Source organism: Monodelphis domestica, chromosome 2, assembly GCF_027887165.1.
Source record: "Monodelphis domestica isolate mMonDom1 chromosome 2, mMonDom1.pri, whole genome shotgun sequence".
Classification (NCBI taxonomy): Eukaryota; Metazoa; Chordata; class Mammalia; order Didelphimorphia; family Didelphidae; genus Monodelphis; species Monodelphis domestica.
Window position 1 is genome coordinate 160,735,130 of NC_077228.1, and position 72,089 is coordinate 160,807,218.

Consider the following 72,089-nt stretch of genomic DNA (forward strand, 5'->3'; position numbering starts at 1 on the left):
GGATTAGAGTGTAAGAAGACTGGAAATGTAGGAAGGAACCAGGTTATGAAGGGCTTTCATAGTCAAAGGATTTAGTATTTGCTTCTGGAGGGGGCAATGAGCCCTGGAGTTTGAGTAGGGGGGATGATTAGTCAGGCCTGCTGCCCTGGTCAGGATGGGGACAGAGGAGGGAGTGCATGTTCAGAGGCCAGAGCTGAGTCTGAGACGATAGGGCAAGACTTGATAACATTAAAATTTTTAAAAATAAAGTACCTAGGTTATTGTACAAATTGATTAATGGGAAACCTATCCATTAAAGGGAGATTCTTGAAAACAATAAGGGACTAGATAGACCACTTTAACAACTGTCAGGTATGATTTGGATTAGGATTTGTATTAGTTTCTCAACCTATTTTGAATTGCTAAAACATACATCTTACAACCTTTACTCCTCCATTTAAAGAAGTGGAACAGGACATCTCATTTCCCATCTGGCCTCATTCACTTTGGATCTCATTGGCTTTCTTTTATGTGTGGTCTTCTTCCAATAGCCTATAGGCTCCATGAGGCCAGGTCACTCTTTTTTTTAATTTGTATCCACTGTGCCTAGTGCAGTGCTTTTGCACAGAGTCAGTGGTTAATAATGTTTGACAATTGACTTCAAAAGTTGTCAGAATCGGGGGCAGCTGGGTGGCTCAGTGGATTGAGAGCCAGGTCTAAAGACTGGACATTCTAGGTTCAAATCTGGCCTCAGACACTTTCTAGTTGTGTGACCCTGGGCAAGTCACTTCACCCCCATTGCCTAGCCCTTATCACTCTTCTGCCTTGTAACCAATACAGAGTATTGGTTCCAAAACAGAAGGTAAAGGTCTATTAAAAAAAAAAGTTGTCAGAATCTGAAAATGGTTCTACTGCCTTGGCAATCAAGTTATCCTATAAAATACATTTAAAAAATAATAATAATCTACATAATGAAGCACCAGAAGAAGTGTGCTTTTCCTATTAGAAATGGGAAAATAATTTGTTATTCATTTTTTAAAATTTGTATTGCAGGTTTTTTTGATTTGTGCTTGAATCTGCATAGCTGAATATCCCATCAGTGCCCCACTGTACACTTACAAGAGAAATAACACTAATCAATAGTCATAAATTTTAATCCATGATACAAAAGTTTACCAAAAAAAACCACACCAAACAACTGAATAGGGCAATGCTAGAAAATAAGATATAATGATCACATTTGGAAATATGTCTATGGCATGAGGAGATTCCTCATGAATGTAGCTTTTTAAATTGTGCTGAATTTTTCTTTTCTTTTGAAGGACCAGAGTAGTAACATATATAAAATAAAGAAGACAGGTCAATCTTGTTAAAGTGATTGTCACTGATGCATTTTTGGCAACATATGAATAAATTTCCTTGTGTGAAATAAAATGTAAAACTTGTTTCTTTTGTATACACACACACACACACACACACACACACACACACACACACACACACAGATTCACAGATACAGCCTTCTAGGGTAACCAGAAAATTAATGAAGACCTAGCATGTAGGAAAACTTTAATTTAAAAAAATCATTTCAGAATTTTCACCAACTTAAAATGAGTACAAACAGCACATTTTGAGGCATCATGAAAATTAATAGTACTGATATGGAAAATAAGTCCAATGATTTCCAACTTTTTTTTTAGGGATTTGAGATATAAGACTACTGTTTTGAATGAAAGAAAAATAGACTATTTAAGTTTTTTGTTCAGAAAAATTATAATTATTGTCTTATAAAACAAAAGACACTAAAAATAAAAGATCTCCAAATGTTTCCAGGTTGAAAATCTTACTGTTTCAGTCTTAAATTACAAGGAATTTAACCAGTGTAATACAAAGATTTTGGTTTGCTTACGTAATTACTCAGTTTTGGGGTAATTCATCAAGAGTCCTCAACCTATATGTAAGTGAAGTTCATTGCATGATATCAAGTGGAGAACTGATAGCTATGTGGTAGTTTTGTCTTGTTTCCCAAAGCATTTGTAGTAACATGTACATGTATAGAGTAAAAATATATTGAATGATTTCCACCTATTTTGAAACTGTTAAGACCAAATATCAACTCTTCAGTCTGCCCCATATAGTTCCAAAAAAATTTACAGATCCTTTGAACCAGAAGACAATGTGGATAAATAACAACTCACCCTTTACCTATCTTAAGCTTCTAATTTTACATATAGTTCTTTAAATTAAGTAGCGAAGCTTATTAGCACATACAGTTAATACAATGACCACAGTAATGAAAAAAAAGACAACATTGAAAAACATCAGAACCCTGATCGATACAAAGACTCATAATTTCAGAGGAATCAAAGTGAAGTCTGCCTTCCATCAAGGCTGCCTTTGCTTTCTGGGGGAAAAAAATGTGGATTACAGATTAAAAATGAGGCACATATTTTATCAGTCATGGCCAATGTACTGATGTGCTTCAGGATACATTCTTACAATGGAGGGTTCTACTGGAGGCCAGGAAGAATGCTTAGAATGAAAAGTTATATAAAAAGGGGAAAAAAAGACTCAATAAAGTAGGTTTTTAAAAGGGTTGGTTTCTCATTTTATATAGCTCTCCCAGGAATGCAATTAGGCCATGAAGCAGGCAGAAAACTGCTTAGGAAATTACACAAAAGATCAAATTAGCCTACAGTAATCAGTCTCTTAAATTTCCTTTTTTAAAAATGTCATTTGACAATGGTTCCAATGTATATAACACAGGGTGAAAGAAAATTATATGCCACACTATATTCTAGAATATAACAAGTCAAAGAAATAATATAAAACCATAGAATAATTTTGGTGGTTTAGACATTTAGAAAGTTACAATAATTATTAAAACTCTGAATAAAAAGGTTTTGAACACAGTTAAGTTTCAAAACAGTATTTTGTACACCTTGCAAAAATATATATTTCAAATAACTTGAAGCTTAAATTATAGATTTTGTAGATATCCTTCAAGCTTTTTATTCTGTTTGCTACTTTGTTTTAAAGTCTCTGGCACAGATTCAATGTATATTGTATATTTCATTATGCTGAAATAAAGCTTTGCTTTTTCATTAATTTTCTATATAGTCCATCTGGATTTGAAAGAAGTTCTTCATGTTTTCCACATTCAGTAATTTTCCCTTGGTCAAGAACAGCAACCATGTTAGCATTTTTAATGGTAGACAGGCGATGGGCAATAATCAGCACTGTCCTTCCTTCCATTAATCGATCTAAAGCTTCTTGTACAAGATACTCATTTTCAGCATCCAGTGCACTTTTAGAGAAAAAAGACACAAAGAAAGCAAAATGTTATTCTTAAAATTTAAGTGCCCAGGCATATATACTTGTGAATTTATTGTACAGTAGTACCCTTTCATTAGTGATGAATTTTTATGATTCATGGTTCTTGAGTGAAGCATGTTGTAAATAAAAATAATCTTGGCCATCTTCTTACCTTTGTGAAAGGATTAGTAAATAAAAGCATTTAGCAATCTAGCATAATGGGGAAAGAATATGGACAATGACCTTGAAGACCTGGGTTCAGACTTTAGAATTAAACCTTAGATGAGTGATTTTGGGCAAACCAATTCAGTTCTCAGTTCAACTATCTGAAAACTGCTGATAATACTTATATTACCTGCCTCACAAAAATTAGGAGGAAATGCTCTGTAAACCTTAAAGCTCTTTGGAAATAAAAACTCATTATTTTGCAGTAATTGAAAAATGAGGCAGAAAAATAATGTTTAAGTATTTGAAGGGAAATAGAACTACAAATTATGGATCTCCTGAGTACTATTTTCTAACTGAAGCACAGTTTGTAATAAACATTATACAAGAAATGAAGATAGAAAAAAAGAATCTTTGTATTTTTCTACTTTATTACAGAATCAAAAGCATTTCCTGAGCCTAAAATATTTTCTAACAAAAAATGTGTAATTTTCCAATTTTCCTTACCTAGTTGCTTCATCCAGTAGAAGAATTCTGGGATTCTAAAAAAAAAAAGAAAACATTTAATTAGGAGATAGGAAAACCACCAAATAATACATACTATATAGCTCCAAATGCAACTCCATAAAAAAGAAATCTGGAAATTTCTAATAAAAACTTACACTTTCAAATCTGGCCTCAGACATTTCCTAGTAAAAAAAAGGATATAGGGGGGAAACCCACCAGATGTGGATAGAAGTAGATCCACTCAGGGAGCACCCTGAATACCCAGAAGGGTATTCTAACTTCAGGTTAGTGAGAGTGAAACTGAATTACTTTCTCTCACTGGGCCAGTTGTATAAACATCTTGGAGACGATTGATATAAAAAACAGTATCTCTTTCATTTTAAGAGGGAATACAAACTAAGAACAAGGGGTCCCCAATTCTAAGGGATCTAGCTAATTTCCCACAATCCTCTACATCCCTCACAAGAGGGAGCCTTCTGGTCTTCTGGCTAACTTAATAGCTCCCTGTTTCTATCTAGGTATCCCCAAAACTGACTAAGCTAACTATCTATGACCCTCAGTAGTTGGTTTGATTTATTCCCCAAAAGCTGTCTCTAAAAACCATTATGAATTAATTCCAATGGCTAAGTTCACCCCAGGTGGTCTGACCCCTGAGATAAAACCTCAGAGCCGATCTGACAGGATCTTTTAGATAAAACCTTCCAAAAAGCACAGCAGGTATGGTCAGATCCTAATAACTCCAAAGATGAATTAGGGTTATACTCCTCTTCACAGTCAGGTTGAAATAGATGAGCTACGATAAACTTGCCTTTCCTCCACAATTCCAGGACAGGAAGCACTTAACCTCCAAGAGGAAGTCACTACTCTCTGATAGTTGTCACTTCCAAACTGTTTCTCCTCTGCCTTCTGCCTGCTAAAATCCTTTCCCTTGAGTTCCTAGTCTATGCCTAGAAGACAGTCTTCCACTTCTCTTAAATCTCATCCTAGCTCTATCCTTATCCCATTACACTAGCTACATGACCTTGGGCAAGTCCCTTTAACCCTGACTGCTTAGCCCTTTCAGCTCTTGTGTCTTGGAATACTAAAGGGGGCAGCTGGGTAGCTCAGTGGATTGAGAGCCAGGCCTAGAGATGGGAGGTCCTGAGTTCAAATCTGGCCTCAGACATTTCCCAGCTGTGTGACCCTGGGCAAGTCACTTGACCCCCATTGCGCAGCCCTTACCACTCTTCTGCCTTGGAATCAGTACACACTATTGATTCCAAGATGGCAGGTAAGAGTTAAAAAAAAATTGATACTAAAACAAAAGGCATGGGCTTAACTAAAAATCATTTCCCTTTTGACAAGAACTGATGAGAATTCAGTGTTTCATAAACTTCAAAACATATAAGTTACATAGGAAATAACTACTTATTTGATAAGAATAGCTGGAAAAACTAGAAAGTATTAAGGCAGAAGTTAAGTTTAGAGTATAATCATATACCACTCCAGAGGATAAGTTTTAAATGGATATGCAATCTTATTAAATAAAAAACATAAACATAGAAGAAAAGCCAATCATATATATTCCATAGTGATAGACAAAGGATGAGTTATTATACAAAGGATAAAAGCAATTACAAATTGGAGAATTCTGATTATATGAAAATGAAAAGCTTTTTTTTTTTTTAAACAATGCAACTAGGATAAAGGGAGTGATTAAATGGGGAAAAAATCTTTGTATCAAATTTCTATGATGCAGGTCTAATATCTAAGATATATAAACTAATAAATATTTAAGATGAAAAATCATTTCCCAATAGATAATATTTCTCAAAATAACTGCAAATTCACATCATATAAAATTACTAACAAGAATTAAAACAACTTTAAGGTTACACCCAAATATTTGGCAAATATAATAACACTAAAAAAAGGACTATCAAAGGCCTGAGGGACAAAAAAACACATTGCTATACTGTTAATGGCACCGTGGACTGGCCCTATCATTCAAAAAAACCCAAACAATTTGGATTCACATGAGGAAAAGCTACTCAACTGTTTATACCCTTTTCTACCAGCAATCCCATTTTTTGGACATATTCCACAAGAACATGAAAGACTAAAAGAAGGGCCATACACATTTGAAAATTTTCAGAGTAGCACTTTTTTTAGAAGCAAGAAAGAAAAAAAAATAACTGTAAATAGCCAATTGGGGAATGGCTGAACAAACTGTGGTATATGTAATCTATGAATGGAATGGAATGCTACTGTACCATTAGAAAATCACAAATATGAGGAATTCAGATAAGAATAGGAAGATGGACATGAACTGATGCTGTGAAATAAACTGAATCAAGAGAATAACGTATGCAATGACTATAATAAGTGTAAATGAAAACACTAAACAAATTCTGCTGAAGAATGATGACCACTGTTATGATGATGGCCAGTCTTAGTTCTGCAGAACAAAGGATGAAATACACTTCTGTCCTCTTGGGAGAGGTGAGGAACTGACTCTACAGGCAGAAGGATACCCTCTTAGTTTGCTTAATTCTTTTTTCCACATTAGCAGAGAAAGTTCAGCTGTAGTGCTGGGGGAGCTGTTTCCTCAACAGACTGATTTTTTAAAAAAGCAATCAGAAGCTCAACTATAATCCTCCTCATTCCTCGTAGCTAGCAGGCTCCTGGTATGTAACTGTTCAGCCTCCAGTTTTGGCTCTTCCCTGCTTCTCCCCTGCCCCCTGGCAATCCTCCTGGTACTCTGTCAGTTGCAGAGGAGGTGCTGATCTTCCTCACAGAGAGCATCCTAGAGTTCGGAAATCAAGGTTTGGTCCAGAAATTAGCCACTGAAGCTCAACTACTGCTCTTATTTGTGTGTGTGTGTGTGTGTGTGTGTGTGTGTGTGTGTGTGTGTGTGTGTGTGCGCGCGCGCGCACACGCATGCATGTGCAATGCCTCACTTCAAATATCACAAGGAACACCGGGGGTAGGGAGGAAGACAACAAGAATCATGTAACCATGGAAAAAAATTGAAAAATAAAATACAATAACATTGTAAAAAATAATCACAAAGGAAATAATAAATAGCCTCTTTAATCTATTAAATTCTCCATAGTGTACAGGAAAGTTCACTTTATCTGAAGTCAGATGATCTGAATTCAGATCCTGGCTCTGCCAATCATTACCTACATGACTGTGAAGAAGCCAATTAACCTCTACGGGCCTCAGTTTCCTCATGTGAAAATGAAAAGGCTGAATCAGATGTCCTCTAAAGTTACTTACCCTTTGTGAATATATACCAAGGAAATTAATTCAATACTCAGAGAGATCCGGGGTCTTACTGGATTCCCTGATCTCCATCTCCTGTGGCTCTGCCCTACACTTGGTCAACTCTGAGAGAGGGGGAGGGAAGAAGAAAGGGAAACAACATGGAACCTATAACTCTGGAAAATTTAAGTGGAAATTTGTTATTGAAATAAAAGAAAGACATTAAACAAAAGAAAAGAACTCTGCAGAGAAAACTAACATTCGTGTAGAAAACAGAATATGTCTGGACTGCTCTTTTCATCACTGATGTCCTTATCTTCTGAAGTGCTGCTGCACTGACTCTGTTCTGCCATTTGACAGGAACGTTTCCTCCTTGGGCCTATAAAATCCTTCAGGGTAAGGAGGTCTGCTTCTTCCTTATTCCCCTCTGTAATTGACTGTACTTAAGTAGCTGTTAAAGACTTGAATCTTTAATGACTACTATGAGATAACATATAAAGGTTCAAATCCAGACTCAGGCATTTACTAGGGCTATGATCTATGACAAATAGTCACTTAACCTCTGTTTGCCCCAGTTTCCTCACCTATAAAATGGAGATAATAATAGCAACTAGCTCTCAAGGTTGTTGTGATGATCAAATGAGATAATAATTGTAAAGCACTTAGCACAGTGCCTGGCATGTAAATGTTAGCTATTATTATTCTATGAATGCTAGTTCCTATTATTACTACTACTACTACTACCACCACCTCCAACACTATTATTAGCTTTGACAAGAACATTCAAATTATTTGATATTTGCCTTTTAATTTATATCTATATTCCAATAGGTATCAAGTGATAATACATGTATAACCCAGTGGAATTGCTTATCAGCTCCGGGAGAGGGGAGGGAAGACAGGAGGGAGTGAACATGAATCATGGAAAAATATTTTAAAATAAAAATTAAAGTAAAATATAATTTATACCTATATTTCAAACCACAAACCAATGAATTTACAACTCCTCTAAATTCACAGAATAGGCAAATAGTTTCAAGCTTACCTTTAGTAGAGCACGAGCAATTGCAATACGTTGCTTCTGCCCACCTGATGATGGAAATTATTTTTAAGGTTAAACCTTTAAACAAAATCTTTCAAGGCAAGTTAATAATTACAAGTTATTAGTAAATTAGAACACACAGAAGCCTGATAGTATTAAATCATGAGAATGCAACTTTTTTCAGAATAGAAGGAGCAAAGGATAATTTTTTTTCAGAAGGAGCAAAAGTTGAATGTGTGTGTGTGTATCTGTGTACTTCTCGACACCCCACCTATCACCCCTTTCCTTCTCACCCTGCTCTACTTGCTTCACTCTACTTAAAATACCAGATTGTCTATAAGTAGCAGGAGGAGGTAGAAGAAGATCTTGGCATGCAAAGAACCAATCTAGTTCACATGTTTTGTAGTAGAGAGAGTTTTAGGGTTAGAATTATAGAACCTGAGATAGAATCCAGCCTTTATTACTATCTATGTGACTTTGAACAAATCAACTTATTTGGGCATTCGTTTCTATTAAAAACAAACAAACAAAAAAACAAAGGAGTTGGACTGTATATCTTTAAGATTCCTTTCATCTCTAAATCCAACAATCTTATTTCCTTACCATACCAACTTAAACCCTAGTTTAAGGCCAGGAAGTATGTTTGAGGACCGAGAGGAGGGGGATTCTTGTTGGCAGGAAGAGTCAGAAAATAGAATAGCTATTGTCATCTCTGCTGCCATCCTATCCTTTTCTCATTCATCCATAAAGATCAGAGGATCATCAGATTTAGAGTTGAAAGGAACCGAGGCCATCTAGTTCAACCCTCTCATTTTAAAGAACAAATTAATGCCCAGAGAAGTTAGGTGACTTTTCCACAGTTTACCAGAGGCAGAATTTGGTAATAAATGGTCAGAATGGTAATAAATGGTAAGAATGTATGTCCTGGCAATAATGCCCTGTGTGTGCCTGGCAGACACCTGACCAGCCGACATACCCTGTATACTCTTGGCCCTTTGTCATCTGCTTTCCTGCAGAATCCCTGTGCCCTGACAGCTGAGCACTCCTTCATGCACATGTTGTTTCTTCCAATTAGAATATGAAGCCCCATGAAGCGAGGCGTGTTTAGGCCCTTCTCTTTGTATTTCTAGAATTCAGCATAGCATTTGGCACTCAGTAAGTACTTTCTTTCATTTGTATCATCTGCCTTCTAAAGAAATACAAAATAAAACCGGTCCCTCTTCCTCCATGATAGCCCTTTGGTACACTCCCCCAAGCCCAGTTTTCCTTTCTTCAGGGCAAGCATTCCCCCTTCCTTCAGCTACTCTACAAAGGGCAGTTTTCCAAACCAAGCTTTATCTTGGTTGCCAACCTCCAGATGGTATCTATACTTAAAGTGTGGCCTCCAGAACACAACTAGTGTTTATGGATTAATTATTGATTTTTAATCCCATACCTCCTATCTTAGAATCAACACTAAATATTAATTCTAAGGCACAAGAGTGGCAAAGGCTGGGCATTTGGGCTTAAGTGACTGTCCCAGAATCACACAGCTAGGCAGTATCTGAGGCTAGATTTAAACGTAGATCCTCCCAACTCCAGCCTGGTGCTCTGTCCACTGTGCTACCTGGCTGCTCCACAACAAGCACATATTATTAAGCACATAGTATGTGCCAGACACTAGACTAAGTGCTGGGGATGGAAGGAAAATAAAAAGCAGTCCTTGCTCTCAAAGAGTTCAGTCTAAGAGGGAGACAACATGCAAACGACTGTGTACAAAGAAGATATAAGTGGGATAAATTAAAGATAATCTCGGGGAAGTCACTAAGATTAGAGGGTGAGGAGGTGCTTGGCAGGAGGCATGCATCCTTAGCTGGGCCGTGCAGGAAGTGAGAGTAACCAAAGAAGGAGGGAGATGTTCTGTCACTGTTGGGGAAAACGTCTCCATTCAGGGGATGGCAAGGAGAGCAAAGCGAAGGAAGAAGCCTGAAAAGGGGGAGCCCGCTTAGGGAAGACTGGAAGCCAAACAGAGGACTTCACATTGGGTCCTGGAGGTCCCAGGCTCTGTCTAGTGGATACAGTAGTGCTGGCCCACCCAGGGAGGCACTGGGTCTCAGTTCTGCTTTATTTTCATGGTGCCAATTAGTCAGGCAAGTGACTTTGCTTTCGGTATCTCTCTATTCTGTGTCCTCAGAGATGATGCCAAATGCCAAATGGTTTTTTCTTGGGGACCCTCTTTGGTTATTTTTGTTGGCTTATTTTTATATATGTGACAGATTCTCTAGGAAGTTTTGAGCATACTATTCACTGAAATAATGACTTGAACCTACTTGTCCAACAAAAATAGGCAATAAGTAATTTTGTAGTCTTTTGGCTGCAAATATACCACAAGCATACCTGAAAGCAGAACACCCTTTTCCCCAACCACAGTATTGAAACCTTGGGGAAAACTGTTGATGAAAGTAGCAGCATTGGCTATGTCGGCAACCTTCTGGATCTGTTCCGGAGTCACGAGGGAAGGGTCGTCAGCACCATAAGCAATGTTTTCAGCAATCGAACAAGAGAACAGAATGGGCTCCTGCAGGTTCAAATACACTGCTTACAATAAATACATCAGTCGTCTACACGTCTCTGCTAAATATAATGACGCTTACACTTTCCAGTGCCCAGCACCCGACACCAAGCTTCTCGGGGCATGTGCCAATGAGGGGGAAAAGCAGTCGAGAGGGAAGGTGGGTTAACTTACTTTTCCAGAAGACTGGCAGGCCTCAGCGGAACCTTAAACAAGTGCCGAAAACCTACCAACGCTGGCAGACAGACGTGTGTCAACACTCACGCCCACTTCTAGGTTCCACACTTCTCCAGGCCAAGAATATCAACGGTGTAGTAACTGAGAACTCTGCGTCCAAGTTCTACAGCCATAAACTTAGCTCCTGGGCCACCTTCCTACAGGAACGAGCCCCTCGCTGTCCCACAATCTCCCCCTTCTAAACAGGCTATCAGGGTAGAAGTGCTCTGGACTGCTTGCTTCAGGGAATGTGACCTTTGGCAAGTCACTTTATCCCTGAAAGATTCAATTTCCTCCTGTGGAAAACAGAGATTAGGGCAGCGGGGTGGCACAGTGGAGAGAATGCCAGTCCCAGAGTCAGGAAGACTCATGTTCTTGAGTTCAAATCTGGCCTCAGACACTTCTTAGCGGTGTGACTGAACAAGTTACTTAACCCTATTTGCCTCAAGTTTCCTCAACTGTAAAATGAGCTGGAGAAGGAAAACTACTCTGGTGTGTATGTGTGTATGCCCCCAGAAAACCCCAAATGAGGTCACAAAGAGTCAGTCTGAAAAATGACTGAAAACAACCAAAAACAGAGATTGTAATGCCAAATGTCTGTTTATCTGGGAGGATTATTGAGAAGATCTAATAAGAGATTATAAGTATATGGAAGGTGCTATGTAAATATAAAACATTATGCAAATGTCAATTTATTATATACAACCAAGGCATGGAAATGGCTAAACAAATTTAATTAATTAAAAATATTACATGTATCTCAGACACTGATGGATTAATATTTTTTATTAAAACCCTTACCTTCCATCTTGGAGTCAATACTGTGTATATAGGCTCCAAGGCAGAAGAGTGGTAAGGGCTAGGCAATGGGGGTCAAGTGACTTGCTCAGGGTCACACAGCTGGGAAATGTCTGAGGCCAGATTTGAACCTAGGACCTCCTATCTCTAGGCCTGGCTCTCAATCCACTGAGCTACCCAGCTGCCCCCCACTGATGGATTATTATTTGAAACTAAGTCATCAAGCTGAAGTATTTCAACTTTTGATTGAGACACCTATTACTCAGACAGCATGACATATTCAGTCCTTATTAAAGAAAAGTAAATGTTCAACAAAGGACCTATAAGATATTATTTTTCCTCTTTCTTCTTTGCAGTTCTCTATAAATTCACACAATTGTCTCTGTCTTAGAAATCCACATTTTAACTCCCTGAACATATGGATATAGTGCTGCACTTGAAGTCAGAAAGAAGTGAGTTTGAATCCAGATTTAGATACTTATTAACGAAGTGATCCTTGGGCAAATCACTTGACTATGAGCCTCAGTTCCCCATTAACGAAAGCAGAATAACAATAGCACCTACCTTACTAGGTTGTTGTAAAGATATAATAAGATAAAAGATATACAAATACTTTGCCAACCTTAAAGCATTACAGAAATGTTAGCTGTTATTTATTTATTACTGAGAGGCAGTATGGTTATAGTCCATGGTGTCAGATTCAGTTAGAAACAGGGATTCCTGTCAGCCCCATATTGACTGAGTTTTAAAATGCAATGTTATTTGGCTAATATGGATATTTGTTTTGCATCATTTCACATGTACTACTGATATCATATAGCTTGCCTTCTCAAGGAGTAAAGGGGGAGGGGCAGGAAGGAGGGAAAGAAATTTATGCAGATTAAATTTAATTCTCCCTTGATTGTGAAAATGAATTTAATTAACTCTCCCCTGATTGTGAGATTAAATTGTAACTCCTGTAAAATAAGCAAATTTTAAATAGAGTGTTTATACTTTTGGTGATTAAATCAAAAATGGGCAGGGGTTATAATTTAATCTTCACCATCAGGGGAGAGTTAATTATATTCATTTTCACAATCAGGGGAGAGTTAAATTTAGTCTTCACAATTTGGAACCAGAAATTTTAAAAAAATGAATATTAAAAATATTTATAAATGTAATTGGGCAATAGTTAATAAAATAAACAAAAATATATTTAAAAATTAAAATAAAATGAAGAATAAAAATGTAATGTTGTCCACATCTTATTGCATTTTTATTTATTCTTTATAATTATATTTTAATCTGATTTAGGTCACCCTAGAGGCCTGTCTGAGTTTGACATCTCTGTTATAGTGGATAGAGGAAGCTCTAGAGCCAGAAGAAAGGTTCATCTGACACATAATGGTTGTCTGGGCAAATGTTCTAGGCCATTCTCTTAAGACCTTTATATTATATATGACTCTATATAATAAATGAACTCACAGATCTTAACCCTCTTCCTATTATTATTATTCTTTTCATACAACTTTCTCAACAGGGAGCTGGCTAGAATAATTATGAGTTTTGGATTACCTGACAGTGCATTTCCAAAGCTGCTTGACTTTGATTCAAAGCAAAGGGAAATCATGAAATAATTGGGCACAATTTGAAATCTATAGACCTGATAGTGTCAATCCCTACCTTAAGGAGATCCTTTTCTAGATTTATTTTTTCTTACTAATCTCTAAGGGATTTTGCCCAGAACCAGATCTAGTGACTGGGAAAGCAAATAAAAAATATTTGAGTCGGGGCAGCAAGGAGACTCAGTGGATAGAGAGCCAGGCCTAGAGAAGGGAGGTCCTTGGGTTCAAATATGACCTCAAATACTTCCTAGCAGTATTATTCTGGGCAATTCACTTAACTCCCATTACATGACCCTTACAGCTCTTCTGCCTTGCAATCCACACACTGTATTGATTCTAAGACAGAAATGGAAGGCTTTTTAAAAAAAGTAATTGGGAAGAAGTAGGAAGAGATAGAAAAAATTTTCAGTCTTTCATCATAGAACACATACTGATAGCCCTTTCAACTCTTCTAGATCATCCTCAGGACTGACTGCTTCAGAGAAGTATCACTTCCTCTCACACTCAGCCAAAATTTAATGCTACATCTGTGTGAAGAACCTCAGGCTTCAAGGAACTGAATTTCTTGATTCATTTTAAACAAAAGACATTGGCTTAACTGGTCAGTGAAACTTTCATTCCTTCCTTAAAGGAAGGTAGTAGCAAGATAAAAACAACTAGATAAAAACTAGATTAAAAAAAAAAACAACCAAACCAACTAGATAAAAACAAATGATAGGAGACTGCAAGATGGTTCAATGGGTAGAGCCAAGTCTGGAGTCCAGAGGACTTGGGTTCAAATATGACCTCAGGCACTTTCTGAGAAAGTCAATAGCATTTGCCTAACTCTCAACACTCTTCTGACTTTTGTGTCTTGGGCTGTATGAATAAAAACAATTTAAGGTCATCAGGTTTGTAAGCCATTTTAAAGATACTTTCAAAGACAAAAGGTAAGAGTAAAAAAAAAAAGACCATAAAGTAATATAAATCAAAAAATACACAGGAAAATGGGAACAAATTATTATTACTCCCCTACCTGACTCACTGTCCCAATCTTAGATCTCAGCCAGGCTGGATTTAATTGACGGATATCCTGACCATCAATACTGATAGTTCCTTTTGAAAAATCAGAGAAAGAAAAGGGGGAAAGTAAATTAGGGAAGAACTGAATGACAAAAGACATATATGAAGAATTCTGTGGGAAAATTTCAGATAATTTTTTCACAGATCAAATCTGGAGAGAAACCAAAATTAGCAAGCAGAATTAGGTTCAGACCATAAATGCTTCGGGTAGTATCCTTCACAGAGTAATCAGTATTTATTGGTTATGATAAAATTATCAAGAAACACATCAGGAAACAAAGTTATGTTCTCTCTTTCCCACATTCAGGATGATGCAAACTCTGGATTTAAGCATTTACTAGCAACTCCTGATATTGCTCAGTTTACCCATTTTTCTTTTGAAAGAGGAATAAGAAAAATACATAGGCTGCACAAGACACTCTACCACTTGTTTACAATTATAATGAGCTCCAAAGTTGCATTCTTATTAGGCTATGGAAACATCATGGGATCATAGCTTTAGTATTTAAAGGAACCATCTAGCCCAACCCCTTCACTTTTCACATAAGGAAAATAAAGCCCAAGAAGGTTCGATGAATCTTCAAAGGCATACAGTTTGTAGGATATAAGCCTCTGATGCCAGTGCCCTTTCTACTATATCAAACTGCCTCAAATTATTTGTTTTTCCCTGGGAAGGAATCTTGGAACTCAAAAGCTTGTGGAAAAAGCAGGCAACTTTTCAACATGATGGTTCTATACAGGAAAAAGTCTCAAGGGAAGCACAATGAAGCCCACAAAAGCACAACTTATTGATCGATGGATTTGGACACACCAGGAGCCAACTAAGTTGGGATATTTGAATGGTCACAAAATGTAGCAACAGGTAAGGTCTTCTCTACATAGTGTTGTTACCAAAGTGTACCACACAGGGGTCACAGAGTACCTTCCTTCTTTCTTAGGAAAGAAACAAGTATTTCATACTTAACTAAGAGGGTTGAATCAGTGAAGCCCTAAGCCAGACAGCTTTAGCTTGCTTATTTTCTCAGTCTAAAATAGGGATCAACAAGTATTTACTGAGTGCCTCCTAGAAGCAAAGAACTATGCTCTGTGGAGTTGGGGGACACCAAATAAAATACATATTCCCTCTTTCAGGGAGGCTAAAAATGTCTTAGGGAAAATAAGACAGAAACTATGAAAAGTTAAATAAAAGACTTAAATAATGCTTCAAAATAATAATACATGTAGGGTGCCAATTAATGTCATGTAAAATATTAAAAGAGAAGCTGGGTGGCAGGGAGGATAGAATGTAGATTCCAGAGTCAGGAAGAATAAACTCCCTAAATTCAAATACGATCTCAAACACTTAATAACTTTGTAACCTTAGCAAGTCACTTAACCCTGTTTGCCTCAGTTTCCTTCTCTGTAAAATGAGCTGGAGAAGAAAATGCAAACCACTCCAGTACCTTAGCTAAGAAAACCCCAAGTGGGGTCACAAAGAGTCAGATATGACTGAAGAACTCCTGAATAATAACAACAAAAATTATTTCAGTCATGGTTGTCACAGAGTCAGACACGGCTGAAACAAAGATATTAAACATTGATGAGCTCTATTAAAGTATGTTAAAATTATTTAAAGTACATTTAAAAAAAGTTATTCAACTTTAAGCTATAAACAAAAAGTAAAAACTGGACTTTTTAAATTTAAATTTTACTTACAAAAAAACACAAACTTGAATTAAAATGATTGATATAAAGAAAGCTAAATGTGATAGTTACACACACTTTTAAAATATATAAATATATTAGTGAGAGGGTTGCCATGGGTTCTCTTGGATGCTTGGCTGACACAGAATGCTAGCAATATGTCTGAGAGCTGGACTCAATTGTATTTTCCATCTCTAATTTCAAAGGCTGATAAGTGGAGTTCATAAAAACAATTTCCTGACTTTTAGACTAGAGACAGGCAGCTTAAAATCATGCCTTGATCCATGTGCGAAGGAAGTAGTGTTTTTGTTAAGAGGAAAGTGGACTAAATGCTATCAACCTTAAAATTCACCGGATTAAAATGAAAACTTAACTGTCTACCAATTAAATAGCCTACTATATTTTTTACCCTTTCTCCCAATAATTTTGCTTTGATGAGCAACATACCTGCCATAGCTTGCTAAGAGGATTTAGGTTATACTTTAAAAATAACTTGCTGACCCTGAGTTATGCATTTTACACCAAAGGAAGGTGTGAATATCTTTTTTTGGTCTGGGCCTGTCATGTCATTGATAGAAGGAATTGTGAAATTTCCTCTATAACTGCCTATGTGGCATTATTCTGCAGCTTTTCACAGTCTTAGGAAGACTTTTCACTGTCTGGGAAGTAGAGAGCTGAAATTTTTCTCAAAATACATTGAGAAACATCTTCCCATGTTGACTTTGGAAGTATTCTCACTTAAAGGCAAGGAAATGAAGTCGATGGTCTCATGAACTGGATGAGGTGACTACAAAGGTTTCTTCCAGATCTAAGCCATTCAAAAGGGGAAAATGACAAGAAATATATTATGCCTACACTGGAATTCTTACCTCAGATGGCCTCCCCTCTAGAGCACACACTGTTGGTTAAGATATCATTTTGCCAGGGCATGTGCTGTCTAGAGTTTAATGTGGCTAAAACACAAGCTGTGCCCATTTAAGCTTGGAATATAGTGGACGCTACCTGGCTAAATCATTTACTTCTCTGGGCTTTAGTTTCCTCATCTTTAAGTTGAGGAGGTTAGAATCAATGCCCTTTAAAATCCCTTCCAGCTCTAAATATATAATTCTGGGATCCCTCAGTTTGGTCCTCATTCAGAGTAAGGATTGGGAGAACTGAAGCCCTTCTACCCTCCATTACTTACCAGAGACAGGATCATATAATCTTAGTAAAAGTGTCACCACTGTGGATTTCCCTGAGCCACTTGGGCCAACAAGTGCTGTGATAGAGCCAGATGGAATTGAAAGGCTAAAATCTTGGAAAATCTTCACCTCTGGGCGAACTGGATAAGCAAAATTGACTCCTTTGAACTCCAGAGCACCCTGAAAAGTCTCTTCATTTAACACAACACCCTCTGAAATAGAAGGCAAGGCATACATCAGTTAAATAGAAAATTCAGCAAGGGATAAAAGTCACATTGTCCAAAGCCTTGAACCAACTCAATTTTAGAAGTCAACCCACCATTAAAAGGCAGTACTGGCTTTCTCTCAAGGAGCTCCCAGAGACGTCCTCCAGCACCTAGGCCTTTCATTAATTCTGAATAGAAAGAACTCAGACCTGGGGGGAGAAACAAGAGATACAAACTTCAAAAATATCAAGAAATAATGATTTCTAACTTATATAAAGTGATCAGAACCAGGAGAACACTATACACAGTAAAATCAATATTGAATGATGATCAAATGTGAATGACTTAACTATTATCAACAATTCAAGACAACTCCACGAGACTCACGATGAAAAAGGCTATTACCACAGAAAGAAATTTTAAGAATGCAGATCAAAGCACATAATTTCCCCTTTATTCCCTTCATGAGCTTTTTCTTGAATGTGTTATGTCTTTTTTATCACATAACAAATATAGAAACATGTATTTTGCATTATGATATATGTATAACATATCTTGCTTACTGTCTCAGGGAGGGAGGAAGAGAATTTAGATGGCGAATTGTCAGAAAATGCATGTTAAAAATTGTTTCTGTGTGCAATTGGGGAAAAAATACAACTTAAAAAAATAATTTAAAAAAGTAATGATTTCCCAGAAAGTTTTAGGAATACCAGCAACCCTATATATTCAGGACTTTAGTGAAGATCTCATGCCATTTCATGATGTATGATTCTCATACTTCAATCCTATTTGCTTTTTAGAGAAGTTCTTCTTAAAGCTAAATCAGCAAGACATAAAAAAGGCAAGCTGTCCCCAAATCTAACTGCATCTGTATTTATCTTGTACTTCTTAAGGAAGACAAGAACAATTTATATATGTTCATTTTACAAACAAGGAAATGAAAATTTAGAGAGAATCTTCCTACAGAAAAAAATGTTTGCTTTTCACAAAATTAAAAGGTATACAAAATATCCCAATTTGTTTAAAGAGCAAGCCAAGAAATCATGAAGAACTTACTCCATAGAGTAAGAATTGAAAGGGAGGAAAGGAAAGCAGTACATCATGGAGTAAAGACAATCAATCTTAGAGTCAAAAAGCTGTGGATTCAAGTTTGGCTTCTGACACATCCTTCCTAAGTAGATATTAGGACACCACTTCATTTCGCAGTACTCCAAAATATGCTAGGTTGTAGAGCAGTAACTGATCTGTACTGGTTAAGGGAATTTTATCACTGTTAATTTCCTGTACTAGCAGTTTTCAAAGTATGAACCAGCATTAACTGGGGGTCCGTGAAACCCTTTGAGGGAGTCTGTAAGGTCAAAACTTTTTTCATAATACTAAGACATTTTCATTTCAAATGCAGTAAGTATAGGTAGATATATCCCACATAAACAAAAACTCCTTGGGGCAACATCAATACATTTTTTGGAATCATTAAAGGAGTTTGAGACAAAAAATGTTGAGATGAAATTGTAAGTTTGAACCACCCTCCCTCCAAAATGAAAAGAAAAACATTTTAAAAGAATAAATCTCAAAGCAATTTCTTCAAAAGTTATCTTTCAAGGGACAATTAAGTGGCTTCATAGATAGAGGGCCAGGCCTGGAAATGGGAGATCCTGGGTTTCAAATCTGGTCTCAGCTATTTCCTAGCTGTATGATCCTGAACAAGTCACTTAACCCTAATTGCCTAGTCCTTATTGATCTTCTGCCTTTTAGTATCACATCTAAGACAGAAATGAAAATAAATAGACATTATCCATTTACTTCTAGGCAACTGTTTAAAGCATCTGGTCTATAATTGGACTGTGGATATTTTAATATTGAGGAAATGGTTAATGGTCTAATGAAGTACCTTGAATTTTATATTGTAATCATGTATATTTCTGGTTACATTTTAAGAACTGTATATTCCATGTATCTCAAATGTGACTCCACGATAAGGAATAATTCTCCTATCACCTTCTTAAGAATGAGAATAGAATGACAGTCTACATATGTGAATTTTAGATTTTCTCCACCCTAATTAAATCTTTAAAATCCTAACAAATAGGAATGTCTACACCCCTACTTAAGGATTAATTGCTGAGGAGGATGGCCCGTGACAGACATGGCCTAGCAAGTGACAAATAAGAAACAACTGACAGATGCCCTGGGCTGTCCTAAACCAAGCTTAAGCTACCACTGGTACATGTGAAACACAGGAAGTGATATTAAAAAAAAGTCTATATATTTGCATCACTTCCTCTTGCTGGGCTTTCTCTTTGGTGGTAGAGGCTTTGAGCTCTAGGTCTCTCTCTGGGTTTTTCGCAGAGACGTGGCTCTGGCAGCGTGTGGGTGTCTTGGCATGCCTGCAGCTCTTGTCCGGGTTTGGCGGTGAGTGTTCTTGGTGCAGTGACTGAGAGAAGCTCAATAGCATGGGTCATGTGAGGCGTCTTCCCTGAGCTCTCTCGGAGTTTAGGCTGATTCCTTTTTTTCTTTTACCTTTCCTAAAATGCTATCCTCTTAGGAGGTCCCTCATCTCAGAGTAGACCTCGTGGCTGGAAGCCAAGATAGTTTTAATCTTGGAAGAGGCCTCATGGCTGAAGACTCTGAACTTCCCTTGGTTTAGGCTAGGCCAGAGAAATCTTGTACCCCTTTCTCTCTCTTCTTCTTCTTAATTCCTTCCCCCTATACTAATTAAGCCACCATAAAATTCCCAAACTGACTTGAGTATTTTTATTGGGATTTGAATCAATCCCTGGTGACCATTAGTATAATATATTAGTCAAAAACCCCTCAATTTACCCCTTACACATAATGGGGCAAGAAGGTTGGATAGAGTGCTGAGCTTGGAACCAGAAAGACCTGAGATCAAATCTAATCTTCAGACACCTAAAACTTGTGTGATCTGGGTAAGCCTTCTGTCTGCCTCAATTTCCCCATCTTTAAAAGGATAATAATAATAGTACCTATCTCTCAGCTTTGTTGTGAAGATCAAATAATATTGCCCATGTAAAACATCTAAAATAATATTGCCCATGTAAAAAATCTAAAAGCAAATTCTATTTGTTTACAAATTCTATTATTACTACTATTAGGTATTATAAGTTTGTTTCAAAGGATATTAAATGAGGAAAGAGAAGAGTGTTGCATTTCACCCAATCACCATCTAAGATGCTTCTGACTCTGCTAGGTGCTGGACAAAATGAATTAGAGCAACATAGTCCATGTCCTCTCCTGACATCATTGTTAATCCTGATTTTTGATTTTTGTTTTTCTGATATTTTGAATTATCTCAAGGAGTATCAAAGTCTACATACAAACAAAATTTAAATAAATACAATTTTAATTAAAAAAAAAAAGCTAAATCAGGTGGTTCAAGAAAAGACAGGGCAGGATTTGCCAACCTTTCAGGCTGGAATCAGTAGTAGTCAGAACTAGAAATATTTGAAGTCTTCTGCAGAGACCAAATTTGATAACTTTATGAAACAATTAACTCTGTCTATCTACATACATTACCATCTTATCACCCATACATATGCATACTCACAGCAATAACTCTATGAACAATAAGAGGGCTGTAAATGAGCTGTAGTATGATCAGTCAATCATTTGACAAGTATACATAACTATGTGGCAGATATCCCCCTGTTTTGCTAACAGGGAGACTATGAACAAGGCAGGAAGGTGTGTGATTTCAGAAGGAAACAGAGGGATCCCTAGTGGGGTTGAGGGTGAAGAAAGTCAAGTGAGGAATGTAAACTTCCCCAATTTTACAATTTCATCTAGCACAAGTGCTATTTACTTTCAGTCAGGCAGGATGGTTTGGCATTTTTTTCTGGATGGCTCCAAAAGCATACAACTCTGACAGGGTATGACAAAGCAAAAGTTAGATGGAAGGAAGAGATGGTAATAAAATCATTGGCTTTTATTACATGCATTAGTAATTCATTTTCTCCTCTAAATCCACTATAGAAATACTGAATTTTTAATCTTATTTGTATTACTTACCACCAATGCTCATTCCAACCCAGAAAGCATACATTAGGAAGGTAGAGAGTTCACCCACTGTCATGTGGGCACTGCCCATCAGCAATCCACCTTTGTATAGCACAGAAAGTACAATCAGGTTCCCAGAGAGTCCTGCCTGTCAAAAGAGAAATACATGGAAATCAGGTTAAAACAAACAGACCATGGGACCGTGAAGTTCTGATTAGCAAATATAATTACAAACTAAAAATCTTATCTTAAATACTCTCTATGAGTAAATATTACTACAGGAAGTAATCCTATCATCATCAAAATATAAAGGGAAGGTCTGATTTGGTAGAAAGAACAAACACCAAAATCAAACCCCAATGACTGATGTTAGCCTTGGAGTAGAATAAAGAAAATGTACTTCTTTCTCTTCTTTACAGAAGTAGAGGGCTAGGAGATATTAAATATTCTGTTAGATATGGTTTATCTTTCTTTTTTATTCTCTGATATAAGGGATAACTTTGTAGGGGAGACTTATTACTTTAAGGTGTATTAATATATGTATGTGTATGTATGTGTTGGGGATACATATATATTTATAGGATGGGTAAATATATACATGTATAAATAGATCTCTATATATAATGTCTATGAGAAGGAACTTATGTGTGTATATATGTATATTTTATATATAAAATGGGGAGATGTATACATATAGGAAATGGGGATGTGTGTATATGTGTATGTACTTATATATAATTATTCACTCAGTCATGTCCAACTCTTTATGATTTTATTTGGGTTTTTCTTGGCAAAGACACTGTAGTGGTTTGCCATTCCTTCCCCAGCTCATTTTATAGATGAGGAATGTGAGGCAAACAGGGCTAAGTGACTTGCCAGTCACACAACTAGGAAGTGTCTGAGGCTAGATTTAAGTACCACCTACTTTCCATATAGGTCTTGGATGGGGACTGGCCAGGTGTGCTGTAGGAAGCTTCTGGGGAAGGATTTCCTCTGCCTTCTTTGTGACTTAAACTCTCAAACACTGAGATTTAAGTAATCTGCCTCAGGTCACACAGAGAGGGAGGAGGGGTAGAGGCAGGGTTTGACTCTCAGCTGGCCTTCCTGGCACCAAGGCCAGATATCCATTCACTATACCAGTGATGGTGAACCAATGGCACAGGGATGGCATGCAGAGCACTCTCTGTGGGCACACAGGTTACTGCCCCTTTGGCCTCCCAGTTAATTACTAAAAAGGCAGAGGGACTAGAATGGAGCTGCTCCCCTCCCCCTCTTCATTGTGTCTGACATTTTTCCCCATCCCCTGCCCCTCTGCCCAGCAGCCCAATGGGAATGTACAGGGGGTTGAGGTGAGTGGCAAGAGCTAGAGGAGAGCAGAGTGCTTGGCCACTCCCTTCCCCCTCTCTACACTCACTGAGGATACTCCTCACTTCATTGGCTCCTCCTCACAACAGTCCAATGGGAGCACTTCCTCCCTCCCCTGTGTGGGGTGAGGGTGGGGCAGGGTACACCCAACACTGGATGGGGGAGGGGCACAGCATACCGTGGGCGGGGGGTGGGGGGGGGTATGGTGCTCAGTCAGGGGGTAGGGGGTGAGATGGGGTGGGACCCAACACTCCGCCTCTAAAAGATTCATCATGACTGCCCTATACAATGTTGTATTTCAAGTATACATGTATAGTGTTAGCTATAGATAGCACTAATCTGATCTACTAATCTGTAATTCCCAACTATTTTAATATCTCTTATGTAGTCTTCCTAGACTCTAGTTACTTTTGTCTGATTTTTTTCCTGTCTCTCAATTCATTTTTTTTTAAACCCTTACCTTCCATCTTGGAGTCAATACTGTGTATTGGCTCCAAGGCATAAGAGTAGTAAGCACTATGCAATGGGGGTTAAGTGACTTGCCCAGGGTCATACAGCTGGTCAATTCAATTTTAAATATAGGGATCTTAAACCCTTACATTGTATGAAATGATCTCAGATTTGTGCCAAAGGATTGCACATTTCCACCATAATTCTGATACCATGGCTTTACATTCTCCAAAAAGTGATATACTTACTGCTCCAAAGAAGCCTGCCCGAGCAAATGCCTCTTTCTTTGCTAATTGCATCACGTGATCCACTTTGCTGGTGTATTTCTCTATTTCAATCAGCTCTTTCCCAAAAGCTCGGACAGTTCTTATGTTTCCAATCCGTTCTTCAGCTAGCTGGGAGGAACAACACACATTTTGGTAGAGTCATGTTCCAAAAACTTTTAGGAGTAAAACTGCAGTGTGGTCTTGTTACTCTTTAAAGACAATGTTCAGTTCCTTCCTTCCTTCCTTCCTTCCTTCCTTCCTTCCTTCCTTCCTTCCTTCCTTCCTTCCTTCCTTCCTCCCTTCCTCCTTCCTCCCTTCCTTCCTTCCTTCCTTCCTTCCTTCCTTCCTTCCTTCCTTCCTTCCTTCCTTCCTTCCTTCCCTTTCTCTCTCTCTCTCTCTCTCTCTCTCTCTCTCTCTCTCTCTCTCTCTCTCTCTCTCTCTCTCTCTCTCTCTCTCTCAGTGTGGAAGTGGGAAAGAAGGCATAAAGGGGAAATCTAGGTGATGTAAGGATAAAAGGTATCAATGAAAATCTATTGAACACTAAATAGAACAGAAATTGTTCAAAAACTGTTTCTAAAACATAATTAAGTATTATGCTAGAAGAAATGGAAGTATTCCATAGTTGGAAATTGGCTCTAAAATATTATTAGAAAGGGAAAAAGCCATATGTTCAAAGTTTTAAATGCCATTATTTACAATTATGAAAAACTGTTCATTTAAATATTCAGCATCTACATACTGGTTGAAAAATCTGTGGTATGAACACATAATGGAATACCATAAAGCATTCAATAATGACAAGTATTAGATATGATTTAAAAGAAAAATATTTTTGCACTAATGGGAAATTTAAAAAGCAGACACTCCAAAATTCATATATTCATTGACATTTTAATAGTTTCAGTGTTGTCTGAGTCTTTCCTCCATTTGGGGTTTTCTTGGCAAAGATACTGGAATAGTTTTCCATTTCCTTCTCCAACTCATTTTACAGATGAAGAAACTGAGGGGAAAAGAGCTAAATGACTTGCCCAGAATCACATTGCTAGTAATTATCTGAGACTATATTGGAACTGAGGTTTTCTTGACTGCAGGCTCAGTGCTCTATCCATTGCACTACCTAGCACTGACTATGGCTACGTAAAAGAAAAATGTATACATAGGTAAAATGAGGAACTGGTCTAGAGGACCTTGAAGTCCCTTCCAGGTTTAGCTTTATGATCTAGTGAATCTAAACAGATACAAGGTGAAGGAGTGAGAGTAGAAAGTGATATATCAGGCAAAACTGACAAATTTTTAAAAACCATTTCTACATGGAAAACCACAAACTAAGAGCAAGACAGGAAGTCTGAAGTTATCTGATACAACTCTCTCAATTTAAAGATAAGGAAACAGGCTTATAGAAATGAAGTGACTTACTCAGGGTCACATACATAGAAAGTGATGGAATTGTCATTCGAATCCAAATTCTAACAAACTCCAAGTCCAGCAATGCTCTTTCTACTAGAAAAGAATTGCTTCCTATCATTGGAGGAATTAAGTTAAAGTTGTAAACATAAGCTTAATTGCTTTTGTTATTAAATTTAAGTTCATGATAAACTACTTATTTAAATAACAATATAATGTTTGATGAAAATAACTCTTTCCCGCCTCAAAAAAAAATAACAGAGATAACATGGGGATGTAAGAAGTTGAAATGATTTTTTTTGGCCAGTTGAATCTATTTTCAGATGTGAAGGGCAATTCTCAAAGTCAAGGTCCCTATGAAACTGAGATCTAGAAAAAGGAAGTAACTAGATTGCGAGCATCACCTTTTACCCTGTAGTCAAATGACCATAATATTTTTCCCTTCTAGCTGGTGAAGCTTATGTATAAGGTGCCTAATTTTTTTTTAAAACCCATGCCTTCTGTCATTGAATCAATACTATGTGTTGGTTACAAGGCAGAAGAGTGGTAAGGACTAGGCAATTAAGTTAAGTGACTTGCCCAGGATCACATAGCTAGGAAGTGTCTGAGGCTAGATTGGAACCTAGCACTGGCTCTCAGTTCACTGAGCCACCTGGCTGCCCCTGGATGCCTATTTTCTAAAGCCTTTTCTATAAGAAATAAAACAGAAGGAATAAAAGCTTTACCTCTGTGGCTTGTGCAAGGGAATCTTGAGTCATCTTGGTCAATTTTCGTAGATATCGTCCATAAATCACAGCTATGATAGAAATGGGAGGTACCACACCCAAAACAAAGGTGGCAAGATTGGGAGAGACAAAAAACTGCAGAAACAGAAAGAGGAACATTGCATAGGCTGTGAAAATCTATTTTTTATTTCTAAATAATTTTTTCCTGTGGAAATAATAAATACCTTTTATATCTCCTAAAAGAGGGAATATGGGTATTGTATATGCATTATTGTTTTTTTTTCTTTATTACAAAGGAAAACTGACTGGGAGGGAATGGAGAGGTGCCTGTTCATAAATAACTATAATGTTAGGAAAAAAGACTTCAATAAAACTTAAGTTAAAAAATATAATTTTGGCAGGATAAAGAAAAAAAGTACATTTCTGCTTCCTTTGGTTATCTTTTTTCTAAAAATTCTATAAAATGGCTTCAAGGAAATATACACAATCATATAACTAAACTATTTACATTGGAACTTTCATTTTTAAGATGTTAAAAACATTTTCTATTCAATCTTCACGCCCATTAAACATAAAAAAGGAATAATCTCATTTAATAATAACAATAACTAACATTTAATAGCAGTTACTATGTGTCAGGCACTGTGCTAAGCATTTTACAAATATTTTCTCATTTGATCCTCAAAAAATCCTGAAAGGTGAATGCTATTATTATCCCCATTTTGCAAATGAGGAAACTAAAGTAAACAAGTTAAATGACTTGCTCAGGGTCACACAGCTGGGATGTGTCTGAGATTCAAATGCTCCTGACCCCAGGGACCCAACACTGTGAATTATAGTGCCACTGATCTATCATTTCCCTGTGAATTTTGTTATTTTATCTAATTCAATAAAGTAGCCCAATGATATTTCTTGAGGGTAAGGTAGAGATAGAAGGCTAGATGGCGGTACAATTAAGTGGATTGCAAAATAGTTGAACAGTTAGACCCAAAAAGTCATTAGTTATTAGTAATCTAGTTTCAGCTGGCAGGGGTATCTTAGCAGAATTGCTCCTAGAATCTTTACCTTGGCACCATACTGTTTAACATCCACAGAATGTAAGCCTCTTGCAGGCAGGGACTGTCTTGGTTTTATATTTATTTTCCCAGTGTCTAACACAGTACCTGGCACACAGTAGATGTACCTGTTGATTTAATGATTGAGAACAGCTTGGATAGAAGGCGCACCTGTCAAGTTTGGAACAAAACTGGCAAAAGAAGCAACCTTACCAAATAACAGAAATAACATCTAAAATGATCGTCACAGGTCTGGAACATTGGGTCAGATCTAATAAGATGATTCTGTGAGGGGCCCTGGTAGGGATGAGGTAATCTTACATGTGATTTAACTGATGGAGGGAACTTCTGACAAGGAAATTCCCTGTATTATCACAGATCAGCAACTGTTCTTCAAAAGAATTTAAGAAATGTCATTTCATAGAAAACATTGTAGATATGTTCAACATGATTATGGAGGACAAGATTAGGAAAAATGAGTAGAAATGGAAAAGGCGCCAATTCAGGCACTATGAAAAGAAAATTTTTTAAAAAATTAGAACTTCCAAATGTGGAGTGGGCTAGCTTAGGAAGGAATGAACCTCGATGGAAGTTTTCAAGCAAAGGCTGGATGACTACTTGTCAAATAAATTATGGAGAAAATTCTTGCTCATGTACAGGTTGGACTAGATAGCCTCTAAGGGTCTTTCCCTGTCCGAAATTCTGTTTTTTGGTAGTCCGCCCCCCCCCTCCATTTTACACATTAGCTATTGTTTGCAATGAGTCACTCTCAAAAGTCTCTTTACATCTATTTGAACATTTTTAAATTTCAAAGATACATTTTCCCCCCAATTACATGTAATAACAATTTTCGACATACATTTTCCAAAATCATAAGATCCAAACTGTCTCCCACCCTTCCTTCCCCTCTTGGAGATAGTAAGCAATTTGATCTGGATTATACATGTATTATTGTGCAAAATATACTTCCACATTGGCCATTGTTGTAGGAGAACACTCATATAAAACTAACCCCTCCCAAATAAAACTATAAATAAACTAACGTGGAAGATCGTGTGCTTTGATCTGCATGACTCCAAAAGTTCTTTCTCTGCAGGTAGAGAGCATTCTTCGTAATAAGTCCTTCAGAACTGCCCCATATCATTGTATTACTGAAAGTAACTAAGTCTATCAAAGTTGATCATTCCACAATATTTCTGTAACTATGTATAATGCTCTCTCAGTTCTGCTGATTTCACTCTGCATCAATTCCCACAGATTTTTCCAGACCTTCCATAAATCATCCTGCTTATCATTTCTTGGGGCACAATGGTCTTCCATCACCAACCTATACCATAATTTGTTCAGCCATCCCCTAATTGATGGGCATCTCCTCAATTTCCAATTCTTTGCACCACAAAGAACTGCCATAAATATTTTTGTACAAGTAGGTCCTTTCTCCCTTTTTCTTTTCTTTTTTTTTTAAAACCCTTACTTTCCGTCTTTGAATCAGTACTGTGTACTGGCTCCAAGGCAGAAGAGTAGTAAGGGCTAGGCAATGGGGGTTAAGTGACTTGCCCAGGGTCACACAGGTGGCAAGTGTCTGAGGCCAGATTTGAATCTAGGACCTCCTGTCTCTAGGCCTGGCTCTCAATCCACTGGGACACCCAGCTGCCTCCCCCCCTTTCTCCTTTTTTTAAAGATCTCTTTGGTACACAGACCCAGGAGTAGTATTCGAGGATCGAAGGGTATGCTCAGTTTTATAGCCCTTTGGGTCTAGCTCTGAATTGCCCTCCAGAATGTATGTAAAATGAACATAAAACTATAGCCCACTACCTGGCACCTGTGCATTAAGAAAGAATGCTAAATCATGTGAGGGGGAGACTGCATGGCCAACTTCTGAGCCCAGACTTCCTGAGTGAGCTGGCAAAAGCCCCTGCTGGTGACTGGCATAGCGTGGTTATGTGCCTGAATATCAAAACACATGACCCAGATTGTCCGGTCAGAAAGCCAAACAGGGTAACATCATTGGCTATATGGGAGCCAGAGGAGCCGGAATGGTCCTTTTTGCCTAGGTTTCTTCTTGAATGAAAGCTCTCTTTTGGCTGGTCTTTTCTGGACTCAATTTATTCAATTTATTTGGCCTGATCACGTGGCTCACTGGGTCCCTTTGCCCCAGATGCCTGTATGGCCAGGCCATTTGGAAATTCAGGATATGAAGAAGCAGCATGGCCAGGAGACTGGTATTTAAAAAGACCTGGTAATATTTTTCTTTCTCTCTCTTTTACTAATTAATAATTATAAAATCAATATAAAATCTCCAAAGTTATTTTTAATTATAACAAATGGTTGGATCATTTCATAACTTCAACAATTCATTACTGTCCCAATTTTGCCAAATCCCCTCCAACATTTATCACTTTCCTTTCCTTTCAGATTGGTATGAGGTGGTAGCTCAGAGTTGTTTTAATTTGCATTTTTCTCATCAAGAGTGCATTTTTTCATATGATTATTGATAGCTCTGATTTCTTTAGCTGAAAATTGCTTTGAAGTGGTACAATTTATTGTATTTTCCCTCTCTACTACTAAGCTGTCATTGGGTTAAAGGTATAAAACCTGTTCTTATTGTTCAGTTCTGCCTGATTCTTTGTGATCCCACAGTCCATAACGATCCAGGAATTTTCTTGGTTAGGACTTACTCATAATACTTTTTTGAAACATATTTATTAATACTTTAATCTAATGTTTTTGGATTGATGTTTATTAATGATCTTGACTTGCAATTTTCTTTTTCAGGCTCATTCTTATCAGGTTTCTGAAACAAAACCACATTTTCATCAAAGAACCTTGAGGCATACCCACTCTATAGTTAGAAATAATCCATATAATAAAGAGATTGTCTATTCTTTGAAGTCTGAAAGAATTGGCTTGTGGAACAACTCATTAAAGGCCTGTCTGATATTTTCTTCTAAGACCAGTCTATTTAGGTTATTCATTTCATTTTTGGTTAGTTTGGCTATTTTATATTTTTGGAGACATTTATCTATTTCATTTATGTTATCAAATACTTTAGCTTAAGACTATACTTGATATTCTGAATATTTATTTTATCAATTTATTTTACTTTAATTGTGATCACCCTTTTCTAGAATTTTTTATTTTTCCTTTAAATATGTTAATGCTGGTAAATTTTATTGGTCTCTGAGGGTTTTCTATTTCATATAAATCATAGAGATGCTGAATTGTTCGGCTTTTCAAAAACCAGCTCTTAAGTTTCTTTTATTACTTTGTTTCCCATCTTACTAATTCCTGCCTTGGTCTGGCCAATTTCCTGGCTTCCTATAATGTTGTTTTGATCTGTTTCTCAGTTTTTAAAATGCAACTCATTAAATTTCTGATAGCCCATTTTTTTTCCCCAAAGGAAGAATCTCTGAAAAACACAATGGAAATTATTTGACTTGATGCAGTTATAAGTAGAACCCAGGCTCCCAGTAGGAAACCTAGGAGCTGTATCCCTGAAATGGTACTCCACTACCACTTGTTCTATAATTAAGGAGGAAGTGAGGTTACCAGTGGACTCTTAGCCAAATATTAAGTATAAACAGAAACTCTGACGAATTTCTCTTGTGTAGGAAAATTATTGAAAAGTTGTTCTCTACCTAAAAACTATACCTGCACCTGAGATATTTGGGGAAAGTTAGTTAAATATAGACAAGATCCCCCTCTCAGCAAGCTGCCTATCTTCTTCCTTCAACTGAGAAAGAGACTGAATGCCAAAAGGTTAACTTTGGCAACAGTACCAGGTTCACTGTTGATGCTAACTGTTTACTGAATGGAATGGGATAGAATTGAACAATCTTCCTTCTCTGAGCTGTCAGAAAATTTGGTTTTGTGATATAATATTTTTACCCTTGAAGGTTGCCTACAGCAAAAAAAGGAGCTGTAAAGTCAAGCTTTAATTTTTTTTTCAAAATCATTTAGTAATAAAAGATTATAGTGTCCATCCTTATATATAAAAGAAAAACTGGTGTACAGGGAGGAAAGAGAAGAGAGAAAGTGAAGTATATTTCTGAGTGCTAGAAAATATACAAAGTATGAAATGTTTAAAAGGTTTGCAACTGTTTCTAATTTTTTAAGATAAGCCTATCTATGCAAAAGTAATTGGATAAATTCTGGGAAAGCCCACTATATAATTACTTTAATCTTTCACTTTCTTTGGTGCTCTCTTTTCACTAAGATAGTCTAATTTGTATTACATTGTAGTTATTTGTATGCCTTATCTCCCCAATTGGATTCTAAATTCTTTGAGAGCAAAGGCTGACTGACCGCCTGGTAAGATATTTGTATTCCCAGTGTCTGTGCTTAAATAATCATTTATATGGGGGGGGGGGGGGGGGAAGCAGCACAGCTAGGTGGCCCAATGGAATAAGAGCCAGTCCTAAGGACAGGGGGGTCTGGGTTCAAATGTGACCTCAGGCACTTCCTAGCTACGTGACCCTGGCTGGACAAGTCATTTAACTCCCATTGTCTAGCCCATACCTCTTTCCTGTCCTGGAACCAGTACAAAATATTGATTCTATGATGAAAGAAAAAGAGTTAAAAAAAAAACAGTCATCAGAAAGTGTATGGTGAAGCCTATTGCTCCCTAGGAGTACCTGATGCAGAAAACATACCATCATTCCTATGCCAACTGAAGCCTGAGCTCCAGCCCGCAGCCCATCAGAGAGATTTTCAGTTATGGAACGCCCCAGGAGCGCTGTGTCTGAGGACAGGCGATTAATCAGCTCTCCTGTCCGAGTCTTGTCAAAAAAGGCAACTTCTTGCTTTAGAACAGAGGAGAATAAATTCCCTCTTAATCTATTTACAATTCGCTGGCCTGTAAAAAAAGAAAGAAAAAGAGAACAAAACCCCATCAGGTACAACTATCATTCACTTACTAAAATGTCTAATAGCCAACTAGAAATTGAGTCTAAATTCATTGTGGTATTCAACATGCTATAACAGAATCTGGGAGAACAAGTTTTACTTGTTCATATGGAGAAGACTCTCCCACTATATTAATTGTCCCTGAAGCAGTATGACACAGAGTGCCTAAAGTAGACTCCAAAGTACTGGGTTCAAGTTCCACCTCTGATACTGGCTGTAAGACACTGAGCAAGTCATAACCTCTGAGTTTCCCAAGCAACTCTCTGAGCCTCTAAGTTGGAGAACAGTTATAGATATGCACTCATAGAAGGAATTTCCTTACTCAGAGTTCCATATACACCAGAAATTCTAGATCAAGAGAAAAAAAAATGACCCCAAATCAAACTTGCTAGGTTATTAGAAAGGAACATTGTTTGTCTCTTAATAATAAAATAGTGTATGGAAGCTAAAAGAAGGATGTATGGCTTAAATAAATAAAAGATGAATTAAAAGATTTTTAGTCTCATTTGTGGAGCAGAATTTTATATGTAATCTTATAGCTGGAAAGGATCCTTGAGGTCATTAGGTCAATCCAATGTGTACTTAAGACATAAATCCTTACTTCAATATCCCAGATAGCTGTCAAATCCATCCTTAAGTGTCTCCAGCAAAAGAAAATGCATTACCTTCCAAACCAATTCATTTCTTTTTTTTTTGGTCAGCTCTAAGGAGCTGAAGAAAGAACTTAGATTGGAGCAGCTAGGTAATAGAGCAGAGAGAGCACCAGCACTGGAGTTAGAAAGGCCTGGGTCTAAATCTGACCTCAGATTTTCTAGCTAGGTGACCCTGGACAAGTCACTTAATCCCAACTGCTTAGTCTGATTCTGAGACAGAAGAAGGTGGTTAAAAAAGAGAAAAAACGAATGAGCTGAAATCTAAATGGCAATAGTGGATAGAGTGAAGGACTTGGAATTGGGAAGACAAGGTTAAGTCCTATCTCAGACACTTCTAGCTGTATATAAGTCCCTTAACATAACCTCCTCCAGCCTGAGTTTCCTCATATGTAAAATGGGGATAATAACAGTACTTCCCTCCTAGAATTGTTGAAGGACTAAATAAGATAATAAACATAAATTACTTTGTAAACCTTAAAATGCTACATAAAGGCTAACTATTATTATTATTGGTCCTGCCTTCCAGATCTAGACAAAATTAATAATAGCATTCTTTTATCTAAAAACCTTCAAGTATTTAAAGAAAGGAACTATGTTACCTCTAAGTTTTCTCTTCTTGAGGCTAAATGTCATCAAGTTCTTTTAATTAGACATTAAACAGAACTAATTTTGATTTTCTTCATTATCCTAATTTTGTAGAAGGATTTTTCATGGCATATTCCAAGCTTTTCAGGGTCTTTTCTAAAATAGGGTAGCTAGGCGGATAGAAAATCCACAGGGCTCTCCTTCCTCTGTCTTTGCCCAGCATTTTCCCCAAGCTTGTTCCTTCTTGAGTCCTTCATGCTTTGAATTCCTTATTCATCCTAGAAATCTTAATTCAAATGCTAATTCTCCAAAGAACATTCCCTTCTGCCTCATAACCAAGCTTGTCAAGAGTTTCGCATTAAAATTGTCCATGGAACTGTTCTGTAATGAAAGCATAGAACACGTAATAATAGGTATTATAGCTATGTTTTGGAGTGCTATCCTTCCCTCCTAGAAGGTACACTCCAAGTTTTTAGGACAGCAGGTTGCCTGATGAGAAACTGAATATCCCATCAGCTCCTCAAATTTAACAAGATTAAAAGTGAACTCGTCACCGTCCCTACTTAAATCTGTACTTTCTCTAGCTCTCCCTAATACTCTTGAGGGTACTACCCTTTCCTCATCAGTCATCCACGCTCATAATCTTGGAGTCATCTTTGACTCTTTCCTCTCCATCAGAAAAACATTTGTGAAATTCTGTTAATTCTAGCCTCTCAGCTTCTCTTCTTTCCATTCACATGGCCATGACCCTAGTCCAGGCCTACATCTCTCTCCTGATTATAATAACCTCCAAATTAATATGTTTCCTTTTTTTCTCTCCAAAACATCCTTCACATAGATGTCAGAATAAAATTCTTAGGGAATATGTTATCATGTCTCTGCCCTGATTAGTGGTTCTTATTTAATAAGCATTTATTAAAAGCAGAATCTATTGTCCACAGTACTTGAAATATTGTGGAATGATCAACACTGAATGGCTTTGCTACTCTCAGCAATATAAGGATCCAGGACAATTCTGAGGGACTTATGACAAAGAATGCTATCCACCTCCAGACTGGTGGAGTAGGAATGCAGCTCAAATTATGTGGTTTTTCACTTTAGTTTATTTGGTTTTTGTTTGGGGAATTTTTGTTTTATATTATTATTCTCTTATAGAAATGATCAATATGGAAACATGTTTTGCATGACAATACATATATAACCTAGATCAAATTGCTTGCCAGTTCCAGGAGGGAAGGGAGGAAGGGAGACAATTTGGATCATATAACTTCAGAAAACTTATGTGGAAATTTATTCCATGTAATTGAAAAATAAAATATCTTTATAATTAAAAAAGCATTGATTAAGTTCCAGGCACTATGGGAGGTGCTGAGAATGCAAATACCACCCCCCCAATAAATAAGTGAAAGAAAGAGAGAGGGAGGGACGGAAGAAGGAAAGAAAGAAGAAAAGAATGAAGAAAAAAAGGAAGAAGGGAAACAAAAAAGGGAAAGAAAGGAAAGAAAGAAGAAAAGAAGGAAAAAATTTCTATTCATAATAAAAATCCCTTAGCTTAGCATCTAAATATTTACATAATTGGGTTCTAACTTATCTTGCAATATGTTATTTCACATAACTCCCCTCAAAAATTCTTTGTTACAGACAAACTTTCAGTTTACTTAAACTCAACATTCTATCTCTTGCCTCCAAGTATTTGTACAAACCATCATTCCATGATGCCTGGAATGACAGGCATGGTGGAATGATAGCTCAATTCCACCTTTCTGAACCTTCATCTTCCCTCAAGACTCAGTTCTGGTGCTGCTTCTTCAGTGACACTTTTTTCTGATCCTCTCCCTTTTCCCTCTCCATCCACCAAACACATTTTAAAAGCCTCTCCGCTCCTCAAATTCTTCTAGATCTCTTTTTTTGACCTCTCCCTTGCTTCTTTTATTCCCTATTTTAAAGTATTATACTTACAAGATGTAAAATGAATAATTTTGATTATATTAAATTTTAAAAATTAAATTAAAAATTATATAAAATTTATACAAACAAAAATAATATAGTCAAAATTTAGAAGGGAAGCAAAAAGTTGGGAAAAATTTTTATAACAAAATTCTCTGACAAAGGTTTAATTTCTCAAATATATAAGAAACTAAGTCAAATGAACAAGAAATCAAGCTATTCACCAATTGACAACTGGTCAAGGGATATGAATAGGCAGTGTTCAGATGAAGAAATCAAAACTATCAATAATCACAATAAAAAAGTGCTCTAAATCTCTCCAGATTAGAGAAATGCCAACAACTGATGCCCAGCAGATTGGCCAATATAAAGGAAAATAATAAATGTCAGAGGGGAGGTGGCAAAATTGGGAAACTAATGCATTGCTGGTGGAGTTGTGAATTGATTCAAGCATTCTGGAAGGCAGTTTGGAATTATACTCAAAGGGCTTTCAGAGAATGCATGCCCTATGATCCAGCAATACCACTACTAAGTTTGAACCCCAAGAAATAAAAAAAAAATGTTTGCACAAAACCATTTATAGCCATGCTCTTTGTGGTGGCAAAAAATTGGAAAATAAAGGGTTGTCCCTTGTTGTGGAGTGGCTGAACAAATTGTGATATATGATGGTGATGGAATACTATTGGGCTATAAGGAATGATAAACTGCTTGATTTCTATAAAAACTGGAAAGACCTCCATGAATTGATGGGGAGTGAAATGAGCAGAACCAGGAGAACACTGTACACAGAGTTGGATACACTGTGGCACAATCGAATGTAATGGACTTCTCTACTAGCAGCAATGCAATGATTCAGGACAATTCTGAGGGACTTAGGAGAAAGAACGCTATCCACATGGAGAGAAAGAACTATGGGAGTAGCAACACAGAAGAAAAACATAATATTTATCACTTGTTTATATGGGTATAGGATTTAAAGTTTTGGTTTTAAAAGACTACACTATTACAAAAATGAATAATATGGAAAAATGGTATTGAGTGATATGTGTATAACCCAGTGGAATTGCTTGTCAGCTCAAGAGAGGGAAGAGAAGAAGGGAGGGAGAAAACATGAATCATATAACCTTAGAAAAACGCTTAAATTAATTAAAAAAATATTTCCCCTAAACACAGAAAAATAGTATATTAAAAATGGGAGAATTGAAAGTTCTAGCAATTTTTATATATTGTTCATTAGGATGTAGGAAGCCTTGGAACTTTAAACATATTCCCAACTATGTAAAAAAGTTAATCTAATGGTAAATGTACATATCAGATGCCCCAATATATTAGAACCATGGTGGTGAACCTATGGAATACATGCCAGAGGGGGCACTCAGAGCCCTTTCTGTGGGCACACCTGCCATGGCTCCAGCACAGAGTTCTCTAGAGTTTGTTACTAGAAAGCCAGAGCCAGAGGGATGAGGGGCTAGGCTGCTCCCCTCCCCTTCTCCATGTGGGCCTGAGGACATCAAAACCCAACCTCACCCAAAAGGTTTGCCATCATTGGGCTAGATTTTAGGAGACAAAGACTATGTTGATTTTTGTATTCCTGGCTCCAAATCCTAGATAGTGTTTTATAATAAGAAGGTATTTAATTGATATTTGTTGAATGGATGAACTGAAAAAGAAGGTACTAGAGAGTGCATTTTATTCACTTTGCCAATACAATTAATTATTTGTGCTACTTGATCCTATTGTTCATTTGTGTCTGACCCTTCATGACCCCACTGGGATTTTCTTGGCAGGGATACTCCAGTGATTTGCCATTTTCTTCTCAGCTCATCTTACAAATGAGGAAATTGAGTCAAACAGGAATAAGTGATTTGCTTAGGGTCACACAGCTATTAAGTGTCTGAGGCCAAATTTGACCTCAGGAAAATGAGTCTTTCTGACTCCAGGTCCAGTCTCTATCTACTGCACCATCTAGCTGCCCCATAATCACTGTAGTAGTCCCATAGACAAAGTTTCTAGGGGGAAAAAATCTTTTTTTTATTTCTCACTAGCTTTTTCAAATTTTAACATGGTTCTTTATTGAATAGTCTTTCATTTTTTTTAACATTGCCATCCTTTAGGTAGCAACCTCTGATTATTTGTAAAGGGTTCTCTGACCTTAATGGTGAATGCAAAGAATGGATTCTAATCCAGAAAGTGTGTGTTCTGCCATAACACCACCATCAGTGCAGCTAGCTCCTTAATAATCAGAATGTGTCCATGAAGCTGGCCTGTATCCTTGGCTCAAACTTTACTAACAGAAAATGAAAAACACAGGGAAGAGAAAGTGATCCTTGGCTCATGTGGAGAATCCAAGAATTCCAGCTTCTTTATTCAAAGTCTTACATTCAAACTATCCATCCATGAAAATAACTAGGATGTGGCTATTTGTTCCCACAAGTCAGTGGAAACTCATATCTGGTGAAAGGACACTTGAGAACATTGTGCTTGATACAAAATAATCACATTTCCTGGATGTAATTTGGTCAGTATGGTCAAAAGTTAAGGCGATGAACTCAGTTTAATTGCAATGTCCAATTCTGAAGTTGGAGAACTAATAATGAAACTTTTCTTCCTCTTCCTACTGAAGATATGAGGAAACATGGGTGACAAATGTTGCCTTCTCTATTACAGGAGGAGGCTCAAGAAATGCCTATCAATTAGGGAATGAATGTCCAAATTTTGGATTATTATTGTACCCTAAGAATGATGACGGAGAGTTTTAGAGAAACCCAGGAAGATTCATATAAATCAATGCAGATTGAAGTAAACAGAACTGGAAAAGCAATGTATATAATAACAATATTTTAAAGGGAAAAAAAAACTTTGTAAAACTTAAAAATACTAACAATGTGATTATGATTCCAGAAAACAGTACCCACTTATTGACAGAAAAAATAATAGCCTTCTAGGTGCAGTACAACACTTTTAGACACAGCCAATGTCAAATTTCTTTTCCTTAACTATGAGCTCTTTGTTACAAGGTTTTATTTTACTGTTTATTCAGTTGGGAGAGGGGAAAAGGAAGAGGGGACATGGTATAATGCTGTTTCCTGCTCCACCAAAAAAGGATCACTGAAGCATTTTTTAATTTAATATACAAGAGTACAAAAAGAAGAACAGTAGGAAACAGACAAGTAGGTGAGCTTCAAAAGTTACAGGTTGAATTTATTATATACTTTAAAAAAGAAAAGCATGTTATATAGGTAATAGAAAGCCATAGTTTCTTGTAGGATCACTTTTTTTCTGTTTTACTCTATATAGAAATGCTTAGATTACTTGATGTGTTTTAAATTCCAAATTCCGAATTCTAAACATGTCTAAAAGCAGGGTAAGGTTAGGTGTGTGTATGTGGTGTAGGGCAGGATCAGAGAGACTTGGCAAACAAGGAAATAACTATCCTATAAAAGCTAAAAATAAACATTGTCAAAAATAAATCTAGGTTGGAGTTAAAGGCTAATATTTATATTAGCTCCACAGTTTATAAACTTATTTATTTGCATTGTCTCGTTTGAGAATACAGGCCTTTTTTTTTATCCCTCTAATTATTATCATTCTCTCCTTCTCTGAGGGCAGAAATTTTTGCATTCCCAATGCCTAGAAAAGTGCTTCATAAAGTTGGCATATGATAAATATTTATTGAACTAAACTGATCCTCTTCTCAATGGCCAAGTGAATTAGGTAGCATAACTATGACTACCCTCATTGTATAGCTGAGGAAGGAAAATGATGTTCAGGTTAAGTGACTTAGCCAAGGTCACACAGCTCATAATTAGAAGAGCTAGATAGAAAGCCATGTTTTTTGCCTCTGGGTCTGACTTGACAGTGTTCTTTCCACTAAGCCAACCTTGCCAACCTTTGGGTGAAATGTGAAGGCCAAGACAAAGCCTGCATTTTTAGAGAGAAATACTTCTTTGGGGTTGTGGATGGTTGTTTTTACCTGAAGTTTGCATGAGGTAGACACGAACTGCATTAGCAGCAGCACCACACAAAAACACTCCACTCAGAAAGACGCAGAGCTGGGTCAGGCTGTTTACGTGGTCCCCAGTAGGGGATGTATAAATGACATCAATAATCTTCCCCAGGAAGAAGGGAGCCGACATGGTAACAACACTGGACACAGTCAGGAATCCAACTGCAGCTAGAAAGAGGAAAACATAGAGAAATCCATCAAAGCTTCATTAGCAGACATTTTAGAACGCTGGTTTCTCTGCCCAAAATTTAGGTTGCTGCCACTTCTAAAAATGACTCCAACAGACAGCTGGGGAAAATCCACCTTGTGTACTGTCTTGACCCAGCATAGATCCAGACCATGGTACAATGAATAAGGTGAGCCCCTCTTACTTGCCACCCTCCACTGACTCATTTCCTAATAGGAACATTTTCTCTACACTAGGAAATAGTAAAAACTAAAACTAAAACAAAGATTCTTATAGCAGCTCTTTTCATAAGAGCCAAGAATTGGAGATGAAAGGGGTACCCACTATTTGGGGGATAACTGTCTATACTCTGCCTTCATCTACTTCCACTCTCACTCACTCTTTAACCCCTTTACAATTTGGCTTTGGACTTCAGCACTCAACTGAAAATGCTTAGTCTCTTTCACTCCATACATCCAATAAGTTGCCAAATCTTGCCATTTCTACTTCCACAGCATCTCTCTCATCTAACTTCTTCTTTTCACTCACACAGCTATCCCCTCTCTTTCAAGGCCTCAACATCTCTCCCCCAAATTATGGCAATACCCTCTAATGGGTCTTCATGATTCTGTTATCTTCCACATTGCTGCCCAAATAATTTCCTTAAACGTAGATCAGACCATCTGATTTTCCTACTCAGTCACCTCCAGTGGCTTCCTCTGTCTTCTAAAATGAAACAAAAAGTCCTCTGTTTCACAACCTGGTCCCAACATATCTTTTCAAACTCACTGGACATAAATCCCTTCTCTCCCCAAGCCTTATACTCTGCTATACAAACTGGATGCAGGGACTGCTTCATTCTTTATATTTGTAGTCTCAGAACCTAGAATAGTGCTTGATACATAACAAGCATAATAAATGTTTATTGATTGTTGGTTGAAAGAAACTAGGAAGTTTGCAATTATGACTTTAGAGTCAGTTTTATTTTAGATGGTGATGATGGCTAAGCTGAAGTTAGGGCAACCTGAATGTCTTGGCAAAGGAAGTAGAATGAAGAGGCTCAATTTAACAAATATTGTAGCATACTTTATTAAGCAGTGAAAGAAAGTGTGAAACTTTATGAGAGAAGAGGCCAAAGTGATACTTAAGTTGCAAATTTGAATAAATCTTAATGGCCCATGGAAACCAACGCAGTGGAAAACTTTGGTTAAGCAATTAACATTAAATAAATAGTAGAAATCGGTCCCCAATATTTACTTCACTTGTGATAAGGGACCACCTGACCATGGGAAACAAAATGGCATAGGAACTAGAGGGTTGGCCTTGGATTTAGCAAGACATGGATTCAGGTCCTGCCTCTTAACACAGATTAGCTGTGGACCATGGGCAATAAACTCTCAGTGACCCAGGTAACTCTCTAATATCATAAATTATGGACTAGTTGTTAATCTGCTCTAGTGAAGAAGTCCCTATGCCAACAAAATCATAGGCTGGAACCTAACGAAATCATAGGTTGAAACCCACCAAAATGCATGCACGATGCCTTACATATAGGAACAACTTAATAGACATAATGAATGGATATCTTTGAGGCAAAGGAACACAGTGAGCGCAGTTTCTCAAGTGTCCCAAATGCTTTAATAAGTTTAAAACTACACTAAGACTTTCAGGACACTTATTGAACTAGAAGCAAAAATTAGCACAGACAGGACAGTGAGGAAATAACTAACTACAGGAGAAAAAAAAATCTTAAAGAACCAACAGAGAATAACAACTCTATGAGTGAAGGCTGTTTCAATGGCTAGATTCTAGTTCTGACACAGAGCTCCTTTCAGGACTTTCATATAGGGTTTCCAAACATTTTGTAAGCAATAATTGTTCCTAACTCACCCCCTAACACCACTTTGTATTGTGACTAGCTAATATTTCAGTTTAAGGTATCATATTTATGTAATCATCATAAGCTTTCTTTACCAAATGGTTGTTTAGTAGAGATGTCTAAAAAAGTAAGTAAAGGAACTCTGGAGAAATATGGACCTTTTAAAAGATAATCCAGCACCTTGAACTACAGATATGTCACAGGGGATTGGGTTCTGGCTCTATGATCTCAGGTTTAAGTGATTCATTGTACCTAAATCAGAAGACAGAAGAATAACTACATGACCTGTAAAATTCTGAATATGAGAGTATAATGGCCTCGGTGGGTGGCCATCATAGGACCCAATGGATGTTATAGAACTAGACAAGAAGTCCATCAAGCCTTGTTCCAAAGTTTGGAGTATGTCTCCAAATCCTAAGTTAAAATGAAAATTGACATTGACCTAGAAATAGAAAGAATAAAGACCCTAACTCACTTTGTATTTTTTTAAGTGGTGCTTTCCTTGCCCATAGGAGGAGTTTAATAAATATTAAGTTGAATTAAGAAGTGTGTGTGGGGGCAGCTGGGTAGCTCAGTGGATTGAGAACCAGGCCTAGAGACGGGAGGTCCTAGGTTCAAATCTGGCCTCAGCCACTTCCTAGCTGTGTGACCCTGGGCAAGTCACTTGACCCCCATTGCCTAGCCCTTACCAATACACAGTATTGACTCCAAGACGGAAGGTAAGGGTTTAAAAAAAAAAAAGAAGTGTGTGTGATGGTATTCTGATTAATTAAAGATAATTTCTTCCATGGAAACTTTCTACAACACTTTGTTATATTATTGAATATATTACATCAAAACATGTAAATGTTTCTTTGAAGGATTTAAGATGAAAATGATTATCATCATAAGTCGGTAAAGTCCTTTCTACTTGACCAACAATTTTATGAGATAAATATTGCATTTTAAAAATGACAAAATTGAGTATGAGAATGAATAAGTAACTTTTACAGGTTACCTTACTACAAAAAGTCAGAGATAGGATTTAAAACGCCAGATCTCTCATGACTCCAAGTCCAGAATTTTTTGACCCAATTATCTCTAGATTGCAATTATAAACACATTTTGTCTTGGTATGACCCTGATAAAATAAAGGTGCAGGAGATGAATTGGATCTGTGTGGAGCCTTGGGACAAATCCCAGAAGCTGTGCTTTTACTCATTCAATATAGTCATGGATCAATGACTTCTTTGATGTGGTATTTTCCTCCATCTTCACATTATCAATCTACAACCTACTGTGGATTTTAAAAACTCCTCAGACTGTACTTTAGAAGATTTGATTTAGCTATTTCCTTATTGTGACAATGGAGATACTTGGTCTAACAGAATCAGGAATATATTGGGAACTTTTAAAATTACTCCACCCTAATTAGACATACTTTAGGAGAAGATAAAGTTGTAAACTCCTGATTGAACAATGAAAGTACTTAACTCATACCTTATAGTGAAGCTAGAACTTTAAGCTGTCTATTTTTAGATCTAATACAAAAGGGTGTTAAATACCTATAAAGGTTAAATTAATCACAAAAAGGTCAAGTAACTCACAAAATGTAAGCTTAACAAAGAAGTACCTCAGAAGATATAATCTAACCAGAGAAGGTGAGAACTAAAGAGTGGTGAGAACTAAGAATGGGCAGTCCTGGAAAAAATCGTCTACTGTGATTGGTAGATGTGAAAATTTGGGGGAGGTGACATAAGAGAAAATTTCTTTAAAAGGAGGCTAAAAAAGTCAGTTGAGGCCATTCAGTTCGGAACTCAGTTCAGTTCTCTCTCTCTCTCTCTCTCTCTCTCTCTCTCTCTCTCTCTCTCTCTCTCTCTCTCTCTCTGTTAATTCCTTCTCTCTATATTAATTAAAATCTCCATAATTCCCAGCTGACTTGGGTATTTTATTATTTTGGAATCATCCCTGGCGACCAGTTATTTAGATTTAAGTCAAAACACTAGAAAGTGTCTGAAGCCAGATTTGAATATAGATTCTAGCAACTCCAGGCCTAATGCTCTATCCACTGTGTTACCTAGCTGCCCCAGTTTTAGAGGGTCATCTACATCTAAACAATGCCCAAGGAAGGCTCCAAACCTAGGTCTTCCTGATTCCAAGTACAATACTCTATTCACTATGCTATGATCTCTCTCTTCTCTCAATAAATGTCTGATATCAGCTTATTTTCTTTTATTTTGCCTCATTTAGTAAAAAGCAAATGTAAACAGAAAAAATTCCGATTAAACATTTCTCCTAGTTTTCCATAAGTTCAAAGATTTGAAGTTAGAAGGGCCCTTATAAATAGACTTCTTTTAGAGGTGAAGAAGCTGAGACCCAGAGAAGTTAAGATGATTGTCCCAAGGCTACCTAGGTTGGTGAGAGGTCTGAATTGGAACCCAAGTCCTGTAACTCTAAAGCAAGGGTTCTTAATCTTTTTTGGGTCCTGGGCCACTTTGGCAATCCAGTGAAAACTATGGAACTCTTCCCAGAACAGTATTTTTAAAAGCAAAATATATAAGATTACAAAGTAATCAGAGTGGGTACTTAATAAATCTTATTAAATGAATATGAATTGCTTTGCACAAACCTCTCCGGCTTACTTAAAGTTTGAATTTAAGTATATCACTTGAGGTATCTCTCATAAAATTCCATGGCTTCTTTCCATATTAACTATATACCACAATATTTACATTCACTTCCTCCTTTTCTTTCTGTATTTCAGATTCTCAACAGGTCACCAATATTACCTAATCTTAATTTAGCAACTTTTGCCCTTAATTAGTTATAATTCTTTCAATCCTAAAAGTGTTTTAAAATTCCTCTTACTTTGCTTTCCTGATATTTTGCCAGACCATGAATTCCAAAGAGTCAAAAGAAAGGATCCCGTTTACCAAAAGAGAAAGATAAAATGTTATGAAGTTATGGTTCATTAATAGGATGATGTCCCTGGCGCATTTCAGAGACTAAGAATGAAACTTAAGTTCCCAGATTGACAACCTATCATTTCCCACATTGAAGGTTCTCTTTTTTATTATTCTATTGACTCCTGTGTATTTCTTCCTCCCTTCCTAATATGGTATTCCTGAGTTCTATCACTAGATTTTTTTGAACTTCAGTAATACCACATTCATTCTTAATAAAATAACTTCAAAAGGGGCCAACGAATGCATATAAAGTTGATAAAAATAGTCCCAACCTAGATCCATACAATTTTTTTTTTAATCAGGAATCTAAAAGGCATTTGGTAGTCCTCAAAAGATGCCTTAAATTAAAACAAGAGGTACTAAGTGATTTATCACTAAAAGTCTGGGGGAATCTGGATTTGCATGGAGGACATTGAAGGAAAACCCTAAAAAGAATCCTTCATAGCATTATCAGTATTTACAGACTACAAACATACTTGGGAAATTATTAAATAGAACATTTTACATAAATTCTACAGTGTAAAGAGTAAGTGGCTCAGTTGATTAAGAGCCAGGCAAAGAGATGGGAAGTCCTGGGTTAAAATCCCACCTCAGACACTTCCTGGCTTTGTGACTCTAGGATAGTCATTTAACCCCCCTCCCATCCCCTACCCCCAATTGCCTACCTCTTACCACTTGTCTGCCAAGGAATTAATATACAGTATTGATTATAAGACAGAAGGTAAAAATTGTTTTGTTTTTTTAAATGTGGCTGAATGATAAAGCTTTTAGTGGTCCCTCCTATCAGTTAGATAGCAAGAACACATTAAGTAGTTCTTTCTTATCCCAGTTGTCCCACCCTAGAGCCAGGCAGCCAGCATCTGGAATCTCAAGTCACCTTTTGGTTGGTGAGATAATGAACTATCAAGTACAGAAAGCTAAAGAGCAACATTCTAACTAACCATAAGAAGAAAACTGCTGCAAATTCTTAGGAAAAGGAAAAAGTGGAGCAGTGGTAGAAGTTAAAGTTACAAGATATTTATAAGTTTTTTCTTAGAAGGAGAATTACAATTAATTCTAAAAACCATTTTTGCATACATCTATAAGCATTTCCAATGCTAGGTTCTTTTCATTTAAAACAAATTTTTAACCCTTACCTTTTGTCCTAGAAGGGATACAAGGCAGAAGGGCAGCAAAGGCTAGGCAGATGGAGTTAAGTGACTTGCCCAGGGTCACAGTGTTAGAAAATATCTAAGGTCACATTTGAACGCAGGACCTCCTGTCTCCAGGTCTGGCTTTCTATGCACTGTCACCTAACTGTGCTGTTAGATTCTTTCAAAAAGAAATAAATTATTTATCTTATAAAAGTTTATTTGAGGTTTAAGTTTTACCAAGAGATTTTTTAAAATTGTTTTTCAACCCTTACCTTCTGTCTCAAAATCAGTACTGCATATTGGTTCCAAGGCAGAAAAGCAGTAAGGGATAGGCAGTTGAGGTTAAGTGCCTTCTCCAGAGTCACACAGCTAGGAAGTGTCTGAGTCCAACCCTCTCCTCCCTACACCACAGAAATAACAACTACTTTTTAAGTTCAACCTTTGAAGGGTTGGTATGGAATTAATCATTATATAAGTTGGTCTTTTAAGGATGGTAGTTCTCTTATGAGTAATTTAAAACATGACTGATGGCTAATGATCCCTATTTCATTCTAGACTTACACTGCCAAGACCTTAATCAGTATGAATGTATCCCATGATGCAATGAACCATTTCGACTTTAATGAACTTTATCCTAATAATGTTATGAAAAAGCTTCTGGTTAATTCCTTTTTTAAAAATTTTGTGTACTTTGCATTTATTATTGTATATATTCTTTCAAACAACTATTTTATCATTATTAATCCATTGATCTTACTATTATCAACTAAATTCAAGCAAATTTTAAAAATCTCAAATACATAAGTACATAATTCAGCAAAACAAATCCCCGCATTAGACATGTACATATCTTTCTGCATCATAACTTCTCAGTCAAAGTTTGAGTGGCATGATTCCTTTTTATTTTTCTGGGCTTGCAATTTATCATTTAATTGATTGGTCCAAAAGCTTTTCTAAGTTGTTTTTCTCTGTAAAGTTATTATATAAATTGTCCTGTTGCTTTTCCTCACATTGATCTGTATCAACTCACAAATGTCTTTCCAGTTTCCTCTGAAACTATTCATTTCATCATTTCTTATAGCACAATGATATTTTCTTATATTCATGCATCACAATTTTTTTTGTCATTCCTCAATAGGACAGTCCCTTAGTTTCCAATGTTTGATTACTACAAAAATCAACCACATTCTCAATGGAAAATCCAAATCCCCTGCCTGATATACTGACTTTAATTTGAGGAACACAAATTTCCTATTTTACAGGAAAAGGAGGCATATGAACTGATTTATTTTAAGACTGTCATTAGCTTTATAGTACCAGCAAGGGTGAGTATAAATGTATGCACTTGGAGGAGGAGAAAAAGGAAGATTAGAGGTATTAGTAAGATTAGTAAGATGATCTGGTAGAAGAGGTCAAATTTTTCTTTAAAAAAAGAGAAAAGAAAAAAATCTTTTTGACTCAGATGACTAAAAATCCACACAGAACTTCCTTGAGTATCCCTCTTTAAAAAGGTAGTATATTACCACCACCAAACCTAGATCTTATATTTAAATAATCTAAATCAATAATAGCAGCAAAGATAATGCCATATAGTTGTCAAGCACTTCATACTTGACAAAGTGCTTCCAAATACATTTGAATCTCATAACAATATTATAGATAAAGCAGATATCACTGTCCCTCATTTAGGATGAGGAAAAGAAGACTGAGGAAGCTACTAAAGCCTCCCGCCAGCGAGAAGCTTTATGGTAGGAAAATAGAAAAGGGATAGAAGTTCTGGATCCCACGAAGGGTGTGAAGGAGCCAAGCTTTTGAGATGTCAATAATGAGTCAGTAATCAAATATTATTAATATTTGGGAGCTGCAGCCATACTCTGATCAATGGACGTTACTGGAAGGCTATTTTCTGCCCAGAGATCCCGTTTAACACTACACTGGTCAAGGATGATATAGCTCAGCTGGGAGAATGAATAGAGACTAATAGAATTAGAGAATGCTAGGTATTAGCATTGGAAAAGAAAGAGAGAGACACCTGGTCAAAGGCCAGGCCTCAGGTAAAGATAGAGAGGAGAGAGAAAGGTGGTGATAGCAAACCTGTAGCTCTTCCAAGAAGGAGAAGAAGAAAGAGAGAGAGAGAGAAGAGGAAGAAGAGGAGGAGCTGGCCAATTTATTGTCTTTGATACGCAAATGAACTCAATACATATTGATAAGTTACATGATGCCTCAATACATATAGATGAGTTACATAGTGTATTGCCATTGGATAATTGCAAATCACGACATGGTGAAGGTGGGGTTTTTATCCTCAGGTGAGTGAGACAAAAGGAAGCAGGGTTTTGCGCCCTAAGTTCAGCCACACTGGGAAAGAGTTCATTGCCATGCGCAGAATGGCCATGTGCCCATTCACAAACCTTGTCTCTTTATAATACCTATGGGCTGGACTGCTACAGCTACTAAGACAGAAACTCTAAAAAAAACACTATTGGGCAAAATATATATGCATGTAAATATAAATACTCTTAGGGAAAGCTTCTATAATTTATTCTCAGAATTGTGAAAAGGTCAGGAAGCCACAGGAATACAGATTGAAAATCAGAAGAGACTTCAGTCATCTAGTTTAGCTCCCTGATTTTACAGATGAGGAAACTGAGGCCCAGTGAGGATAACTTCTTCATGACTCCACAGTTAGCAGATGTCCAAGGGAAGCCTTGAACACAGCTTCAAGATAGAACTTTATCCAATATGCCATTAGGCCTTGAAGGCAGGGACTATCTTTGCTCCTTTTTGTATCCCTAGTGCTTATCACAATGCCTGATGCTTAGTAGTTACTTAATAAATGTTTATTGATTGACAGTTGGGCATTTGAAATCTAAACACTTATTGGTCATGTAAACAAGAACAAATAATATGGGTAGGGAAAACAATGGATTTTAAATCAGAGTCACAGTTTTAATCTCTCCATAAAAATAACTCTCATTTCCATCTTTTATAGATTGAAGAGTTTGAATTAGATGATTTCTGGGATCCCTTTCAATATGAACATTCCATAATTCTATGAACCTATCTGAATTTGTTCTGTCATCTGCAAAATGAGTAATAATAATACTCAATAAATGCTACCCAATGCTTAAATGCTTAAAATGCTACATAAATATATTGCTATGTTTAATAAAATACCACATTTGAAGAGGTAGTCTTCCATAATCTTTTACTTCTTCAAGATTCTCAACAAAATGGCAGAAGGTCTTTTGAGGAATCTCTAAAACCTTTAAAGTAATTTAAAAGAAAGGTGTCTTTCTTATAACTGATATTCTTAAAATTAGCATTTTTTCTAGGAATAGAGATGGCAACTAGATGTGATTTTACTGGCTAAGAAAGGATGAAGAATTTTCTTCTGCTAATGCAACCTAAAGAGTTGACTTAGATTAGCACTGATGTGCTAATCTATGCATGTGGACAATACGTCAAAAAAGCAGTCCTGGTTTTGAAGGGAGTTCTCTATCCATTGTACCTCTCAATAATTTCATAGGATCCTAAATTAAGAACTAGAAGGGACTTCAGAAGTCATCTAGACCAATACCCTCACCCTTCATTTCACAGATGGGAAATACTGAGAAAAAAAATAATTGCATGATTCACAAATTTTCCTTGAGCAAATTCTGTAAAATATATATAAGAATAGGAGCATATGCATAGCTAAAGCTAGTTTATAAATATCTGAAAGCTGAGATCTTTTCACTATATACTATCTACCTTGGTGATCAAATCAGCTCCCATTGCCTCGATTAATATCTCTATGAAGATAATTCCCAGGTCTCTATATCTAGCCCTATTTTCTCTTCTGGGAGTGGATAGGTGACACAGTGGCTAAAGCACTGTGCTTAGAATCAGAAAGCCTCGTCTTCATGAGTTCAAATCCTGCCCCAGTCACTTAATAGATGTGTGACTCTGAGCAAGTCACTTAACCTTGTTTGCCACAGTTTCCTCTTCTGTAAAATGAGCTGGAGAAGGAAATGGCAAACCATTCCAATATCTTTGCCACAAAAATCCCAAAGAGGGTCACAAAGAGTCAGATATGACTGAAAAATGGCCAAACAATAACAAATCTCTCTTCTAAGTACTGGTCCTGCATTACCAACTGCCTATCAGACATTTTGAACTGGATAATTTGTAGGTATATCCAATGCAACATGTATAAAACAGAGCTCATTCTCTTTCTCCGGAATCTTCCCTTCTTCTGAACTTCCCTAATAAATGGAGAGAGCACCATCACCTCACCTATCCAAACTGTTTGTAAGTCTCATTGTTTCTACTTTCAAAACATCTATTGTATATATGTGCACATATATATGTGTGTGTGTGTGTATATATATATATATATATACACACACACATCCCTTTCTCTCCTGTCCCTAAATCTTCAACTCTTGGCTTTCAGTGCCTTCTATTTAGTGTCACTGCTTCAAATTTCTTCCTACTGGAATCCATACTTCAGAAGATTGTCAAAGTGATTTTCCTAAAAGGACAGAGCTGATGATGACCACATAGTTTCTCTCCTCAATAAACTAGTGCTTTCTATTGCTTCCAGTGTCACATATAAAGTCTGTTTGGCACATCATGCTATTTAAAACCTACCACTTTCTTGCCTTTCTAGACCATGGAATCCATGACTTACTTGCTGTTCCCTCATATATGAGGTTGTCCCATCTCCATATCTTTTCATCAGCTGTCCCCTATACTTGTATAGGCCTTCCTCCTCCATCTCTTGACAATACTGACTTCTTTTAAGACTCAGTTAGAGGACAGCAAGGTGGCTCAGTAAATAGTGGCCTGAAATGAGGACCTGGGTTCAAATCTGGCCTCAGAAACTTCCTACCTGTGAGATTCTAAGCAAGTCATTTAACCTGAATTGCCTAGCCCTTACTCTTTTCCAATTCTTAGACAGAAGACAAGGGTTTAAAAAAACACACAACAAAAAAGTCAGCTCAAACACCATCTTCTATGGGTCTTCCTTGTGCCTTCCCCTCATTCTGTATCTATGACGAATATACTATTTGCATGTAATCTCTCTCATATTAAATAAACTTCTTGAGGGTAGGGGATGTTTTTGTGTTTCTTTCTCTGTATCTCTAGAGCTGCACTGTGCTTGACAGAGATTTCAAGTCTTAGGAAATGCTTGTTGATTGACTGAAAATTCAATCTGCTTGAAAAAGTAGCCACGATCAAAACAGATTAACCAAGTTCCTAGCTAAGCAATCCAGCTGTATCGATGTATAGATGCTCTATATGACTAGAGTCAACAAACTAGATGGAGATGTTGGCTGAATTGTGAATTGAATGACTGATAAAAACAATTAGTCAAACGGATCTGTTGAGTATTCTCTCTCTGCCCTTGCAAGCTTGTGAAGCCCCAAACTTCATATACAGAAACAATAATTTGTCTCCTCACTTGAAGACACCAAAGCAGAGAGTACTAGGGTGAATTTAGAATTGAAAGAAACCTCAGAGATCCATCCCATCCACTGTAAGATGAACAAATTGAAGTCTAGAGCGGTGGAATCGAATTGATTTGCCGGAGTCACAAAAATATTAAGTGGCAACAAGAATTTTAACTTTGTTCCTCTCGACCAAATCCAACACTCTTTCTACTTCACCACTCTGGGATGGTTTTGTCTTTAACTGATGAGGAAACTGAGGCTCAGAATAGGGAAGCCCATGGACATACAGGTCAGGCTAAGCAGCAGCAGAGGGATTCAAAACCAGGTAGGTTTTCTGGTTCAAAATCCCATGCTCCTCCCTGCCTCATCCTACTCTTTCTCTTAATTAAAAAAAAATTTTTTTTTTAAGTTGTGCACAACTCAGTCTGGGTGGAGGGGCTGTGACAAATCTGATCGTGGTCACTCAATGGTCACTGTGGCCAGGGCAAGCACGGCCCAGCTGCCCAGTTGGCCTTAGACTGAAGTCAAGAGTACTGGGGCCACAGGGAGGCTGGCGGTGGAGTAAGTGTCAAGGGCGAGCAGACCAGGGAGAGGAGGGACTCCCTACCTGTTAACCTCCAGCGCTCGGGATACGCCAAACCCATGAGCCTCAAAGCTTCGGAGCCTCCGACGGCTGGAGGGTGCTGGAGTGAATCATCTCGGACGCCGCCGCCACTTCCCGCCGCGACAGTCGCCGAATCCTCGCTCCGGACCCGAGTAGTAGTGACTCGCCGAGCCGGCCTGTCTCCGGCGTCAGTGCCGAAGGTCGCCCCACACCTGCGATTGCTGGGGTCCCCGACGCGGAACCCCAGCAGCCGTGCAAGCCGTGCTGCCTGCCCGGGGGAGGGCGGCAGCGGCCCAGAGGCGGCGCTAGGGCCGCTGCTACAGCTGCGCGAGCGCCCGGGCAGCGGTGAACGGGCCGCGGCCAGAGCCCACACTGAGGAGCAGCCGCGCGTTTGCCGCCTCTGCAGCAGCAGCAGCAGCAGCGGGGGTACGCCGCCGCCGCCACGGCCGGGGAAGCTCGCCATGCGGACCTGGGCCACCCGCCTCCCACCCCCGGCAAAGCAGCTAGCGTCACCAGCGCCCACTTCGTTGTTTATTTTTTTTGCAAAGGGGCCGGGTTCCCCACTCCACTTCTGCCCCCTGGTCCCAGGCGCCGAGCCGCGCTGCAGGCTCTGAGCCTGGACTAAGAGAGAAAGGCGGAGGCGATTGGCAACTGAGGCTCTCCGGTGCTGGAGGGCCGGTGCGCTGCTCCTCCGGCCCCGCCCGTCGCCGCCCGCCGCCGCCTGCCGCCTGCCTTGCCTGCTCTTGATAACAGTGCCGACTTTCTGCTATGTCATCCTTCCTTATCTAAGACCCAAGCGACCCCACACCGCGTAGCTTTCCCAAGGGGATCCCCTTTTTCTCTCTCTCTCCTCGACCTCGCCTTCTAAACTCCACCCCTGCAATCAATGCCCGGCCCCAGTCCCAAGCGTCACTCGGGCCTTACAACACAATGTCCTCAATCCCCACGGCCCCCAGAATCTGAGCTATGCGACCATTCTAGTGATACCCCCACTCAGCATTCTACTCTACTTTGCCTTGTGTCCCCGCCCCCAGGTCACCTCATTCCCTACACTCATCCCATCTTTTCCACTCAATTTCGGACTAAATTCTAACTCGGTAGTCTTCGTCCAATAAGCACTAGCATCTCCGTTTCGTGGGCCAGAACACGTGCTCGTCCAAGCACTTCTCTAAAAATATTACACACACACACCCTCCCCGTGTTCTCTATCCCCCACCTCAACACTCACTTTCCCCATTTTCTGAGGCCTAAGGATACATCATGCCTACTACCTACTCCCCATCTCCTGAATCTGTACCCCACCCCGAACTGTGCCTATAGCAGCTGATACACTAAATGCATCCCGAAAGTAAGCCTGCCCTTTTCAAAGTTCACTTCCTCCTCCCTTCTCCAGGTTCCCCTCCTTGAAACAGTTCCCTACAGCGTCCCCTGCTGTTTCCGAGAGGGCTTTGAGCTCAGGGCCGACTATCTATTCGACCCGGGCGCCACTAGGGGGACTAAACCGAGGTCCAAAGGCTGGAGAACAGAAAGAAGCGCGCGGAAAGTTTGGGATTGAATTTGGCGGCTGCGCAGTACAAGCTAGGAGGATTTTTCTCGCGCTCCTCACAAGGTTCGCCACACCCCCTTGCAATCTAGGAACGCTTGGGCGGGCCCTTTCTCACGCCGCTGGCCAAGGAGATCCTGACAGACTCGATCAGAAGATGCCAAGTGAAAGGATGAAGTGAAGCGGCTGGGAGGACTACAGGAGCACACTCCTTAGGTCACGCTGACCGATTGCCGCTGAATTTACAATGTCATTTCCCCCATGTCTACGCCAATGCCAGGCATTCAGAGTTTGGGCAGAGCACCAGGCTAACAACGCCGATGATGGTGATAATATTAATAAACAACTGATATTTCTATAGAGCATCACATATGACTACATCCATATTCTCTTATTTGATCCTTTCCAGACTCTGTAAGGTAAACACAAATATTAAACCCATTTTACAGATGAATAAACTGAGGATTAGAAACTCATTTGATCCCTACAAGAAGCCTGTGAGGTAGACACATACCTTATTATCCCCATTTTATAGAAAAGGAAATTGAGGCTTATAAAAGCCAAGGGCCTTTCCAAACTCACTCTTGTTAATAAAGTGGCAGAGCTTGGAATCAAATCCAAGTCTTCTGGGGGCAAATACACTCCTCTTGACACTATCACATCTGCCTTCTAAGCAAGCCTACACCACCTCCAAATCCTGATAATTCTCTAAATAAAGTAGACTCATCCACACTGGTTCTTTTACCACATCTGGAATACCTTGCTCATTTCTTCGTAGGGGTTTCAGAGTAGTTAAAAAGCTCTGGATTCTAAGGCAGAATAAGAATGACACCAGCTCACAGGGATATAGCTCTTTAATATTTACAAAACTCTTTTACATTTGTTGTTGTTATGTGGGATTTTTTGTGACCCCATTTGAAGTTTTCTTGGCAAAGATACTGTAGGAGTTTGCAATTTCCTTCTACAGCTTATTTTATAGATGAGGAAGCTGAGGCAAACAGGGTTAAATGATTTGCCCAGGGTCATACAGCTAGTGTCTGAGGTTAAATTCAAACACAGGTCTTCCTGATTCTAGGCCTGATGTTCTATCCACTGAACCACTTAGCTATCCCCATTTTACATCAGTATTCCATTGATCAGTACAGCAACCTTGTAAGATGGGCCCTAGAGGTATTAGCACAATTAAAAAAAAAATTTAATTAATTTATTTTAAAGCATTTTCCCATAGTTACATGATTCACGTTCTCTCCCTCCCCTCTTCTCTTCCCCCTCCTGGAGCTGACAAGCAATTCCCTTGGGTTATACATGTATTTATTACCACCATTTAAAGATGAAACTGAAGCTGAGGGGTTAAGTGACTTGCTAAAGATCATATAATAATAAATGATAGAGGTAGGATTTGAAACTAGGCCTTCCTCAGCCTAAATCCAGCTGCCTGGAAGCAAGCTGGAGGGCATTAGTGGTAGAAATCATGGTGGGCTACTGTGAAATCCTTTACAACTCTGCAAGATGGAAAACCTAGATTTAAGTCTTGCCTCTAATAGTAGCTATGTAACTTATCTGAGTAAGTGTCAGTTCCCTTCTCTATAAAATGGGGAAAATAATCAAATGACAATATTTGTAAAGTGCCTGGCACAAAATAAGAGCTATATAAATACAATTAGCAGTAATGCCAGCAGTAGTCCCTCAAAAGGCTGTTGTGAAGATCAAATAAGCCTATATATATATATATATATATATATATATATAAAGTGCTTTGTGAAGCTTGAAGTGGTACTTACATTCATTGTCAGCTGTTCCTATCATCATTATTCTGACTTAGAGCCCAATATTCCTTCTACAATAACTACAACAGAAATCCTTTATGAAGACTGATTTAGGGGGGAAAATGGAAGATGTGACTGGACAATCAACACAGAGAAGTAACTGGGATGATTTATGACCAAATGAGATAAAGAGTATTATAAGATATAAAATAAAAAATTTTGATTACATTAAATTAAAATGCTTTTGTACAAACTAAACTAATCTATCCAAGATTAAAAGGGAAACAACAAACTGGGAAATAATTTTTATAAAAAATGTCTCTAGTAAAGGTCTAATTTCTCAGATTAAAAAAAAAAAACAAGTCAAATTTACAAGAATACAAGCCATTCCCCAACAGACAAATGCTCAAAGGATACGAACAAGCAACTTCCAGATGAAGAAATCAAAGCCATCAATAATCATATTAAAAATGTTCTAAATCACTCTTGATTAGAGAAATGAAAATTAAAACAACCTCACACCTATCATATTGACCAGTAAAGTGGTAAATGTTGGAAGGGATATGGCAAAATTGGGATGCTAATCCATTGTTGGTAGAATTGTGAATTGATCCAAACATTTTGGAGGGCAATTTGATATCCAAAGGGCTATAAAACTCCTTTGATGTGGTAATATCATTATTGGGTCTGTTTCCCAAAGAGATAATAGAAAAGGGTAAAGGACCTACTTGTAGAAAAATATTTATAGCAACTCTTTTTGTGATGACAAAGAATTGGAAATTATGGAGATGTCCATCAATTGAGGAATGGCTGAAAAAATTGTGGTACATGTTGGTAATGGAATACTATTGTGCTCTAAGAAATTATAAGCAAGGTGAGTTAAAAAAAGCTGAAAAGATCTGTGGGAACTGAGGCAGAGCAAAACAAGCAGAACAAGGAGAACATTGTACACAATCAGAGCAATATTGGATGATGATTATCTGTGAAAACTTGGCTATTCTCAGCAATGCAATGATCTGGGACAATCTTGAAAGATTTATGATGGGGAATGCTATCCACCTCCAGAAAAAGAACTGTTGGGAGTCGTCTTTCACATCAGTGTATCTCTGGTTTTATTTTGGGGTTTTGGTTATATATAACTTTGCTCTTACAACAATGACCAATATCGAAGTGTTTTTGCATGACAAGAGACAAAGAAAGGGAGGTGGGGGAGAAGCATCTGGGATAAAATAGAAAGATCCTGAGATTGATATCTAAACTTGAATCCAAGCTCTTCTGATTCTAGCCAATTGAGCCTATACAAAGCATGCAATTTCCCTAAGCCTCAGTTTCCTTCTATGTAAAGTGACTAGCATAAGTTGCACTTAAAAAGTGTGCCATAGTGAATAGAATTTTTGCCTTGGAGTAAGGGAGACCCAGGTGCCTCTGTGACATATTGGTTACTCATAAATGGGCAAGTCACTTAAACCCTAGTATGCAGAATAAGAAGAAAAGGGAGGTTGTTTCTACACTGATGAAATAATATTCAGACCATCACCAGTCTTCACTGCCTCTCTACATCATACTTTCTTCCCAGAAAAAGCTCATCACCAGAAAATCTCATCATTTGGGAGATTGCTAAACTTCAATAATCAGTTGCCTTTCCTCTCTAATTGGAGGGCAAAGCAAAAAACTTCTTCTGAAGCCTCCCTTTTCCATCCATCTCTTCGGTTCCCATTAGCTTCTTTGTTTGGTTTGCACCCCCAAAACATCATAACCCTGCATTTCCTATTCTTTGGTCCCCTCCCCACTTTTCAACTTCCTTTTGTGTATTGTCTTTCCACATAAGATTTGAAATTCCTTGAGGGACACTCTTCTACTCATATTATTAATATTCCTTTTATTTAATATTATATTCTATTCATATTATTAATATTCCACAGCCCTTAGGACTGTGCTTGGCACACAGTTGATATTTAGTAAAAATGCTTACTGACTGTGGACAATCCTCATTCCCAGACTTTTGCAGTACTTAAAAGGATTGTTAAGTTATACAAAGGTGAGCAATTTGGCAGGGGAGGGGTGGGAGGAAGAATCTCAAAAGGCAGAACAATTTATTGCATCCAGACCTCCTTCTGTAGTACAAGTGACTGTCTAAAGTCTTCATTCTAGCATATAGTCAACCATGGATTTTAGAAAGTTATGCCATCAGAACACAAGTTCTACTTTCCACCTGGAGGGTAATGATCTGTAGTAACTGATTCTCCTAATTAGTGTTCCAATTTCCTTTCCCTCTTAAAAAATTATGTTGTTTTCACTCATCTTTGTAGTTTCCCCATGGTAAAATGCAAACTTTTGGAAGGGGCAGGGAGTGCTGCATTTTTTTATTCCTGGGCTTAGAACAGTGCCTAACACTTAATAGGTACATACTAAATGCTTGTTTCCGAATTAAAGGAGGTACCTGAATTTTGATGAAATCATGGTTCATAAGTATTGAAGAATAAAGGTAGTATGATAAGATCCTCTAAGAAAGTTAATCTAGGAATAGAGTTTAGAACAGAATAGAACAGAATTACAGAGTAAATTAACTGGAGATTATGAAACCAGTCATAAAGTTATGCCTCTAATCCATTTCATTCATAGGTACACACAAAACCTACATAAAAATAAGAGTAAAGCTCTGGGTATTATTTTTGTAACAGGTTCCCCTGCTTTGAAACATGAAAAGATATTTCTGATTCTTTCAGGAGGGCTTTGTAGAAACTTGAGGCTATGTATGACTCATCAGTGAGTCAAGTCTCCCCATTGGTTGCTTAAATGAGGGGAAAAAAAGGCAAATACATCACCAAATAGAAGAGTTGGCTTCCAAGTAGCACCCCTCTTGGCTTTCACTCTAGCCAACAAGGTATGATTCATAGAGGAGGACCTTCTATAAAGTCCTTCCTTCTGCAATGGGAACAAGGAACTACTGCTCCCCACATGGAACAGGAGACTAGTCTGGGATGTGTTTTCTTCCTTTAGTATTACTCTCAAAAGCTCCAAAAGGCCTGTGAGTGGGATGAGAAACAGCAACTACAGGAGAGGTTGTGGGTTCAGTAGCAGTGGGAGAGGACTAGCATCAAGGAAAGTCTCCATCAGAGAGAAAGAGACCACTGGAAAGAAGATCCCACTTGTTATTCGATCAGACTACACCCAGTAGATGTGAAATGTAAAACTGGTAAATTAGCAAGCTTACAAAGAAACTATGTACCAAAGAGGCTTGAATATTAGATTTTGAAATAATGTCAGTGCATTGGTACTGATGCCAGTACCAGTAAATACCTGGATTCTGTTCTAATCAGTCTATGATTCTTTGTTGCTTATTAGTAGTACCTACCTCATAAAAATGCTGTAAGACAAATATATGTAAAGTGTTTTGTAAAGCTTAAACTGCCATATCCATGTCAGCATTACTTTATGAGGATAAACTGCCTTTTGTATTTATACCTGATGTATAAACATAAGGTATCTTTTTACTTCCTTCCCACCCCACCCTCTTGCTGGAGAAAGCCCTAGACTTTGAGCCCATAACTATCTCCATTTAGTTACTCTATAAGTAACTTTCTTCCAGAATACAAGGTTGGGGCATGGATGAAACACTGGGGACCATAATTCCCCTATTGAAAAGACAAGCAACTCTCAGAGCAGTGAAGCCAAGACAAGCAGGGATGACAGATAAAGATAAAGAACAGGGATTGGCAAAGGCCCCTGGTTCTTTATGATCATAAAGAGTGTTGCTATAACTATTTTAGTATATATGAGAGCTTTGCTTCCATCTTTTGACTTTCTTAGGGTTATATGCCCAATAGTGGGTTGGCTATAGCTTTCTCATTATTCTCCTTCAATAAGCTTTCCCTAGATCTTACACTTATTATTTAATAACCAAAGTTGACTCACGTAGGATCTCTATCCTCAAGAAACTCACAGCCTAGTAGAGTCAAAAGAACACTATCCAAATAAAGATGATCAAAGTAATATGTGAAAAGTGCAATAAAAGTTTTTTTGGTGATCAGAGAAAGGGTAAAAGCCATTTGGACTATTGTAATGAGGGAAGGGTCATGGAGAAGACATTTGAGCTGGACCTGGAAGGGTACAAGAAGTGGAAGGAATGGCATTAGGAAAGGTATAGAAATAGGAAAACACAAGATCTATTTGGAGCATTCAGATATTCAATAAATAGTCCATGAGACTAGCAAGTCCTAAAGATGACCTAAAAATAGCTTAGAATCTCTGATTTCAAGCCTTTTTTTTTTGGGTATTTATATTAATGCACTGAGCAGGGAGGTATGTTTCAGTAGTTTTCCTGCAGGACCATCACTAATTTTTCACCAGTCAAAAGGAGCTTCCCTTTAATGATCTTTTATTTACATTGTGGTAGTCATTATATAACTGTCCTTCTGCTTCTACTCTTTACTCTGTAGCTGTTTGTACAAATCATCTTACGTTTCTCTGAATTCTTTGTCATTTCTTACAGCAAAATAATATTATATTCCATTCTTTTTTTGGCCTGAATCTAGAATTTCATGTATATACAAATAGTCTTAGAGAGTTGCCAGGGGGCATCAAGAGTTTCATTCATTTGCTAGTGTCATACAGTCTACATGGAATAGGTAGAAATTGAACCTAGGTTTTCCTTAAGTCAGCTCTCTATCCACTATGCTATGTTGCTTCTCCTATATTCATAGGCCATCATTTTTTCAGCTCCTGCCCTATTCATAGGCAGTTTCTGGTTCTTTATGATCATAAAGAGTGTTGCTATAACTATTTTAGTATATATGAGAGCTTTGCTTCCATCTTTTGACTTTCTTAGGGTTATATGCCCAATAGTGGGTTGGCTATAGCTTTCTCATTATTCTCCTTCAATAAGCTTTCCCTAGATCTTACACTTTCAAGAAAAACAATTTTACTTTTTGTGGCACTTCAATTTATTTTTGCTTAAATTTCTAAAAATTAGTCACCATGAAATAAGCTAGAAGCAGTTTCTACTGACAAATTTTATGCCTAAAAGTGCCCCAAACACTATTAAAAGTAATAATATAGGGGTAGCCAGGTGGCTCAGTGGATAGAAAGCCTGGTCTGGAGATGGGAGGTCCTGGGTTCAAATTTGGCCTCACATACTTCCTAGCTGTTAGTGACCTTGGGCAAATCATTTAATCCCCATTGCCTAGCCCTTACCACTCTTCTGCCTTGGAACCAAAAGTTGGTATTTATTCTAAGACAGAAGGTAAGGGTTGAAAAACTATTACAGACACATAAGATAGTTTGTTGCTTTATAACTCAAGATGAAATGTCAGAGGAGTCTATAGTATTTAAAATATTTTTTATTCATATCTCTTAATTTCCATCATTTTAATTTCCAGATATGTTCTCCAACCCACATAAATGTTCCCTTGCAAAAAAGATTGAAAGAGAAAAAAAAACAGTTCAGCAAAACTAACCAACATATCAATTGTCTGATACTGTATGCAATGTTCAACTTGTCTCTGCAAAGACAGGAGAGAGGTACATTTTTTTTTAAGCTCTTGCAGATCAGGCTAAAACTTTCATTTTGTTGTTGGTTTTAAAATTTTCTTTCCACTTATATCTTTCTCAATAAATTTTATTGCTATCTTTTTGTTCTTTCCTTACCTACTTTTCCCAAAGTATCTTCCCACCTATTTAAATTCATATAATCGCATATTTTCCTGCTTCTGCTTTCTTCATTCTGCATCATTTTACATGGCTTCCCACACTTTCTTATTTACTTCAATTTTACTGTTTACACTTCAAATTTACTGTTTCTTAGGGCATGATCCTATTCTATTACCGTTTTTCTTTACAATTACAAAACCTATTGAGAATAAGTGAAGAGGATACAAAACCCAGTAATATTTCTAGTTTGTCAATTAACAAACCAAATAAAAATATTTGCAAAATTCAGACTTAAAGGCTCAATTCCAATACGTAATCCCTCATGCATTTGATAAGATCACAGAAATTTCCTTAATGAAACCACTCAAATTACTGTAATCAACAATCTTACTATTTTTTCCTTTTTTAAATATTCAAAAAGATTTATTTTTCAGTTCTGAATTCTTTCCCTCTCTTTGGCGTCTTCCTCATGTATTGAGAAGGCAAGAAATATGATATCCATTATACAAATAAAGTCATGCAAAATGTATTTCTACATTGACCATGTTGTGGGGGGAGGATGGCAAGAAAAATAAATAAAAGGAAAGAAAATATGCTTCAGTCTGTACTCTGAATCCATCAGTTCTCTCTCTGGAGGTGGATGGCAGTTTTCATCATGAGTCCTTTGAGATTGTGGTGGATTGTTGTATTAATCACAGTAGGTAATTCTTTCATAATTCATTGTCACTATAATGTGACTGTTACTAGTTTTGCTCGCTTCATTTTTCTTCAGATTTTATAAGTCTTCTCAGGTTTTCCTGAAAACCATCACCTACATTTTTAAAAAAGTAGTCTGACCAGTGGAGGTACAGGGGTAGTTCTCCAACCATATGCAGATATCTTCTATCTAGTTTCAGTCTAAGCAACTTTGTGGAAACTTGAGGGGAATCAGTCACCAGACAAGGAGTGTCAGAGGTTCACTAGGTGATTAGATTTTATTTTATTTATTTTTTAATTTAAGTTAATTTATTTACTCAATTTAGAACATTATTCCTTGGTTACAAGAATTAATTATTTCCCTCCCTACCCTATCCCCATCCTTCCCGCAGCCGATGAGCAATTTCATTGGGTATTACATGTATACTTGATCAAAACCTATTTCCATGTTGTTGGTGTTTGCATTAGGATGTTCATTTAGAGTCAACATCCCCAATCATATCACCTCGACCTATGTATTGGAGCAGTTGTTTTTTCTTCTGTGTTCCTACTCTCACAGGTTTTCCTCTGAATGTGGATAGTGTTTTTTTTTCATAGATTGCTCCAAGTTGTTCAGATCACTGCATTGCCACTAATGGAGAAGTACATTACATTCGATTGTACCACAGTGTATCGGTCTCTGTGTACAATGCTCTCTTGGTTCTGCTCCTTTCGCTCTGCATCAATTCCTGGAGGTTGTTCCAGTTCCCATGGAATTCCTCCACTTTATTATTCCTTTTAGCATAATAGTATTCCATCACCAACATATACCACAATTTGTTCAGCCATTCCCCAAATGAAGGGCATCCCCTCATTTTCCATTTTTTTTTTGCCACCACAAAGATCAAAGCTATGAATATTCGTGTACAAGTTTTTTTTCCTTACTATCTCTTTGGGGTACAAACCCAGCAGTGCTATGGCTGGATCAAAGGGTAGGCAGTCTTTTAGTACCTTTTGGATATAGTTCCAAATTGTCCTCCAGAATGGTTGGATTAATTCACAACTCCACCAGTAATGCATTAATGTCCCAACTTTGCCACCTCCCCTGTAGCATTCATTACTTTCCTTTGCTGTCATGTTAGCCAATCTGCTAGGTATGAGGTGATACCCCAGAGTTGTTTTGATATGCATCTCTCTGATTATAAGAGATTTAGAACACTTTTTCATGTGCTTATTAATAGTTTTGATTTCTTTAACTGAAAATTACCTATTCATGCCCCTTGCCCATTTATCAATTGGAGAATGGCTTGATATTTTGTACAATTGGTTTAGCTCTTTATAAACTTGAGTAATTAGACCTTTGTCAGAGGTTTTTGTTATGAAGACTGTTTCCCAATTTGTTGCTTCCCTTCCAATTTTGGTTGCATTGGTTTTGTTTGTACAAAACCTTTTTAATTTAATGTAATCAAAATTATTGATTTTACATTTTGTGATTTTTTCTAGCTCTTGCTTGGTTTTAAAGTCTTTCCTTTCCCAAAGATCTGACATGTATACTATTCTGTGTTCGCCTAATTTGCTTATAGTTTCCTTCTTTATATTCAGGTTATTCAACCACTCTGAGTTTATCTTGGTGTAGGGTGTGAGATGTTGATCCAAACCTAATCTCTCCCATACTGTCCATACTGTCTTCCAATTTTCCCAGCAGTTTTTATCAAATAGTGGATTTTGGTCCCCTAAGCAGAGAACTTTGGGCTTATCATACACTGTCTTGCTGAGGTCATTTACCCCAAGTCTATTACACTGGTCCTCCTCTCTGTCTCTTAGCCAGTATCAAATTGTTTTGATGACCACTGCTTTATAGTATAGTTTGAGATCTGGGACTGCAAATTCTCCTTCCTTTGCATTTTTTTTTTCGTGATTTCCCTGGATATTCTTGGTCTTTTGTTCTTCCAAATGAACTTTGTTATGGTTTTTTTCTAATTCAGTAAAAAAGTTTTTTGGTAGTTCAATGGGTATGGCACTGAATAAGTAAATTAATTTGGGTAGGATTGTCATTTTTATTATCTTAGCTCGTCCTACCCATAAGCAATCAATGTTTTTCCAATTGTTTAGATCTAGTTTTAACTGTGTGTGGAGTGTTTTGTAGTTGTGTTCCTGTGTTTCTCTTGGCAGATAGATCCCTAAGTATTTTATATTGTCTAGGATGATTTTAATTGGAATTTCTCTAATTCTTGCTGATGAGATGCGTCGGAAATATATAGAAATGCTGATGACTTATGTGGATTTATTTTGTATCCTGCAACTTTGCTAAAGTTGTTGATTATTTCAACTAGCTTTTTGATTGATTCTCTAGGATTCTTTAAGTGGACCATCATATCATCTACAAAGAGTGATAGCTTGGTCTCCTCATTACCTATTTTAATACCTTCAATTTCTTTTTCTTCTCTAATTGCTCCTGTTAGTGTTTCTAGTACAATGTTAAATAATAGAGGTGATAATGGGCATTCTTGTTTCACTCCTGACCTTATTGGGAAGGCTTCTAGTTTATCCCCATTGCAGATGATGTTTGCTGATGGTTTTAGATATATACTGTTTATTATTTTTAGGAAAGGCCCTTCTATTCCTATGCTTTCTAGTGTTTTCAATAGGAATGGGTGTTGTATTTTGCCAAAGGCTTTTCCTGCATCGATTGAGATAATCATGTGATTTTTGTTGGTTTGTTTGTTAATATGGTCAATTATGTGGATGGTTTTCCTAATATCGAACCATCCTTGCATTCCTGGTATGAATCCTACCTGGTCATAGTGAACAACCCTCATGATCACTTGCTGGAGTCTTTTTGCTAGAATTCTATTTAAGATTTTCCCATCTATATTCATTAAGGAGATTGGTCTATAGTTTTCTTTCTCTGTTTTTGACCTGTCTGGCTTTGGGATCGGTACTATGTTTGTGTCGTAAAATGAATTTGGTAGAACTCCTTCTTTGCTTATTCTGTCAAATAGTTTGTATAATATTGGGATTAGTTGTTCTTTGAATGTTTGATAGAATTAATTTGTGAATCCATCTGGACCTGGGGATTTTTTCTTAGGGAGTTCTTTGATGGCTTGTTTAATTTCTTTTTCTGATATGAGGTTGTTTAGGTAATCTATTTCTTCCTCTGTTAGTCTAGGCAATTTATATTTTTCAAAATATTTATTCATATCACTTAGATTGCCATATTTGTTGCCATATAATTGGGCATAATAGTTTTTAATGATTGCTTTAATTTCATCTTCATTAGAGGTAAGGTCTCCCTTTTCATCTTGGATACTGTCAATTTGGTTTTCTTCTTTCCTTTTTAAAATTAGATTGACCAATACTTTGTCTATTTTATTTGTTTTTTTTTTCAAAGTACCAGCTTCTAGTCTTATTTATTAAATCAATAGTTCTTTGATTTTCAATTTTATTAATTTCTCCTTTGATTTTTAGGATCTCTAATTTAATCTTCATCTGAGGATTTTTAATTTGTTCACTTTCTAATTTTTTAATTTGCATGCCCAATTCATTGACCTCTGCCCTCTCTAGTTTGTTAATATATGAACTCAAGGATATAAATTTTCCCCTGAGTACTGCTTTGACTGCATCCCATAGATTTTGAAAGGATGTCTCATCACTGTCATTTTCTTCAATGAAATTATTAATCGTTTCTATGATTTGTTCTTTGACTACTTGATTCTGGAGAATCATATTCTTTAATTTCTAATTAATTTTTGATTTGCCTCTCCATGTACCATTACTAATTATTATTGTCATTGCATTATCTGAGAAGGTTGCATTTATTATTTCTGCTCTTTTGCACTTGTTTGCAATGTTTTTATGCCTAATACATGGTCAATTTTTGTGAATGTACCATGTGCTGCTGAAAAGAAGGTGAATTCCTTCTTGTCCCTATTTATTTTTCTCCACATATCTACTAACTCTATTTTTTCTAAGATTTCATTCACTTCTCTTATCTCTTTCTTATTGATTAGAGTTTAATTGGCTCTAGAGACAGAAAAATGGGTAACTTGGGAGTTTCTGAACAAGAACTTCATATATGTAAAATGTTCTTGTCCAAGTATGGTTTTTCCTTTATATTTATGAGGAAGAAGGACCAGTTTGAGCTGCTAGGTGGGAAAAGGACAACTGCCTTATTTTTTAAAATAAAAGATTTTTTTTTACCAATTATATGTAATAATAATTTTTAACATACGTTTCCCAAAATTATAAGATCCAAACTATATCCCTCTCTCTCTTCCTTCTCCCCACTCAGAGATGGTAAGCCATTTGATCTGGGTGACATGTATTATCATGCAAAACCCACTCCCATATTCATCATTTTTGTAAGAGCACCTTCATATAAAACCAAAACCTCAAAATAAAAACAAATATTTTAAAGTGAAAAATAGTGTGCTTTGATCTGCATTTATCTGACTCCAACAGTTCTTTGGAGATGGATAGCATTCTCTGTCAAAAGTCTTTCAGGATTGTTCCAGATCATTGCATTGCTGAGAAAAGCCAAGTGTTCACAGTTGATCATTGTATAACATTGCTGTTACTGTGTACAATGTTCTCCTTGTTCTGCATATTTTGCTCTGCATCAGTTCATGTAGATCTTTCCAGCTTTTTCTGAAATCATCCTGCTTGTCATTTCATATAGCAACTATCCTATTTCTTACTTGGCTATAGCAGCTATAAGTACATGGCAATTTCTACCTCTTTGCAAACGTTTGTTCTTTAGTATATTAATTGAACAAATACCTGGAGGTGAGCTTGCCCAGTCATGGAGCTTATGAGTTCTGGAGTTCCAGTGTTCCTACTGATAAATGTAAGTGGTGGCAGGATATACTGAGGCCACTTAGTCACAGGAACCAGAAGCTGAGCAAGCAATAGCTTTGAGAGAATTTGCAAGGTCTGAAGAAATTGTGGGTTGGCAGCTGAACAGCCTGGCCTGCCAGTAGATCAGTCGATTCAAAAGAGAAGCCATAGCTGTGAGGATCCAGCCCATTAGAGCAACCTGCCTACTACCAGCACCATACCTTGTAGCAAACTTTATGAGGATGCCACAAAACCGGAAAAGGACCAGGAGTCAGAGGGTACATATTCAGTTACCATTCTGAGTTCCATACATACATTTCTCACAACCATTAAACTTTAAGTCTGAGTTCACCAATTCCTTTTGTATGCAAGGGGAAAGTGCATCCCTCCCCCCCAGATTGAGAGGAACATTTTACAGTAACTCTTCTTACTATACTTTCTCAGTAAATCACTTAAAAAACCCCCCTACCTTCCAACTTGGAATTAATAGTGGGTATTGATTCTAATGTGGAAAATCAGTAAGGGCTAGGTAATGGGGAGTTAAGTCACTTGCTCAGGGTCACACAGCTAGGAAGTTCCTGTGGTCATATTTGAACCTAGGATGCCTTTTATCTCTAAGCCTGGTTCTCAATCTACTGAGTCACTTAGCTGCTCTTAGTAAATCACTTTTTATAAAAGCTAATTACATCTACTAATTGATTATCAAGTGGCAGCATTCTGCTGGAACCTCATGAGAATCAGAGGACAGTAACTCATAAGACTATTCCTTTAACCTCCCTTCTCTGGGTCTGGCTCTCAATTCACCGAGCCACTTAACTGCCCTCTAACTTCTAGAATAATAGCAGGCCCTCCTCTGGAAACTCAATCTTTCATGGCCAATGAATATTTGAAGAGTGGGTCCACAAGGGATGTTACACATTAATTTATTATAATTTGCTTAGCCACTTCACATGTATTGAGTACTTATTTTCCTTCTAGTTCTTTGAAACCATAAAAGATGATGCTATGACAATTTTGATGACTCAGTGGCTAGAACACTGGGCCTGGAGTAAGGAAGACCTGAGTTCGAACTTACTATCTGTATGTCCCTGAACAAGTCATTTTACTTCTGTCAGCCTTAGTTTTCTCATCTGTAAAATGGAAACAAGAACCCTAACTCCCAGGGTTGTTGTAAGGATCAAAGAGATAATAATTGTAAAGCACTTGGCACAATGCCTGGCATACAAAAAGTACTAAACAAATATAATACTTCAAAAAAATTTCTTGTAAGCTTTCATTTTTATATCACTTTCAATTCCTCATATATTTTTTCCTTATCCCTTCCCCAGTAAACCATTCCCTGCAACAAAGAAAAGAGGGAAAAAAGGGCAGTTCAGCAAAATAAAACAACACTCACCAAGTTTAGTGATTAAAATTATAGTGTTCAGTTTGGGGTTTTGTTCTTTCTAGTTACATTGCTGTATACATTGTGAATATTGTTTTTCTGTTTCTGCTTTGTTCCTTCCTGTGTTTTAGTTCACATCTTCCTATAGTTCTTTGAGTTCTTCATATATATATTATTTATTACAGCACATTAATATCTACTATATTACCACAATTTTAGTCATTCCTCAATCAATGGGCATGTACTTTGTTACCAGTTCTTTGCAACAACAACAAAAAAAGTGCTGCTACAAATATACTGGTGCATATGGTTATTGTTTTGTCATTTAGTCATGTCTGACTTTTTGTGACCTCATTTAGGGTTTTCTTTACAAAGATACTGGGATGGTTTCTTTTTCCAGCACATTTTTTAGATTAAGAAATAGAGGAAATCAGTGTTACATGTCTTGCCCATGGTCACAGAGTTACTAAGTGTCTGAAATCATATTTGAATTCAGGTCCTTCTGACTCCAGGCCTGGCACTCTATCCATTGTATTATCTAGTACCATGTTGGCAAAACTATGGCATGTCTGCCTGAGGGGGCTGTTCCCATCCCCCTCTCCATGCCCACCTGAGGACATTTCTCACTTGCCTTGCCTCTCTGCACAGCAGCCCAATGGGAGAGCTTCCTCCCTCCTCTGTCTAGGGTAAGGTGGGGGCTCACATGCTGTGTAAGGGTTGCAGTTTGGGCACTCAGTCTCTAAAAGGTTTGCCATTACTGACCTAGTACATAGAATCCTTAGTTTTTAAAAGATTGACATTTATGGTTTGATGGAGAGGGCAATGGGATGGTGAAAGAAAGTACAGACAGAGCAATAGTTCTGTCTACAATGTTTTTCCGTAAAGCAGTATCATCTAATCAGGCTTGGGAAGTAGAAATGTCTACTTGAGTTTTGATTTTTCTTTCTCTAAATAAGAATAATTAGCTTCTGCCTAACTTTCTCTAGATTCCCCTAAAAAAAGGCAGCAAGAGCTGTTAAGGATATTGGAGAAAAGGAGCTCAAATGTGAAGAAGAGAGGATTAGAAATTAGAGACACCCAAACTGGGGCTACTTCTTCATGCAGACAAAAGAAAAGCAAAAGATTAAATCTTCCCTTGTGTTGCAAAATGCCCTCTTGCTTCAGTAAGGGATGCATCCGAAGGGCAAGATTGATGAGCCTTTAGTGAATGAATTCATAGATTTAGTTGCAAACAGGTGTTGAATTCTAGAGAGGACTTTATTTGACAGAAACCTGAACTTGTAGGATTTGTTTCAAAAGCAACTCCACCTAATATTTATACCTTTCAAAAGGGATGGGCAGGGGACCAGTTGTGGCAGCAGGAGCTAAGACACCCAGGAGTAAAACAAGTAGCCAACAAAACAAAACAAAACAAAACAAAAGCCTTTCAGTTGGCACAGTCTGGGATTTGATGGGTGGTAATTTGACTCCAATCAGTCTATTGCTTTTCCTCCTAAGTGAGGTGTGCAGCTCATTCTGTAAAGGGCAGGGAAGTAGGATGAACCCTGGTAGTGGGGGATCCTGCTTGGTCACTGAAGCATGCTTGGGGAAAGACTTCCACTGCAGTGTGAGCAGTGATGCTAGTTTCTTCAGAAGAGGGTGGGTGTGATTAGAGCTTGTTAACCACCTGGGTTGTATGCTTTTCGCTGGTGCTAAGTATGTAACTTGATCACTTTTCACAATATCATTCCTTCAGGCTGGAAGTACTGCATAGGAAAAACTCCACTTCCTTTGACTTTTATAGCCTCAGTGTTTGGTGTAGCCTTTTGCACAAGGTATAAAAAACAGAGATGTCATTTTTCTCTTCGGCCAACATATCCCACGAAAAGGAGACATGTTCCCTTTGGTTAATGCAATAACATATCACCTTGAATTCCTGATATTTTTTTTCCTCCTCCTTTCCCCAGTAAACCATCCCATGCAACAAAGAAAAGGTATATGTGTGTGGGGAAGGGCAGTTCAGCAAAATTAACCAACACTCACTAAGCCTGGTGATTAAAATTACACAATGTTCAGTTTGTGTTTTTGTTCTTTCCATTGCTGTGGTGTGTAAAGAAGTTGCATTTGATTGATGTTTAACCCTAGAATTATCAACATGCACAACTGGGTTATTCAATCAATTACAACCAATGACAAAGTCTTTTCTGGGACACCACTTCTTTTCTGTCTTACTTCACTCAATTCCAGGGCTTGTCCAGATTTTAACATATATGCAGAACTTTGCATAGCTAGAAATATAGCTCAGCAATGTTCCACCAAAAGCTATGGGAATGAAAACAGACAACTGGGTTTGATCTAACATTCTCTACCTAGGCGAATATTTATTTATTTTTCCTTTTTCTTTTTGGATTGAAAAGATACAGAAGGGGGCAGCTGGGTGGCTCAGTGGATTGAGAGCCAGGACTAGGGATGGTTCAAATCTGGCCTCAGACACTTCCCAGCTGTGTGACCCTGGGCAAGTCACTTGACCCCCATTGCCTAGTCCTTACCTCTTCTGCCTTGGAGCCAATACACAGTATTGACTCCACGACGGAAGGTAAGGTTTAAAAAAAAAAAAGATACAGAAGTTAAACCCAGACTGAAGGGAAAATCTTCCCTATACTTTATTTTCTAATCTTTTTCTAGTTTCCTCTTATTTAAACAGTTCTCTCTTCTTCCTTATTCCCAAGAGTCAGAGGCTTAAAAATGAGCTTGAAACAAAATATATATCTTTGACAGAAGTGCGTAATTTGCCATTAGGGAAGGAAGGGGCACCTTTGTTCCTCAAACAGGATATAAATAAGTTGTGGCATTCATTATTCCATGACTTCCTATATGTCAAATCAATAAGCATTTATTAAACACTATTTCCAGGCATAGTGCTATTATGATTAAAATTAATATTGGAGATTGTATATTAAATTATTATTATTTATTAATTAAAATGAGAGAGAAGGACTAGATAGATGTGCTGAGTCTTTTTGATGCAGGTTACCTATTGTGCCACCATTCCAAGCCAACTGATTCTTTTAGCTTGTTCTACCTGATAGGCAGCAGCCTGAGCTGCTTTGGGCTTCTCCAGCTCAGACCAGAAGGAAAAAAGTGGCAGAGTCCTTTTGGGCAGAGAGAGCCCTTGTGCATCTCCCACTGGCATTTTAAACCAAGTCTAATCTCTCTGACTCAGAATTTCTAATTGATCAGGGTTTTACTTCAGTCTCCTCCTTGGCAGGATATATATTGACTTCTCCTGGTCAAGAATTGCACACTGGCAAACAAGACACATGGCTCAATAGCTCCCTAACTAATGAGGAGAGTTCTTTCCAGAATTGGGGTCCTCTTGATATTTACTTCACAGTGCCAAGTGCCAAGAATACAAATGCCAACCAAAGATGGCTGTTTCCTGTTCTCAAAAGAACTTACATTCTAATGGGGAAGACTACACATAAAAGAGAGCTTGAAAAAGTGGGCAATGGTGGGAGAGAGGGAGAAGGTACCTGGAAAAGTTAGGAGAGTCATGATAGAGTCTGGAGATGAATGGAGACATGGCTGACTTTTGGGTTTTCCTTAAATATGAAGCTGCTCAGTGGCTGAACAATTTGTTTGGTCCAGCCCAATCCCATTTAATCCTTCATGTGTGCATCTTTACCAGTGTACTTTGTATCCATTCTTTCCCCCCAAAGACCCTGTGTGTTGGCAGGACAGTGTGCCTATGGTTGGGGGAAATTTTTTGGAACTACTGTTCTTTTTCTACTACTTGCTAAAAAATTGAACCTACTAGGTAATTAAGATGTAGTACCTCGGGCAGCTAGGTGGATCAGTGAATAGAGAATCAGGCCTGGAGCTAGGAGGTCCTGGGTTCAATTTTGACTTCCTAGCTTTGTGACCCTGTGTAAGTCACTTGAGCCCAATTGCCAGGCCCTTACCACTCTTCTACCTTGGAACAGATTGATTCTAAGATAGAAGGTAAGGATTAAAAAAGAAAGAACCTAAGTACAAACATTCATGAGATAGTTTTAGGATAGCCATCCACAGGCTTGTTTCTAGAAACTTGAAAGTTAACTGTAGCTGTCCCTTTGGGAACCAAACCTGCTAATGCCAATATGAATCCAAAGGGAGGTGTGACTTGCACTTGTATGTATATATCCTATTTACCCTACAGAATGCAAACTTCTTGAAGTATTTGTAAACCCAGCATAATAATAGGACTAAAGTAGGCACATCATAAATGCTTGTTGGTTGAGTGATTGGTCTGTCCTGTTCAATAAGTCTGAAGCATATTTACTAATTGGTTATTTTGGCTGGTTCTTTTCTTTTCTTTTCTTTTAATTTGGTCAATTTCAAACATTATTCCTTGGTTACAAAAATCATATTCTATTCCTCCCTCCCCTCCCCCCACTCCTCCTGCAGCCGAAGAGCAATTCCACTGGGTATTACATGTGATCTTGATCAGAACCCATTTCCATGTTGTTGATGTTCACTAGGATGTTCACTTAGAGCCTACATCCCCAGCCATATCCCCTTGACTCATGTATTCATGCATGGCTGGTTCTTTCCTTGACTTCTTCCTCTATCTACTCATCTAGTTTGGAGCTATCACCTGTGCCTAGTTCTTTCTGTGGACATATGATTTCATTTCCATAGCAGAGGGTCTTCAGAATTAGTGTTAAAGAATTAGTTTCTGTTTCAAAATTCCTTCCCCATTCTCTCTCCACAATGGGGCTTTCTAAGTTCCTATTTCCTAGTTTGGGGCATTCTAGTTATACCTCGGCCCATCTGTAGAGCAAATATAACTGATATGTCCTATTTCACATTACTTATTTCTTTCCTTGCTTTTTTTCTTCCTCGTTTAAAAAAAATTAAATGGATATTTTATTAGCACTTGAAAAAACCAAACAGTGCTATTTCCCAGTGACACCCTTTGTTGTTTGGACATTTCAGTCAAGTCTGACTCTTCATGACCCCTTGGGGTTTTCTTGGTGAAAATACTCTTGTGGTTTTCCATTTCCTTCTCCAGAGACTGATGAGGAACTGAGACAAATAGAGTTAAGTGACTTGTCTGAGCTCACACAGCTACAAAATATTTGAGGTCAAATTTGAACTTGGGTCCACATCACTTCAGT

The 72,089-nt window shown here is 37.6% G+C and overlaps 1 protein-coding gene across 1 annotated transcript; it reads right to left on the bottom strand.

Annotated features, from left to right (window-relative positions):
• Positions 1-1,531: 1,531 nt before the first annotated feature.
• Positions 1,532-52,633, bottom strand: ABCB10 (ATP binding cassette subfamily B member 10). The gene is made up of 13 exons (XM_001379070.4): positions 51,102-52,633; positions 38,901-39,101; positions 31,490-31,692; positions 25,783-25,917; positions 23,636-23,782; positions 21,585-21,720; positions 17,669-17,764; positions 17,352-17,561; positions 14,439-14,518; positions 10,631-10,811; positions 8,258-8,301; positions 3,967-4,001; positions 1,532-3,286 (listed from the first exon to the last, which is right to left on the bottom strand). Exons 1-13 carry the CDS (start codon positions 51,559-51,561, stop codon positions 3,055-3,057), a joined length of 2,160 nt encoding a protein of 719 aa, XP_001379107.2. The 5' UTR covers positions 51,562-52,633; the 3' UTR covers positions 1,532-3,054.
• Between the last annotated feature and the right edge of the window lie 19,456 nt (positions 52,634-72,089).

Excerpts from the sequence above, each read along its gene's own strand:
- ABCB10 (XM_001379070.4), bottom strand. The coding sequence starts at position 51,561 with ATGGCGAGCTTCCCCGGCCGTGGCGGCGGCGGCGTACCCCCGCTGCTG. Across the intron at positions 23,783-25,782 it reads CCCTTGCACAAGCCACAGAG|CTAGCTGAAGAACGGATTGG; the intron begins GTAAAGCTTTTA and ends TGTTCCTCCCAG. Across the intron at positions 10,812-14,438 it reads AGATTGGGACAGTGAGTCAG|GAGCCCATTCTGTTCTCTTG; the intron begins GTAGGGGAGTAA and ends TTGAACCTGCAG.